Source organism: Diospyros lotus, chromosome 9, assembly GCF_014633365.1.
Source record: "Diospyros lotus cultivar Yz01 chromosome 9, ASM1463336v1, whole genome shotgun sequence".
Lineage (NCBI taxonomy): Eukaryota > Viridiplantae > Streptophyta > Magnoliopsida > Ericales > Ebenaceae > Diospyros > Diospyros lotus.
Genome location: NC_068346.1, coordinates 13,064,916 through 13,136,475, shown reverse-complemented (window position 1 = coordinate 13,136,475; position 71,560 = coordinate 13,064,916). Strand labels below are relative to the sequence as shown.

At 37.0% G+C, this 71,560-nt stretch overlaps 4 protein-coding genes and 1 non-coding gene across 10 annotated transcripts; 3 read left to right on the top strand and 2 right to left on the bottom strand.

Annotated features, from left to right (window-relative positions):
- Positions 1-35,033: 35,033 nt before the first annotated feature.
- On the bottom strand, positions 35,034-41,066 carry LOC127810278 (meiosis-specific protein ASY1). Its single transcript, XM_052349661.1, has 22 exons — positions 40,971-41,066; positions 40,771-40,827; positions 39,932-40,028; positions 39,769-39,837; positions 39,590-39,682; positions 39,044-39,170; positions 38,885-38,954; positions 38,720-38,761; positions 38,175-38,303; positions 37,969-38,082; positions 37,835-37,877; positions 37,677-37,718; positions 37,465-37,589; positions 37,334-37,346; positions 37,147-37,223; positions 36,938-37,036; positions 36,311-36,461; positions 36,142-36,218; positions 35,997-36,054; positions 35,753-35,913; positions 35,468-35,605; positions 35,034-35,377 (listed from the first exon to the last, which is right to left on the bottom strand). The coding sequence occupies exons 1-22, from the start codon at positions 40,971-40,973 to the stop codon at positions 35,324-35,326; spliced, it is 1,839 nt and encodes a 612-aa protein (XP_052205621.1). The 5' UTR covers positions 40,974-41,066; the 3' UTR covers positions 35,034-35,323.
- A 3,149-nt stretch (positions 41,067-44,215) lies between these two features.
- On the top strand, positions 44,216-54,652 carry LOC127809720 (uncharacterized). 2 transcript variants are annotated; one of them, XM_052348744.1, is made up of 9 exons: positions 44,217-44,446; positions 45,949-46,058; positions 51,477-51,545; positions 51,786-51,901; positions 52,015-52,069; positions 52,334-52,454; positions 52,743-52,790; positions 53,041-53,135; positions 53,353-54,652. In XM_052348744.1, the coding sequence occupies exons 1-9, from the start codon at positions 44,359-44,361 to the stop codon at positions 53,449-53,451; spliced, it is 801 nt and encodes a 266-aa protein (XP_052204704.1). In that variant the 5' UTR covers positions 44,217-44,358; the 3' UTR covers positions 53,452-54,652. The 2 variants fall into 2 exon arrangements, with proteins under 2 accessions (XP_052204705.1, XP_052204704.1); XM_052348745.1 differs by lacking the exon at positions 51,477-51,545 and having other exon boundaries at positions 44,216-44,446.
- On the top strand, positions 54,511-56,045 carry LOC127809719 (chlorophyll a-b binding protein, chloroplastic). Its single transcript, XM_052348743.1, has 4 exons — positions 54,511-54,654; positions 54,809-55,009; positions 55,090-55,642; positions 55,761-56,045. Exons 1-4 carry the CDS (start codon positions 54,593-54,595, stop codon positions 55,776-55,778), a joined length of 834 nt encoding a protein of 277 aa, XP_052204703.1. The 5' UTR covers positions 54,511-54,592; the 3' UTR covers positions 55,779-56,045.
- A 2,168-nt stretch (positions 56,046-58,213) lies between these two features.
- TRNAL-AAG (transfer RNA leucine (anticodon AAG)) lies at positions 58,214-58,294 on the top strand. The gene has a single exon. It is a non-coding gene; the product is annotated as a tRNA-Leu (tRNA).
- Positions 58,295-58,510: 216 nt separating this feature from the next.
- On the bottom strand, positions 58,511-71,007 carry LOC127810132 (alpha-ketoglutarate-dependent dioxygenase alkB). Of its 5 annotated transcripts, XR_008025367.1 has the most exons (10): positions 70,708-71,006; positions 70,452-70,603; positions 69,530-69,888; positions 68,659-68,797; positions 68,384-68,450; positions 68,166-68,287; positions 65,560-65,702; positions 65,196-65,477; positions 61,613-65,103; positions 58,646-58,788 (listed from the first exon to the last, which is right to left on the bottom strand). XR_008025367.1 is itself a non-coding variant. In XM_052349405.1 (7 exons), exons 1-7 carry the CDS (start codon positions 70,812-70,814, stop codon positions 58,649-58,651), a joined length of 1,086 nt encoding a protein of 361 aa, XP_052205365.1. In that variant the 5' UTR covers positions 70,815-71,006; the 3' UTR covers positions 58,511-58,648. The 5 variants fall into 5 exon arrangements, 1 of the variants encoding a protein (XP_052205365.1); XR_008025369.1 differs by lacking the exon at positions 65,560-65,702 and having other exon boundaries at positions 70,708-71,007; XR_008025368.1 differs by lacking the exon at positions 61,613-65,103 and having other exon boundaries at positions 58,651-58,788.
- Between the last annotated feature and the right edge of the window lie 553 nt (positions 71,008-71,560).

Sequence of the window (71,560 nt, the reverse complement as noted above, 5' to 3'; positions counted from 1 at the left end):
AAGAAATGCTATTTGATTCTAAGTAGAATATTAGCACACTATAAGGGAACATATAAGAAAATGTTTTCTTTTTGGAAAACTAACTCCTGGTATTTTCATAGCTAGTATTCATTATTGTGAAAATAATTTTTAGTGAATTTTTCAAGTAATGGAAAGTATGTATTTTAGAAGTGCTAAAATCATCAAAACCGGAATTTGTTTTAAAACCCAAAATCTACTTTCTTATCTATTTGGATTTTGATTTTTTAAATATTTTTATTGAATCCAAATGGGGAGTATTTTGTTATTTACATTTATGTATTAAAGTAAATGGAAGATAAAATATAAATAAAAGAAAATGTGGACATTTACTTAAACTAAATAAATGTAAATATCGTGTAATGAATTTATGTTATGTACTGTATTATCAAAGCAAATCTTATTTTTCTGAAATCTGGACTGAGAATCGACTCCAGATAAGGGACAGTCGACTGTAAGTCAAAATGACAGTTGATTGTGGATGTGCATTAGTCGACATAACCGAGCATTGTTTATGTAGAGTCGAGGTAGCCGAGAGTGGATTTTGGCCAGTCGACTGTCGAGTCGACTGTAAGCCAATGAGAGTCGACTGTCTGTGAGAAAGTCGACTGTGGGTTGAGCGAGAGTCGATTGTCGGCAGGAAGAGTTGACTATGGGTGTCGCGAAATCAACTGTCACTTAGAGCAGTCGACTGCTAGACTCCAATGATCAAATTTTTGGAGCTGTTGCAGGTCGTTTTGGGAGCCTCAATATAAATATCAAAAGGAGAAATCTTGAGAAGGCTAATGCTCTACCATTTCCTATCTTCCTAAAGCACACCCAAGCTCTCAAGCACTCAATCAAAGCAATCCAAGGCCCAAGGAGCTTCAAAGATCTATCCATTGGAGCCTCAAGGCAAAGAAGAAGTTTTCTTCTTATTGGTAACTTGTATCATTTCATCTTGCCTTGTATATTATTCTTGTATTGATATCCATTGTAGTCCAAGTGTGTTGGACATAGGATTAATTTATTTGTATTAGATTGTGGATTGTGAGTGGCATTCTAGAACCCAAGTAATCTAGGTGTATTATTGTGTTGTAATAGTTTCTGGGGTGAGCTAAGGGGAAACCTCGGGGTGTACAAGTTTGCTAGGTGTTTTTGTGTGGAAACCTAGTGGTGGTTTTAGTGGAACCTCAAGTGTCGGTTTGACTATGAGAGAGTGGAGTAGGTGTTGGATACACCGAACCACTATATATCTTGTGTTTATATTGTGGTTGTTTGTGTATTTATAATGCTATCATTTCCAAACAACATATATATTTATAACAAGTGTATTTTGTGTATAAGAAAATCTCAGGAATTTTAAAAAGGAAAGAATTGATTCAATAAGTTTTTAATCACTCAATTCACCCCCCCTCTTGAGTGGCCATTGTGTGTGTCAAGGGACCAACAATTTGATACTTAAAAATTGGCCAAAACCCTTTGTTATTTATAGGCCAAAACTGACCCCCGCATGGTCAATCTCCAGCCATAGCTTTTCCCACACACCTCCTAGACCAACCTTGGCCATGCCCTAACGAGATTGGCTGCCATTTTTTCCAGATTTTCTGGCCAAATCCGCGGCCAGTTCAGCTATGCATGTGCAGATTTTTCGAAAATTACAGTTTGGCCCCTCTTGAACTTACTTTTACATTTTGGCCCTTATCCTCAAGCCCCTGACTTACCAAATAATTCCATCAAGTCCCTTAAGTTCCAAAATCTTCATTTCCCCCCTAAAAATCTCGAAAACCATCGTTTCGGCCTCCCTCGGTCAAAATTAATAAATTACACTTATGCCCGAATATTCGTTTTGACCCTAAATCTCTTCATTTTTTTCTGAAACTACTAAAAGGTTGTTCTTTGTGAAAAACCAAGGCCCCCTCAAGCTTCTGTTGACTTCTCGAAAGTCATCTATAACAATTCGGTATTACAGCCTAATTGGTAGCTATATTTTAGCTGTACCAAAAACTGTATTCGGTATTCAAATTGATTCAAATAAGGTTACTGTTGCATTCGAATGAGTCGCTTTTTGCCAATTCAAAAGTTGAAAATTTTCAAAATTCATTCGAATGAATTTGAGAGTCATTCGAATGAGTCCCAGATCAGATCCGAATAGCCTTTGAATATCATCAGTCATTCGAATGAGCCTTCTGTCATTCGAATGAGTCTCTGTCATTCGAATGAGTTTTCTGCCATTCGAATGAGCTTGCTGAAATCCATTTTTTTCATTCGAATGAGCTGCTTTTCATTCAAATTTCCTCCTTAGACTTTCTCAATCATCCAAATAGTTTCAAATGGCATCCAAATAGCTTCCAATAAATTCTTGATTCAAGTCTTAAATTTAAAATAAATATTCAATTATTCAAATATTGAATTTTTATGCCAAGATAAGACTAAATCCAATATGCCATGCCTATACTTAGAAATTTCAGAATATTTGAATCTCAATATTTCTAGTAAAATCATATACCATGTTTATCAGTTCATTATGACATGGTCAGCATTATTTTGTGAGATTATGCGCATACACATTGTATGAGCATTGAGCATGACTTATGTGGAGCACTACATATCGTGTGCCAGCATTTATATGAGCATTGCATTATGCGCGCCAGGCGGCTTGTCCGCGGGGATCCCACTAGTATCAGTACAATTATATCTCAGTTATGAGTTGCTCGCCTGATGTCGACCAGGGAGCTAGGGGCATATTGCCCAAAGTATGTGCTTACAGTTTTTATGTTTGCAGGACTCAGATCAGTCAGGTATGTGTTACAGTTATGTGGGCCTATGGGCCAAAGTTGCATACCTGCATTTAGTTTACAGCTTATGTGCATTTCATCTTATAAATGCCATCCAGTGATTATTATATCTCTCAGTACAAGTTCAGTAAGTATTTTTATCAGTATCGATATTCTTCGATTCAGCTTCAGTTATTCTTTCCAGTTTATTACTTGCTGAGCTTTGTAGCTCACCTTGTACTCTTCACCATTCCAGGTCCTAGTGGGGGAGTACCAGACGTGGGGCCTAGCAGCAGTGTCCAGTAGTGTGTGTACGTGGAGCCGCTCAAGACCAAAGATGTCTGGGAGTTATTAGTTGTTAGTTAGTGCTTGATCAGTTTAGATTCATTTCAATTTCGAGTTTAGGGAATTTCCCTTAGATGCAATTATGATTTCAGTTTTTGTTGACTCAGCGTCTTATTATAGTTAATTGATATATACAGTATTGGTATCAGAATTCAGTTATCAGTTGGTTTATTTTATTATCCCCAGTAACACCTCTTCTCGGGCAGTTCTAGGAGAGGGGGTGTTACAGTATTGGTATCAGAGCAGTGTTTTGAGGAGTCTCCAGTACACACATAGGATGTTGGGTAGAGTTAGGACTTGTGTCCGTCAGTTAGATACGTTAACCCAATTTACAGTATTCTAACCCTAAGTGGTGATACAGGAAGATGAGTAATCAAAGAGGACGACCCCGTACTCGCACCCAGGCTACTTCTACGCCAGGCGAGGTTCCAGTTCCCACACCAGGCTCACCAGGGGATTCTGGCAGTGACTTACGACAGGGTATGGCCGAGATGCGAGGCATGTTGGCAGGTTTGATGAGGGTAGTCGATACCCTAGTGACGAATCAGGTGAGGCAACCGCAAGTGCACCAAGAAGCAGGAGGTAGTGGAGGCGAACCGCTAGTCGCCCCAACAACTCCAATTGTAGCGACAGACACTAGGAGTCAATTATTGAAGGACTTCATGGCATTCCGGCCACCAGCATTTCATGGAGGTACAGATGCAGCAACAGCGGAGAATTGGATGCTATCAATAGAGAAGCATCTCCGATCTATTGGTTGTGCGGATGACCGACGAGTTCGACTTAGCACGTTCATGTTCAGAGGCGATGCCGAGAGATGGTGGGAGACTGCCCGCCAGAGGTTTGGTGATCGAGAACCCACATGGGTTGAGTTTCAACAAGTGTTCAACGACGCTTATTGCCCAGCATGGGTCAAGGAGCAGAAAGTTTATGAGTTCGTGGAGTTGATACAAGGTACTAACACGGTGGCTCAGTACGAGGCGGAGTTTACAGCATTGTCAAGATACGCTCCAGAGTTGGTGTCCAGTGAAGCAAAGAAGGCCGCCAAATTTCAGAGAGGATTGCGTGCGGATATCCGACATGCTTTTGGAGGAGCTCTAAGCGTGGATTATGCCACGGTGGTCCAGCGAGCATATGCTATCGAGCGAGATCGCAATGAATGGAGAGCAACACAAGCAGCCAAGAAGGGCACAGGTACATCTCAGGGTTCGTCCAACAATAATAAGAAGAGGAAGTGGACAGCCGGACAAGGAAATAAAACAGAGAATAATCCACAATGTGGTCAGTGTGGAAGGAAGCACGGAGGACCGTGCCTAGCTGGAAAGAACGTTTGTTTCAAGTGTGGACAAGAGGGACATAGAAAGAAAGATTGCCCGAGGAATCAAGCAGCACTCCCTGCGCCAGAGGTCACTTGTTTCAGGTGCGGACAAAAAGGACACACAGCCAACCGATGTACTCAACCGCCCCAAAATAGAGGTCAGCAGGCGAATCAGAGGCCACCAGCAGCTAGAGGGCTAGGAGCGGCACCAATACCAGCGCTACCAGTAGCTCAGCATCCACCGCCCGCAGATAGACAGGTGCAGGGTAGAGTTTATGCCCTTACCACAGCTGAGGCAGAGCAGGGCGACGGGACTATCCAAGGTATTCTATCCCTATATGGTCATGATATGCGTGCATTATTTGATACTGGTTCTACACATTCTTTTATTGCACTGCGCACAGTATGTTATGTTCCCCATTCCCGGATTTCTTTGCCGTACCACTTGATTGTGTCTACGCCGGGAGATAAGATTATGATAGCTAGAGAAATGTTTGAGAATTGTGAGATCGAGGTCCATGATAAGAAGCTATTGGGAGATTTGGTAATTCTTGATGTTAAGGATTTTGATTTGATCCTTGGCATGGATTGGCTATCACGACATTATGCAAGAGTCGATTGTCGGCGAAAGATTATTGATTTTGAACTACCTCAACAGCCAATTCTCATTTATAGAGGAGTCAAGCCTATGTCTACGATTCCTATGATCTCGGTGATGAAAGTTGAAAAGCTAATGCGTGATGGATGCGAGGCCTATCTAGCCTTTGTAACCACTGATGAAGGAAGCAAGAAGAATTTAACTGAGGTACCAGTAGTACGAGATTTCCAAGAAGTTTTCCCAGATGAGCTACCAGGATTACCTCCTCGGAGAGGATCGGAGTTTACTATTGAATTATTGCCTGGTACGCAGCCTATCTCTAAGGCTCCATATCGGATGGCACCTAATGAGCTAAAGGAGTTGAAGGCCCAATTAGAAGAATTAATAGAAAAGGGTTTTATCCGACCCAGTTCATCCCCGTGGGGTGCACCAGTATTGTTCGTGAGGAAGAAAGATGGATCTTTGAGATTATGTATTGACTATCGTCAATTGAACCAGGTGACAGTGAAGAATAAATATCCCTTACCTCGAGTGGATGACTTGTTAGATCAATTGCGAGGAGCTAAGGTATTCTCGAAGATAGATTTGAGATCGGGATACCATCAGGTGCGAGTTAGAGATAATGATATTCAGAAGACTGCTTTCAGGACTCGCTATGGACACTACGAGTTTGTGGTGATGCCATTTGGGTTGACGAATGCCCCAGCTATTTTCATGGATTTAATGAATCGAGTTCTACGTGAGTACCTAGATCGATTCATTATTGTCTTCATCGACGATATCCTAGTCTACTCATCTAATGTGGAGGAGCATACAGAGCATCTTACTCTGGTATTACAAAGACTTAAAGAAGAGCAACTGTATGCCAAGTTCAGCAAGTGTGAGTTCTGGCTCACTCAAATTGGATTTCTAGGTCATGTGGTGTCTGGAGATGGTATTTCAGTGGATCCAGACAAGACTAAAGCAGTCATGGATTGGCCGAGACCTACGACAGTGACAGAGATACGTAGTTTTCTGGGTCTTGCAGGCTATTATAGACGATTCATTGAAGGGTTTGCTCGTTTATCTTCCCCCATGACTAAGCTGACAAGAAAAGGAGAAAACTTTGAATGGAATGACGCGTGTGCACGTGCCTTCCAAGAATTGAAGCGAAAGTTAACTACTGCACCAGTTTTAGCCATTCCAAGGAGTGGAGAGAAATATTCCATTTACAGCGATGCATCCCATTCAGGTTTGGGTTGCGTATTAATGCAAGAGGGTCGAGTTAATGCTTATGCATCCAGACAATTGAAGAAACACGAAGTGAACTACCCTACTCATGATTTGGAGTTGGCAGCGGTAGTATTTGCATTGAAGATATGGCGACACTATTTATATGGTGAGAAAGTTGAAATTTATACAGATCATAAGAGCCTACATTATCTTTTGTCCCAGAAGGAATTGAACATGAGGCAGAGACGATGGGTCGAGTTATTTAAGGACTTCGACTGTGAGATTCTATATCACCCAGGAAAGGCTAATGTAGTAGCCGATGCTTTGAGTCGGCGAGGAGCTTCTATGGCTACGATGATGGTTCAAGAATGGAGGTTATTAGAACAGTTGAGTGTCTTATCTATTTCAACCCCAGAAGATAAACCAGCTGTGAGTTGCGCTTATATGAGAGTACAACCCGAGCTATTTGAATTGCTCAAGACACAGCAATCGAAAGATGTGAAGTTAGCACAAATCTTAGCAGATATTGAGAAATTTTCTCCTTTGGGATATACTCTACGGAGTGATGGTATACTTTTATTTCAGGGACGTATTTGTATACCCGATGGTGGAAATCTTAAGCAAGAGATTTTGAATGAAGCACACAAGAGTCGTTACACTATTCATCCAGGTGTTACGAAGATGTACCACGACCTTAAGCGACAGTATTGGTGGAGTGGTATGAAGAAAGATGTAGCCAGTTATATTTCACAATGTTCAGTATGCCAACAAGTTAAAGCGGAACATCAGAAACTCGCAGGTTTATTACTTCCATTACCCATTCCGGAGTGGAAATGGGATAATATTGCTATGGATTTTGTGATGGGTTTACCCAGGACTACTAGAGGCTATGATGCTATATGGGTGATTGTTGATCGTCTAACTAAATCAGCCCATTTTCTACCTATTAAGAAGACTTATCCATTAAATAGATTTGCCAAAATTTACATTGAGGAGATCGTGAAGTTACACGGTGTTCCATCCAGCATTGTATCAGATCGAGATCCTCGTTTTACTTCTCATTTTTGGGGAGCTTTGCATGAGGCATTGGGATCTCAGTTGAAGTTTAGCACGGCATTTCATCCGCAGACAGATGGCCAGTCAGAAAGGACTATTAGGACTCTCGAGGACATGTTGAGAGCTTGCGTTCTAGATTTTCAAGGTAGTTGGGATGAGCATTTACCTTTGGTGGAATTTGCTTACAACAACAGTTTCCATTCAAGTATTGGAATGTCACCATATGAGGCTTTGTATGGGCGACCATGTCGATCGCCGATATGTTGGGAAGAGATTGGAGATAGGACTTTATTGGGTCCTGAAATTGTGGAGCAGACGACAGAAAAGATCCGGGTGATCAAAGCAAGAATGAAGACAGCACAAGACAGACAGAAGAGCTATGCAAACAAGCGACGGCGAGACCTCGAGTTTGAGGTAGGTGACCATGTTTGGTTGAGAGTCATGCCTATTAAAGGTGTGCGAAGATTTGGCGTAACAGGAAAGCTTAGTCCCCGTTACGTTGGTCCATTTGAGATTTTGAGACGGATAGGGACTTTGGCATATGAATTAGCTTTGCCACCGCAGTTGTCCCATGTCCACAATGTATTCCATGTTTTGATGTTGAGGAAGTATGTGCCAGATCCTCAGCATGTGATCGATTTTCAGACTCTTGAAGTTAAAGAAGACGTATCTTATGAAGAGATGCCTACCAGTATTTTAGAGAGAAAAGAGAAAACTTTGAGGAATCGATCAATTCCTCTTGTGAAAGTACAATGGCAGCGTCACTCGGCAGAAGAGGCGACGTGGGAGCTAGAAGAAGAGATGAGACGTCTTTACCCCTCATTGTTCGAGTAACCAGATACGAATTTGGAGGACCAAATTCTTTTAAGGAGGGGAGAAATTGTAACGACCCGTTAGAGGGCCTAGTATTTATTAGTTAATTAATTATTGAAGCGATTAATTAAGAGGATTTGCCATTTAATTATTTAATGTGGCAATTTAGAGATTTAATTGAGAAAATAGCATTTAATTATATTTAATTGTTGTGAAAATTAAATGCAAGGACGTGTTGGTCATATTACGGATTGGATGTTAATATTCAATTAGTAAATAGAATTATTTTGATTAAGGGATTAATTAACCCAGCCGGGAGAAGGATTCGGTTTGAAAGACTCCTAGTTATATTAGGAGAGAGAGATGGCATTAGGGTTTCTCTTAAGCATATGTATATATATAATAGTCATTAGCCATGTTGTCTTCGCCGTGTGAAGAACAACAGAGGGAAGAAGAAGCTTCAACAGCGAATTAAAGGCTTTGCGTTGGAGGCTTCTGTTAGATCATTGGATCGATCAGAGAGTTTGAAAGGCAAGTTCTTCTCCGTGTAAACCTTTCTTACAGGATCGTATTTAGCATTCGATCATCAGTTTCAGCAACTCTTTGTTTAAGTTTCAGATTTATGTTACAGTCAGTGTATATATATATATAGGCACGAGCAGTGAGTTCAAGTCTTGCATAGGAGGCTCTCGTGAGATCATTAAGTCGATCAAGAAGATCATAAGGCAAGTATCCTTCCCCTGTAATCCTTTCTTACAGGTCTTGATTGAGTTGGATATCAGATTTCCATAATTGAATCAGTTCCAGTGCATGTATATTCATATATGTGCGTTACAGTGAGTTATTTCAGTTCAGTGCATGTTTATATATGTATTTACATGCGTACAGTGAGTACCAACCAGTTTATGTATATATTCCTTGCAATGTTTACATTAGTTATGATCAGTAAATCATCCCTCAAGTTGTTTATATATCAATTGGGATTGTTCTCCCAAGATTTCTTTTGGAATGGTGTAGTAAAGCTAAGTTTTGATTCAAGTTTTGATCTCTGTTATCGTAAGCTGTATATCTGATAAGAATCCAGTCATTCGAATAAGCCTTGAGTCATTCGAATGAGTTTCAAAGTATCCGAATAAGTTTCAGTGTTATCGTAGGCTTTTCCCCTATAATATTCCAGTCATTCGAATGAGTTCTTGGGTCATTCGAATGAGTCATGTGATTATCATATCATTCGTATGTATTTTTGAGGTTTTTGACTGTCATTCGAATGAGCCTTGTTGTCATTCGGATGAGCCCTTGAAGATGTGAGTAAGTTGTTGCTTTGTATAGCTTAGCATTCGAATGAGCCTTCTTGTCATTCGAATGATCTTCAAATTGATTCGAATAAGGTTACTGTTGCATTCGAATGAGTCGCTTTTTGCCAGTTCAAAAGTTGAAAATTTTCAAAATTCATTCGAATGAATTTGAGAGTCATTCGAATGAGTCCCAGATCAGATCCGAATAGCCTTTGAATATCATCAGTCATTCGAATGAGCCTTCTGTCATTCGAATGAGTCTCTGTCATTCGAATGAGTTTTCTGCCATTCGAATGAGCTTGCTGAAATCCATTTTTTTCATTCGAATGAGCTGCTTTTCATTCAAATTTCCTCCTTAGACTTTCTCAATCATCCAAATAGTTTCAAATGGCATCCAAATAGCTTCCAATAAATTCTTGATTCAAGTCTTAAATTTAAAATAAATATTCAATTATTCAAATATTGAATTTTTATGCCAAGATAAGACTAAATCCAATATGCCATGCCTATACTTAGAAATTTCAGAATATTTGAATCTCAATATTTCTAGTAAAATCATATACCATGTTTATCAGTTCATTATGACATGGTCAGCATTATTTTGTGAGATTATGCGCATACACATTGTATGAGCATTGAGCATGACTTATGTGGAGCACTACATATCGTGTGCCAGCATTTATATGAGCATTGCATTATGCGCGCCAGGCGGCTTGTCCGCGGGGATCCCACTAGTATCAGTACAATTATATCTCAGTTATGAGTTGCTCGCCTGATGTCGACCAGGGAGCTAGGGGCATATTGCCCAAAGTATGTGCTTACAGTTTTTATGTTTGCAGGACTCAGATCAGTCAGGTATGTGTTACAGTTATGTGGGCCTATGGGCCAAAGTTGCATACCTGCATTTAGTTTACAGCTTATGTGCATTTCATCTTATAAATGCCATCCAGTGATTATTATATCTCTCAGTACAAGTTCAGTAAGTATTTTTATCAGTATCGATATTCTTCGATTCAGCTTCAGTTATTCTTTCCAGTTTATTACTTGCTGAGCTTTGTAGCTCACCTTGTACTCTTCACCATTCCAGGTCCTAGTGGGGGAGTACCAGACGTGGGGCCTAGCAGCAGTGTCCAGTAGTGTGTGTACGTGGAGCCGCTCAAGACCAAAGATGTCTGGGAGTTATTAGTTGTTAGTTAGTGCTTGATCAGTTTAGATTCATTTCAATTTCGAGTTTAGGGAATTTCCCTTAGATGCAATTATGATTTCAGTTTTTGTTGACTCAAAGTCTTATTATAGTTAATTGATATATACAGTATTGGTATCAGAATTCAGTTATCAGTTGGTTTATTTTATTATCCCCAGTAACACCTCTTCTCGGGCAGTTCTAGGAGAGGGGGTGTTACATTTACTATGTGGGCGAAGCATCTGCCTGATGCCTATATGTATGGGAACCAGTGTATCTAGTTGATGCTTACTACGCCTTGCATCTTATATGCACATTGCATGGTTACTATGAGTTTAGTAGTCTCAGACGGGAGTACCGTTCCGATGGAGCCTATGGCTCGGTTATTCAAAGGCTCGGGTGTCGAGAGCACCAACCCGAGGAAGTGCGCACAGGTATGTTGAAGACTTATGTTGCCTTTGTTAGAATAGCAACACAAAACGTATGCAAAATGTTGGCACAATCAACAATAATGGAAAACAATTTTACTAAATCCCCAAACCCACTAGCAGCAACGTTGTCTACACGAAGTTCCCAAACACAGAGTATAATGAACACAAATACTCACAACAGTATATTCCCGACAATAGTGGCAACAAGGAAGATATAATTGGAATCCAAACCCGGTTCTTAGTGAGGTGAACGACGGCAGATACACACACACTGCACAGGCAGAAAGCCACCAACAAACCGACCGAGGCACGCTTAAGAGCGCTGGCCTGAAGATAGATACGCCCTACTCCAGTCACTGGCAGGCTATAGCGACTGTTCACGCAGGTTACAATGGTCAACTCCGACGGACGGCGACCGCGACTGTTCGGATCTAGTAGAACTCGATGAAGCCGCACTCTATGACAAACGACACTTGAGAGGAAGAAGAAGCACTGGGTACTCGATGATCCAAGATCGAAGCGCGACCAGCCTTTTATAGGTTGCGTCGGGACACCGAAGAGATGGAAAACTTAAAGCTTGCATTGAACACCGGCTTCAATGTCCATCGCTTGGGGAAGATGAAGCAACAACTGAGTAAAGAGGAGTCGCTTCAGAAACCCAGACCGCTTCTAGAAGAAGCAACCTGACCCGACCCGTCCGTCCGTCCGACCGACCGACCGGACGGACGGCGGTGCGCGAGGCCCAAGGGGTTCGCTCGCTCACAAAATCTGGGTGCCCCTTAGGGCCCAACCCCAAGTGGGAAGGTGGAGTATAAATACCCACTCCCATCTCTTTACACAACCAATGTGGGACAACCACCCACACACACACTTACACTCACACACTAAAACCACAACAGCCTTTCAGGGCAGGGGTAGGTTGGTATAGGACTTTGGTGCCGGGTGTCTAGTGTAAGCCCCAAGAACCGGTATGTGCTTTCATTATGCTATACTATTGTGTTGTAGCGTCTCATGGCTTGTGTGTATGTTTAAGACTATGTTTGGGGAGTTCACTCATTCTATTTAACTTACAACATTTCTTTTCTTATAAACTTGCTGAGTCTTGCGACTCACCTTGCTTTCCATCGTTTCAGGTAAGGGCAAAGCTAAAGTCAAGGGCAAGGATCGCAGTACCTGGCAGCCGCGTTGGTGTGGTGTACAGTCAGTTTCTCCCTCGTTGTCTCTGATGTTTTGATAGGATTTTTGTCCCTTTATTTTTGACTGTGCCGGGTTGTTCCTTGCATTTTCTATTTGTTGACACAGGTGTTTGTATGTATTTATATACTTTGTGACCACTGTATTAGCGGGGTACTTGTGTGCGTGCATGTGTATAGCTTTGCTTTCGTTATTTTATTTCTTGTGTATGCATGTCAGGGTAGTTCCCGTCTTGTGATTCGTTCTTTTCCCTTCTGTAAGCACTCCCGTTCGAGTAGTCCGAGTGGTTGGGATATCCGAGCGGAGGTGTTTACACATCTGTTTCTTTGCATGAAGGTAAATATATAATTTAATTATTAATTAAATGCTTTATTCAATTCAAATTCATTTAATTTTCATTTATTCTAATGATTTTCTTTTTGGTAAATTGAAATTATGGAACAACAAGAGAAATTATGAAGCAACAAGTAGATGAAGATCAAGGATGCTTGGTGTCAAGTAACTTTATTTAGTTTTTATGTTTCAAGAGTGAAAGTAGCTAGTATTTTTTTGGAGCATTGTTTTTATTTTAGGATCAATGACTTTCCATATATGAAGTTTTTTTATTTGTATTGTTGATTTTATTTATTATATTTAGCATTGTTGACTTTATTATATTTCAAGTTTTTTTTTAATTTTTTATTTGATATAAGGATGAATAAGATCTGTCTTAAAAATAATTCTATCAATATGACTTTTATTGCTAAAAATAATTTAAATAAAGAAAAAAGTTGTCATTGCTTGTTACTATTATAGTTACAACAAATGGATTTTTTTTTGTCACAATTAGATTATTGAAAAATAATTTTATATTTTCAAATTTTGACAAAAAATCACATTTTTCAAAAAATTAGTAATTTTTACCATCTTTTTGACAAAAGAAAATCACTTTTTATAATTATTGATATAAATAATTTTGTCACCATTGAGAATATGACAAAAAAATATTTGTCACCTTTTAATAATGTTGATGAAAATATTTTTGTTGCTATTTATGATTTTGGGAAAAAATAATTTCATCAATGATAATATTTTCTTACAAAAACAATTTATCACTTTTACGAATTACTACATAAATATTTTTCTCACAATTAAGACATTGAGAATATGAAGAAAATGTTTGTCACCCTTTGATAATTTTGACAAAAATATTTTTGTCACATTTTTTGATTTTGTGAAAAAATAATTTTATAAGTATTAATATTTTCTTACTAAAGAAATTCGTCACTCATGTGAATTATTGACACAAATATTTTTTTCATTATTGGGACATTGAGAATATGACAAAAATATTTGTCACCCTTTTATAATTTGGACAAAATATTTTTCTCACATTTTTTGATTTTATGAAATACAATTTCATCAATATTAATATTTTGTTACTAAAAAAATTTGTCACTTGAACTAATTACTAACACAAATATTTTTGTCACTATTGGGACATTGAAAAAAATATTTTGTCACTATTGAATAATTTTGAGAAATTTATTTTGTCACTATTTCTATTTTATCAAAAAAAAATATTTGTCACAATATTAGATAATTAACAAAATTAATTTTATCACATTAAAAATTATTTCAAATAAATTTTGTCACTATTTAAATTGTGACAAAATATTTTTCAATTTTATGACATAATAATTTCATTAGTATTAATATTTTCTTATTAAAGAAATTCGTCATTTGTGTGAATTATTAACAAAAATATTTTTATCACTATTGGGACATTGAGAATATGACAAAAATATTTGTCACCCTTTCATAATTTTGACAAAAGAAAATTTGTCACATTTTTTAATTTTATGGAAAACAATTTCATCAATATTAATATTTTCTTACAAAAAAAATTTGTCACCTATACTAATTACTGACAGAAATATTTTTGTCACTATTGGGACATTAACAAAAATATTTTGTCACTATTAAATATTTTTGAGAAATTTATTTTCTCACTATTTCTATTTTATCAAAAAAATATTTGTCACAATATTAAATAATTGACAAAATTAATTTTATCACATTAAAAATTTTGTCACTATTTAAATTATGACAAAATACTTTTTGTCACAAGATACATTTTTTCACTATAAAACATATGATTTTTATCTAAAATTTGGATTTATTGTGACTAAATAGTACCTATTGTGACAAAAAAAATTATTTTATAACAAAATAATTTGTCATAATAAGTTGGTTTAAGTGACAAAATATTTTTTATCACAATAGAACTGTTGATATTGTGACAAAATTCAGTTTTGTCACAATATACATATTAAGACAAGCTTGTTGTGATTGACATAATGACAAACATTTTCGTTACAACAAATATGTTGTGACAATTTTCATAGTTATTGCGATAAAATATTTTATCACAAGAAGACTAATTTCTTATAGTGAATATGGACAGTTTGACAACAGTAACTCTATATAAAAAAATAGAAAGAAAAAAAAAGAATTTGAAGCTGTTGCGCCAACCTAATCGAGGTCCACATGGATAGTCAGACACAATCTCTCTACTCCTAAGTTTCGTGAATTTTAGTAGTCTTGATGTTGTTTGATTCTATTGGTGGCAATTTCACTTCAATATTGAGAAATGTAGGTTTCAAAAGCAATAGAAAAGTGTTGGTCTCGCGTCTGGCATTGGATTGAACTCACAATCGACATTCATGAGGGTTCATTCATGATCGACGAGGATGCTTCCCTACAAGCATATATAGTGCCAATTGGGGGGGGGGGGGGTTGGAGAATGTTACATAATAGTTAATTGCAAATTAGGGGTGATTCCTTGCTTCTGCATGATCAAGAAGGTCTTTTTTATTGGAGGATGTTACCATGTTTGCAAAGTAAGGAGAGTGTCTTCGAAATGATAGGGCATGCAAACTACATTACATTTCCATTCCATTCACACCTCAATCCTAAAGACTAACATAGATTACATGTCGCCCCCACGAGCATAGCCCAGCGGTTGAAACTGTACATGTGTTGGTCTCAAAGAGTCTTGAATTTTAACTGTTATATAGCCAGTCACAGGTCCTGTGTTCGAATCTCACTGCTAGGTTTCGTGATTTACCTCTCCTGTAGAAATCTTAGGGCTGAGCTGCGGATGGGCCCTTAAGGTGAGGGATTTCACCTTTTGGTCCCAAATATAGATTACATGTGATGTGATGTGCCTATTCTATTTGATCTATTTTCATTCAGTAGAACTAGAACCATCAATTGGGGAAGTAGCAGGTCCTTTCTCATCTTCCATCTACAGCAATATGCCTAGAGGAAAAAAATTTGAAGGTGGTATAACCCTTGTCATTAGTTAATTCCACATCTAGTTTGTTGTACTTCTCTATCCAGCTAGTAAGCAACAGAAGAAATAGCCATATTTGCAACCACATGGAAGGCGTCTAACTTGTTGGTCAGGAACCTAAACCTCAATACTATGCTCCACAACAACCACATGCATGTATGACATAGCAACAACATGGATTTGTTAACAAATATTTCGCATTACATATAAACTAGATAGTATATTTGATTACTTAGAACATTGAATAAATTTAGATCTATAGACAAACTTGATTTTGCATCCATCTTTACTTAAGCAGCCAAATCTACAAATGATCAATTTTGCACTAGGAATTTTCCTTTCTTTTCTCTATATGAGTTTTTTTCCAATGGGTGAGAAAATGATGGCTCATTTTTTATTAGACAAAAGATGAGACATAGCCTTACCTTTATATAAAGTTCCATTAGGTTTCCCCATTACTAACCTAATGGACTCTATGGGCCTATACTAATAATTTGGCTTACAACACAAAACTTAGAATATTAGCCCATTTTATTTAGATCAATTATTTATGGGTTATCAAATGTCTTATAATAGACTAATTTATCTTAAACTTATTTAATTTAAATAATAAAACTCAAAATTAATGGAAACCCATTATATGAAAATTTTCAACATTCTCCCACTTGGACGACATTAGTTGTGATTGGTTTTGTAAAAGATTTTAAAACATTTTCAAGTTAAGTTTAAAACTTTAAGGGCCCACATTTTGTAAAGAAAACAAAATTGGTCTTTAGACAACTCCAAGTTACCGTTTAGTTCAATAAGATCTTTGATACCAAACTATAGCGATCAATACATTATTGAGCGACATAAGACTTTACATGGTTATGTGTATCAGTCAACCTTATCAGCATGAACTAGATGTGTTAGTGTAGCAAAGAATGATAATACTTATTTATGATTTAATATGTGTTATTTTCTATCTGTTGGTCACTGATTTCTCTTTTTTAAGCAGCATAAGCATGCTTAAGAAATTCCTTATGACTTATGAAATAAGCTTGTATGTCTTAATTATAAGTGAATATCTTGAGATAACTTTATGTGTCACAAGCTATACAAACAAAGTTTTAATTAACAATGCCCCAAGCCTTTGGTTAAGATTGACTTTATGTAATGACATGCCATGTATCATATAAGATAACCAAAACTTTATGATTAAATATTATTGATGATCATAAAAAAAAAAAATTGTTTCAAATACATTAATAAGAATGTAGCCAAACAATATATATAGAGTAAATATGCTATCTCTCACTAACCAAACATATCAAAAGACTCAACTATACCAATGCTAAACATGTTTCCTAAAAGCATTAGGGCAAAGTCCCTTACTAAAAGGATCCACAATCATATTTTCAATCTCGATGTGCTCTACTGTAATGTCTCATTTCTTCACAAGTTCTTTCATTGTCAATTATTTAACTTCCACGTGTTTAGACCTTGTTATACCCTTGTTGTTCTTACAGAACAAATATTGCAAAAATGTTATCACAATACAATTGTATGAGTTTGGCAATGGAATCAACTACAACTATTTTAGCCATGAGATTTCTCAACCAGACAACTTGTGTAGCTACTCCAAAACATACTACAAACTTAGGTTACATTGTGAAAAAAGTTACCAATAATTGTTTTCACTTTTCCAAGATAATGCACCACCTGCTAGTGTGAAAACATAACTTGATATGGATTTTCGATCATCTATACAACTAGCAAAGTTAGAATGTTTATACCCTACTAACTTAAGATTATCAACCTCTTTATAGGTTAACATGTGATATTTAGTCCCTTTTAGGTATCTTAAAAATTTCTTAATAGCAATCCAATGGTCTTTTCTAGAGTTAGATAAATATCTCCCTAAAAGGCTAACTACAAATGCAATGTTAGGTCTAGTGCATACATGTGCATACATCGAGCTATCTATTGTACTAACATTAGGTACTGCTTTCCATCTACTGGAATGTAGGGTCGCAAATTGTAACACCCGATGTTACAGGTGTTAAAAGAATGAGAAAGAAAGTGAAAAAATTTCAAAAATGCCCTTGAGAATGTGTTGGATCCTTGAGATTGAGGGTGCCCTATGAGAGGGGTATTTTGGTAATTTGGATGGAGAAATCCAATAAAGGGTATTTTGATAAATTAAAAATAATTCCTATGTGGAATTAGGTGTGTAAGTGAATAAAAATCCCAATTTGGAATTTATGTGGAGATATATGGGATTAATAAATTCACAAAGAGTATTTGGGAATTTTAGAATTTAATTCCATAAAGGAAATTTAATTTTGGAAATAGGAAAATGGTGGATATTAAATTATTTGAGGAGAGTAATTATATTTTTCCTAAGTTGTGAATTAATGTGATAATGCCACTTGGAGAGATGAGATTAAACTTGGAAGCCAAGTTAGTGTTTTGTTGTGACACTTGGCATTTTGTGGTTCAAGTATAATTGGGTGAATTAATTAAATGCAAAAGAAATGTTAATTGATCTTTCAAGCATTTAATGAGAGGCATGATTATATGGATTAAAGAAAATCCAAAAGAAAATGGTAAATGGTCACCATTAATGCCTTGGAAAATATGAGAGTTAATTAAATCAAAAAGGAAAATAGGAAAATGGTCTCCCATTAATGCTTTGGAAATTATGAGATTTATTTAAATGAGAAAGAAAGCATTTATGTCTTTCAAAGTGGTCTCTCATGTGATGGTGGAAAATAATCCCATTAATTTAAATGGGAAAGAAATGATATTTCAAAGGATAAGATTAATTCTTGAAATGGGAAAGTGATCCAAGGGTTGCCATTAAATCTTGGAAGTTGGCATGGATTGCCAAATGGGTGGAGAGATTTTAAAGAGAAATGATTGGAAGGTGGAGATTTAATCTCCAAATTAAATCAAAGGCTAGGATTAAAACCTAGCAAAGCACATGGATTGTGCTTCCTTGGATGGCTAAGATGTTGTCTTGTAAAGTGAGAAAAGATCCAATGGTGGATTTTAAGCAAGACTTAATGCCATGGATTGTGTTAGTTTGGAGGGTGAGGATTTATTCTCACCAAATAAATCTAATGGCTAGGATGCATTCTTGAAATATGGGAAATCTAGTATAAAAAGGCAAGTGTGGAAGACTTGTCTCCCTTTTGGTCATTTGTAGAAATGAAGAAGGAAGAAAAGAAAGAAAGAGAAAGAAGTCTCCATGGAGGGAAAAGTGAAGAAAGGAAGAAGATGATGAAGAAAATCAAGGCAAGTATTCTTTCTTCTCTTTATTTTTGGAGTGCTTGTATGCAAAAATTAAGTGGCTTGTTGAAATGCCATTTTAGGTGGGAGAAAATGAAGATGGAAGCTCTCTTGAAATGGAGATTTAATATTCAAGAATGAGGTAAGGGATGGCCCCAAGTGGTGAAGGCCTTGCCTTGCATTGCATTGTAAGTAGGTTGCATAAATTTTTATGTATCTTTTTGCATGCTTTATTTGTTCATGAGACCTATGGCCATGGGGGTGGGAAAGAAATGGTAGGTTGATGCCTCAAACCATGTTGGGTTGTGAGGATGGAATGACCTAACCATACTTGCATGCATTTGCCATTACATAGACTTGTTATGCTTTTATTTACCTTGCATATGCACCCTTACTGAGCTTTTGAGCTCATGAGGTTTTATCCTCCCTTTGTAGGTTGTTCTTATGTTAAAGAAGAGAAGGGAAAGTGCAAGCTAGTGGTTGGAAGCTCTTGGAGTATGTTACATTTATTTTTGTTGTAAAGTTAAGGCTTAAAGAAGCCTAGGCATGTGATTATTTTATTTGTGACCTTATGGCTTAGGGAAGCCTATTTGTTGTATTTAATCATGTGTGGTGTTTATTTATGGATGTTGTTATGTGAGCAACAATAGGTTGTGTAAGGCTCATGTGTGAAATGGAAGGAGACTTTGATGTATGTTGTGTAATATTCAAGAGCTGGTTTAAACCTTAATTTTTGGAGAAAAAGCGGCTAAAATTTATGGAAAGTAAACTGTTTTATTTATGTTATTTTTCTGGAAAATATGGGTTTAAATGCCCAAGAGAAAAAAAAAAAAAAAAAAAAAAGAGAAATGAAGTGTGAAAATGCTGCAGATGCAGCAGCAGGGGGGTAGCAGCCCCGCGCGCGGGTGGCCGCAGTCGCGCACGCGGGGGCGGTCGGGCACGCGCGGCCGTGCGCGCATGCAGGCGCCCGCGCAGCCATGCGGGCATGCTGGCGGCCAGCACCCAACGGGGCCCCGCGCGGGCCCCGGGCGCGCCAGCGAGCCCCGCCGACCAAATTTTTTAAAAATTTGGAATTTTTGAGAAATTAAGGGGCATTTCTAAATTGATTTTGGGCCCCGGACAAATTTTCAAAATAAAGGAATTTTTGGGCATTTTTGGAAAAAATGCCGAAATTTTGAAAAATTGAAAATTTGAGTTTTTCCTCCAAAATTAGTAATCAATCAATGGATTGATTTAAATGGTGATTTAGGGAGCCTGGTAAAATTCCTGGTTGGAAAAGAATTAAATAAAATTGAGAAAATGGCGATTGGGCATCGGAATGAGATTTTCTTTATAGCCTATGCGGTGTGGTTAAAGCCCAATTCTACTAGTAAATCCTGGGATTCAGCGAATGGAAGGACGAGCCTAGTTCCCACCTAGGGCGTTTCGTCTTGAAACATGGTCCACTCTTCGCCAAAGGCCGGGCATGTGGACAATTCGGGCGATTGTTCACGAGTAACACCCGTAAGTGGGAGCGGGGCGTTACACAAATGAGCCAAGTCGTTCGAGAGCGGCTCGGTGTTCATCTTGTTAAAAGCTCATTCGAGTTCGTTTGTTAAGGTAAATGAGTAGAGCTTAAGCTAACTTTAAACCTTGATTTATAAATGAAATAAGCTTAAGCTCAGTAAAACTCAGCTCATTAGCTCACGAGCTAGCTCAAATAAAGGCTAGCTAGTTGGCTCAATTATAGGCTTGTGAGCAAGAAATACTTGAAAGGAAAAATAGATAGGGGTGTATGTGAAAAATAATAGAAACAATAAGGGTTGGAATGAAATTAGTTTATTTGTTACCATATATAATAATTATAATAATATAATTTATATGATATAAATAGTCAACTTGTAAAACCCTAATTTATTTCAACTTCATTTGAATTTCAATTGCAGCCTCTATTAGGAAGAAACAAAGAGGAGACTAGAAACCCACTCGCCCCGCCGCCTATTGCCAAAAGTTTCAACCGCTCTTGTTGTCACCTTGTTGTTCTCACTATCGCCTCGTCGTTCTCTCCGACCATCACTACATCCTCCATTTTTGTTGTCTCTCGCCGCCATTGCACACCCCTCCCTTTGTTGTCATCGCAACTACTGATTAGTGGTTAATTTTGTAAAAATTTTGTTATAATTATACCTTTCTTTTGATCTTAAAAATGGTTTAAATTAGATATTAATATATATTTTACGGTTATATGCAAGTTTAAATTGAAAAATGAATGAAATGAAATTTTAAAGTAAAATTTAATAATAATAATAATAATAATATATAAAATTATATATAATACATATACATCATTATATGCATGCATGTAATATATATATATATAATATAATCTAATATATATATGTGCCATGTGTAATACATATATATAATATATAATTTATTAATAACATTAAATTATTTTTTTTTTTTGGCATGAAGAATTCAAATCCATGAAGATTTAAAGTCCATGAAGAATTCAAGCCCATGAAGAATTAAGGCCCAATTTGAGCAACCCATGGAAGATATTATTTGGAGAAGGCCCAAGGATTATTTTTAATCCTAATGAAGATTAAAAATCAATTTATAGAAATCTATTTTTATTTTTTTTATGTGAGAGCTTTATTAGGTGTGTTTTTTTAGCTAAAATCCATTTAACTATTAAGTGGATATTATAGCTAAAATCCATTTAACTTTATGAATGTTTTATTAGGTATGTATTTTAGCTAAAATTCATTTAATATTAGGTGTGTATTATAGCTAAAATCTATTTAACTTTAAGTGTGTGAGTGCCTATTAGATATAATTATGTCTAGTTGAATAATTGAAATTGTGTGGTTTGTATTGCATCTTGTGGCCTATAAATAGATCACTTGATTGCATTTGTAAGTGTGATTATTATTCTTGAATAAAAGTTTAGTTGTTTCCTTATAATTCTCTCCTTGAGAATTGTTCTTGTTCTTTCTCCTTTTCTTTAGTACTTTCTCTTATAATCTTACTTCTTTTTTTTCTTTTTTTAAATTCTTATGTCATTTATTGTCTTTTAATTATTCACCGCCTAAATGGCCGATTAATTTATGCATTTAAATTCCTGCAATTTTAATTCTTGTCTTTTAATTATTCACCGCCTAAATGGCCGATTAATTTATGCCTTTAAATTCCTGCAATTTTAATTCTTGTCTTTTAATTATCCACCGCCTAAATGGCCGGTTAGTTTTTACTATTTTAATTCCTGTCATTTAAATTCTGTTATTTAAATTACGTCATTTAAATTCCTGTCAATTAACTTTCAAAAAAAGATGAGTAGCTAAATCTAATCTTGGGTTAAGGCAAGGACAGTGTCCAACGCCAATGATTCCCAAAGAAAGCTGCGCTTTAAATAAGTAACATTAATTTAAATTTCAGTATGAGTGTGTATTAATTATTGAAAAATCACTAGGTTTGGATTGGAGCGTAAGCCTAACTTAGAGCTTTCATGCCATGTATGAGAGTTACTAGAACTGGAAACGCTATCATACCCAAACTCGGATGATTAATTTAGTTGTTTTGTGTATTAATTGCAATTGAATTTATGGTGGTTGCTTAAATTAGAATCCTGCATATCATGTATGGGGATTGCTTAACCTAGAACTATCATCATCTCTAATTGCATTTAATAACAAACTCTCATATCTGAAATTAAATTAATATTGCTAATCTTTTATGCTAAAATTTGGGAATCAACGGGTTGGTACTGAAATTGTCTTAACTCAAGCACTATCCAAATTCATATTTTTACGTTTAATGGTTATTTCAATTTTTGCCTTACTTTATTATCTAGTATCTGTTGTCTAAATAAAAATCATAAAAAATCATGTTATCAAACCATCTAAATGCGTGTGCGTGTGTGTGACGTTCTTTTTCTTTTGCCATAAATAAATCTCTCAGTGGACGATCTGGACTCATCCAGAAAGTATAAATTTAAATTTGGACTACAACTGCACTCGTACACTGACGAGTATAAACCTCTCACCTAAATAAAGAAAAAAATATAAAATTTTTATTGTGTTTTGTTTTGTGTTTTAATTGCAGGGTGGGAGTGCAGTCAACTACATCCTTTATTTCCTCTGCCATGCAACTTTCCCTTTGTCGCCACAACCATTGCATCCCTTATCTCTACCGCCTCTCACTATCGTTGCACACCCCTTCCTCCACCATTGCTACATCCTCATTCTCCACTAGGCTTTGGTGAGCTCAAGCATGGAGCTCGAGCTAAGCTTTCAGGCTTGACTCGAGCTCGAGCTAGAGCATGAGCTTAGGTTTGTCAACTCGACTCGATTACAACCCTATTGAATGGCATCCGTTATGCATAGAGGTACTCTTCACACTTTTTGTTTATGCCATACTATCTCAGGTAACTATTGAATTGTCGACACTAGAGCATTTGGCCATATGACCCGTTCCTTCATTTTTTTTTTTCTACATACCAAAAATGTACTGATGACATAAGAATTTCAATTATTAATGGAAAGGTATCTAAGGTGGTTGGTTAATGAACCATTAGTCTTTCTGGTCTAAAATTACTTTTTGCCTTTCTTGTCCCAAAACTCCATTGCAACCTCATTTCTATTAGTAAGTTGACTAGAGACCTTATTTGTGTCGTAATTTTTTACTCTTCTTATTGTGTTTTCCAAGGCTTGACTTTGAGGAAGATGATTGACAATGCTAAGGAGCTAAACAACCTTTACTATTTTACAAACATGGGTTCTCCTTCAACTACTCAACCACTTCACCATCTCTCTTTGTCTACCACTTCTAATTGTGAGGTTATGTTTTGGCATCAACATCCTAGCCACCCTAGTTTTGAGTATCTTAAAGCCTTGTATCCAAATTAAAGCCTTGTATCCAAACTTATTCATCAATAAGAATCTTGCTTCTTTTTAATGCGAGCACTATATTTATGCTAAACAAAGTCAAGCCCATCATTCTTTTCACCAATACAAATCTTCATAGGTTTTTCAATTGGAGTTTCGTTTGACCTTAAGTCCAATTGTGGTTGATGTTTCTAATTAGGGTTTCAAGGGCACAAGGCCATTGATTATTCCAATGTTGTCATCTTGGATATTTTCTTGTCCATATCTTTGATTGTAGCTTCTTGATTGCAGAGATAGGTGTTAAGAAGTTTAGAAAATCTATCTGACCTTATGCATACATTCATTTGAGAAGTTTAGAGATATCATGCAAGGAGAAAGTGGCCAAAAATCCATCATTACAAAAAGGTGTTGGATTAAGATGACAACTAGATTGGATGTATGCAAAAAAGATGAGAGAAAAAAGAAAGAAAGAAAAAAAGTGGTGAAGAGGTAGCATGGACGACAATAATGCTTATGTGTTGATTAATGTGATTCAAAATGCATTAAATGTTTTATCATTTATAGTTTGATGTACAATCTGATTGCATTTATTTTATATGAAATTGGTTTACATTTAACTTTCATTTAAATTGAATTTTAAATGTGTATATAATATGTTGTTATATCATGTGAGTCAAGTTTCATTTGGGCCAAGATTTGTTATGGGCCAAGCCCATAATCATGCGATCCATATGTGTTGCGCTTGCTGGATTGGCCCATTCCAGTCCCGCTGCTATTGCTATATAAGGGCTCTGATGTTGCCCTAATCGACAGATTGCGTTTCTCGCTCATTTTTGAAACCCTAGTTCGGCGCTTGAAGCGAGACACTCTCTTGTGAAGCCTTCTCTCGATCGATCGATTTTATTTCTGTGGTAAGATCACTCAAAAAGGTAAAGGTATCGTTTAATCTCTGTTGTTGTTTAATCGCTTGAGGCGTGTGAGATTGGTAGAAACTGAAGAGAGCAGATTGGACTTGATCTTGAGATCAATCGAATAGATCTTACACGTGTTCTTGTTTTCTATTTTTCAGTTCTGTATTTGTAATACGTTTTATTCTTATTGTGATCTTGTAATCCGATTGTAATCTTGAGATATTTAGTAGATTGATTAGAGGCGGAGCCTGTACCGTGAGTAGGATATTTTCTTATTCAAACACGTATATCGTGTGTTCTTGATTTCTTTGAAGTTCTGTTTTATCTTTCCTTATTTTACGTTTGATCTTGTGTTTGGCCGAGACATAGCTTGGGTAAGAAAACCAACAAGTGGTATCAGAGCCATGGGGGATCCAAGATCTTGGTCAAGCCGTCTCCGATTCAAAAGCTAAAACGAATATCGAGTTAAATCTTCGACAAAGTATGGATTTTCCTTTCTCAAGTTCTATTTTGCCCTAATTTATGTTGAGTAAATATCTATCTACACTAATCTGTTTCATGTCTGCTGCATGCCCTAATCTTTCATAAGTTCTTGATCTTGATTTAGTTTTGTGTGGATTACTCTATTCTGTCAGCCCTATACTATCTTGAGTTCTTTTTTTTTTTTTTTTGAAAACCTAATTAAGGTTTAAGTAATTTCTCGATTATAATTTCATTTTTTTTCCTTGTATACAAAATCTAAAATAAGATTTATATCTTATTTGTATCTTCAAAGTTATTGTTCCTATTCTGCTTTGAATTTTTTTTTAATATTAGTCTCAGTTAACCTAATTATCACTTGTGAATATCATTCTGTTTTAAAGTTCATAATAAAATGGCTCCATCTAAATATGAACTAGAAAAGTTTAATGGTAGTGGTGACTTCTCTCTATAGCAAAAGAAAATAAGAGCTATCTTTGTTCAAAACTAGTGCTCTGAGGCACTGGATGAATCACCTAAAACTGAGAAAGATAAGGTAGAATCCTCTCTGGCCCAAAAAATGAGTAAAATTAACCAATTAGCTTATAGCCTTATTATTTTAAATATTTCTGATAAAATTCTTAGACAAGTAAATAAGGAGGATACTGCTTTAAAAGTTTGGACCAAACTAGAATCTCTCTATATGACTAGATCTTTGACAAGTAAGATTTATTTAAAAAGAAAACTATTTGGTTTTAAAATGAATACCTCTAAATCTCTAGAAGAGAATTTAGATGACTTTAATGTTTTCGTAATTGGCTGAGAAAATATTGATGAGAGTATTTCAAAAGAAAACTAGGCAGTAATTCTTTTAAATGCTTTGCTCGAATCCTATAGAGATCTAAGGACAACTATGCAATATGGTAAAACTTCCCCATCTTTAGAGGATGTTGTATTCACTCAAGATCAAGAGATCTTGAAGATGATAAGAAAGAGAAGAAAATAAATAATGTAGAAGGCTTAAGTGTAAAGGGAAATTGAGAACATAAACCAAAGCCTAAAGGCAAAGGTAATTCTAGGGAAAAAAGTAAAACGAGGTCAAATTCAAAATCTAGAGGAACAAGTAGGTGATCCTCAAAAACAAGAGCATGCTAGTATTGTAAGAAAGAGGGGCACTTAAGAAAGAACTGTTTTAAAAGAAAGAAAGACTTAGAAACTAAAAATAATAATCAAGAGGCAGCAAACCTATCTGACTGGTATGATAGTGCAGAGGGTTTAATACTCTCTGAACATGCTTCAAGAGATAAGTGGATTTTAGATTCAGGTTTCATTTTTCACATGACACCTAAGAAAGATTGGTTACTTAATTTCCAGCATATTGAAGGTGGAAAAGTCCTTATGGGCAATAACCAATCCTGTAACATAACTGGAATAGAGTCAGATTTAAGATGTGGGATGGAATGTATAGGAATTTAGATAATGTGAGTTATGTGCCTAACCTTAGAAGAAATCTTATTTCCCTAGGCATGTTAGATTCAAATGGAGGGTCTTATAAGTCTGAAAATGGTATCCTTAGGGTTATGAAAGGATCCATGGTAGTTCTTAAAGGAATCCTTAAGCAAGGGTTATATGTTTTGCCAACAGAGACTATCTCTGGGAGCACTACAGTTCTATCTTCAAAAAATGATGACACTGTGTTATGGCATAGGAGGCTATGTCACGTAGGAAAGAAAGGTTTACAAGAATTAGGTAAACAAGGCATCCTAGATGTAATACCCCACGTTCATATGAGGCCGCCACGTAATTTCCATAAGTTTGGAATACCGAAAGATCAGTTTAACGATAAATTAAGTTGCCGAACCAACTGCAGGGAATGCCTCGAAGTGAAATTGTCTAAAGAAAATTACATGGTCTCGATGAGCGTTTCAGGATAGAATTTATGGGATCGAAAGAAATCAGATCGGGAACAATTTTCGGTACAGCTAAAATATAGCTACCACTTAGGCTGAAAAATCGAATCGTTGTAGGAGACTCCTGAAAAATCAACGGAACCCTAGGGGGGGCTCCGGTTTTGCGTAATGAGCAACCCTTCAGTGGTTTTGGAATGAAATGACAGCCCGGTGAGGTCATTGGGGCGAAATCATCATTATCGAGTAACTTTAAAGTTATTAATTGGGAATTTTCGGTATTGTAATGCAAATTAATTTGAGATTTAAGGGCCTAGTTGCAATTAAGGAATTGCATAGATGTAATAGGGATAAAATTTGGTTTAATAAGTAAATTTCTTTAAATTAAAGTATAATATATAATTATATATATGTATTTTATATGTATGCGTGGCTGTGTGCGCGTGGTGGCTGAGCCAACTTGGTGGCCAAGTTACGGAGAAATGGCAGCAAAGATAAGAAAGAGATCGTGCTTTAATGACCGAAATTTGGGCTGCAAAATGGAAGATTGTGGCAGCGTGAATTGAGGAAAGAATTTGTCAGAGGTATGGAGTGAGTAATGAAGCAATTAATATGATGTATAAATGGAGTAGCGACCAAGGTAATGGAGGCTATAAATTGGCAGCCATCTTGGACGATTGAGAAGCAACAAGGGAGGGAGATCAAATTGGGAGTTGTGGCCGAGAGCATCAAAGCAAGAGAGAGAGAGAGTTGGAAGGAAGATGGGCCCCGGCCATGGCAGTCGCGGCAGTAAGCTGGGCGACGTGAGCTCCAAGCTGCTGTGCAGCACAGGGGTGATCGGGCAGCTTGCGGAGGAGCTTCCAGCAAGGAGCAGCGGCGACCTTCGAGCTCGGAGGCGGTTGAAGCTGGCACGGCCATGGCAGCCATGGCCGCAACCAACTGAAACAGGGCCGCTACCAGCCGCGACCAACGGCAGACGCGGGCAGCTCCAGCGGTGTGCGGATGTGGGGTCAAGGCAACCTTGTGCGATGGCGCGCGGTGGTGGCGGAGCAGCTAGAGGGGTCGATCATAGCCGGCTGGAGGCGGCCAAGGCAGCAACCGAGTTGCTGTTGCAGAGGTAGAGGAGCGAGGGCCGCGAGCAGCGGGTCGCGGCGGATCGGGGCAATCGGAGGTGGTCGTTGGGGTGACCGGTGGTGAGCAACCACGGCAGTAGGCGACGACAAGGCTGGCTGCTCGCAGGCGGAGGCAGCTGGTACGCGCTGTGCGCGCATGGCAGCAAGCCGCGCACAGGAAAGAGAAGGAGAAGAAGAAGAAGAGAAGGAAGAAGAAAAAGAAGAAAGAAGGAAAAGAAGGAAGAAGAAGAAGAAGTTGCAAGCACAGGAGGCGGGAAGAGGAGGAAGAAGAAGAAGGGAGGAGAAAAGAAAAGAAAAGAAAAAAAAAAGAAAAGAAATAGAAAAGAAAAAGAAAGAAAAGAAAAGAAAATAGGAAATGATGAGGGAAAATCCTAGAAAATTCCCGAAAATAGGAAATTTTGTTTTGGTAATATCCTGGAGATTTTGGCAAGAAAAACGGCTTGGGCACGCATTTCGGGAATATGGCACGCATATCGAGGAAACCGGAGATGCTGAGTTAAGGTAAGTAAAATCTCCTAGAAAATTTCAGAAATTCAAGAATATTATTTTATGAATTGTCGTAGTGAAATATTTGAGAAAATATTTTTAGAAATATTTGAAATTATGAAGGAAAAATAGGAAGAAATAGAGATAAAATTATAGAAAATGCTAGAAATTATGAAAAAATAGGTTTTAATGTTTGTTTAAATAATTATGGTGATTATACTTTGAGGCTAAAGTTGAAGAGATTGGTGCAAATTTTGAGATTGGCACGTAAATCGAGGTGATGCACGAGACAAGGCACGGAGATCGAGGTAGCCCGATAAGCTTGAGAAGGTAAGTGGTACTTCCTCGAAAATGTTTTCATCATATTGACATGCCCTGATATGTATCCATCACGTAGACTGCATACATGACTATGAAATGCATAAATACACGTTGATATCATTGATCACTCGCATTTGAGGCCGTAGGGCGTACGAACTGGCACCGCTACTTTACCAAGGGTGCACCCATACACCTCGGCTTCGAAAGAGGGAGCCGCTAAAATGGTAGGTAGCATGAGGGGTGCAGTTGACACCTACGAGGTAAGACATTGCATACACACATGACATAGCATTATGTACCCTTTCTTAGATGATTCATCATCTAACTTGGGTTTTGCCCCTGGAATATTCAAACGTTCCAGGTGGAGATTGTAGCAGATTCAAGGATAAATAAGGCATGAAACGGCACTTAGCAGAGTGCATGAAGAATAAAATGTATGTTGCTCATGTATTCTGAATGTTTTGAGAAATGTTGAAGATATAAGATTTGATTTATAATCAACGTTAAGATATCAGGTTTCGATCTTTGCTTCCGCATTTGATGTATATAGTGATTCTCTTACGAGAAAAATGATTGGGAATTCTGGGACGGATTCGAGGTATGATGTGGTTTAGCTTTAGCATTTGAAAGAAAAAAAAAAATTATTGTCCCGGAATTGTCCCAATTTATAACGCGCTCGAGAAAACGGGGCGTTACACTAGATCCTAAAAGGATTAATGATTTAAATTTTTGTGAGACATGTGTCTTGGGCAAGTCACACAGGTTGCAATTTGCACCTACAACACATAAGTCAATGGGTGTCCTAGAGTATATTCATTCTGACCTTTGGAGATCTCCCCAAGTTCCTAGTTCCCTATCAGGTGCCCAGTATTTTTTTCTCTCTAATAGATGACTATTCTAGGAAGGTATGTGTTTATTTCCTTAGGCACAAAAATGAAGCTTTTGCAAAATTTAAGGAATGGAAGACCTATGTAGAAATCCAAATAGGCAAGAAAATTAAGACCCTAAGAACAAATAATGGGCTGGAATTTTGTAATCATGAATTCACAAACTTTTGCAAACAAGTAGGCATTGCAAGGCATAAAACTTGCAGTGAGACACCTCAGCAAAATGGTATTGCTGAGCAAATGAATAAGACAATTCTAAATAAGGTAAGATGTCTATTAAGGGACTCTAACCTACCTAAGAAATTATGGGTTGAAGCAATCGCAACTACTTGTTATCAAATAAATAAATCTCCTTCCTCTGCCATAAATTTTAGGACTCCAAAATGGTTATGGAGTGGGAAATTACAATCATTAGACCACCTTAGACCGTTTGGATGTATTGCATATGTCCATAAGAAAGAAAGGAAGCTAAACCCTAAAGCCAAAAAGGTTGTATTATTAGGATACCCTCAAGGGGTAAAAGGATATAAGTTATGGTTGATTGATGAAAAGAAGACAATCATCAGTCAGGATGTAGTATTCAAGGAATCAGAATATTATATGCCAAATAAGGTGGAAAACTCTAAGGCAGACCAAACTGAAACTTTTTAGTTTGAGGTGGAAAGGGACAACCCTAGTGATAAGATAGTGGAGACTAACCAAGAAAGTCCTCAATCTTCTAATTCTCCTGAAAATGCTGGATCTGAAATAGAAATTAAGGAAAATGAGGGTTCAGCTGAATCTCTTCCTGATTTGGATGATTATATCCTATCTAGCGATAGGGTAAGAAGAGAGATAAAACACTTGCAAGGTATGCCCATGCAGATGTAATTGCCTATGCTCTTAACATTGGAGATTCAATTGAGCATAATGAACCTATTAGTTATCAAGAAGCTTGCTCTAGCAAGTATAAAACTAACTGGTTAAAGGCAATGAAGGAAGAGATGAAATTTCTTGAAAAAAATAATACCTAGATACTTGTAAATAAACTTAAAGACCAAAAGGTTATAGGCTACAAGTGGATATATAAAAAGAAGCCAGGTGTACCAAGTGTAGAACCAGTCAGATTTAAGGCAAGGGTAGTGGCTAAGGGGTTTTCCCAAAGAGAAGACATAGACTACCATGAAGTGTTCTCCCCTGTAGTAAAACATACCTTAATAAGATTAGCCTTGGCCTTAGTAGCTTTACATGACTTAGAGTTTGAACAATTAGATGTCAAGACTGTCTTTCCACATGGAAACCTAGAAGAGAGTATATATGGATCAACCGGTAGGTTTTGTAGAAAAGGGAAAGGAGAATAAAGTTTGTTTGTTGCAAATGTCTCTCTATGGTCTTAAACAGTCTCCTAGATAATGGTATAAGAGGTTTGATGAGTTTATGCTCAAAGAAAATTACACAAGATGTAATTTTGACCATTGTATTTATTTTAAATAGCTTAAAGTGAAAATGTTTATTTATCTCCTTATATATGTAGATGATATGCTTATAGCATGCAAGGAAAAAAGGAGAAATAAATAAATTGACTCAAGCCCTTAAATCAGAGATTGAAATGAAAACTCTAGGTGTAGCTAAGTGTATTTTGGGAATAAACATTAACAGAGATAGAAAAAGAAGTATCTTAACCCTGTCTCAATCTAGTTATCTAAAAAAGATAGTAAATCTCTTTGATATGCAAGACTGCAAAGCAGTCTCTACTCCTATTCCCCCATATTTTAAGTTTCATGTTGTAAAATATGGTTTACCTAAGGAAGAAGCGGAATACATGAAGAAGGTTCCCTACTCTAATGCAGTGCGAAGCCTAATGTATGTTATGATATGAACCGGACCTAACATAGCCTATGGAGTCAGCCTAGTAAGTAGATTCATGAGCAATCCATCAAAAGAACATTGGTCAGTCATTAAATGGATCCTTAGGTATCTAAAGGGGTCGTTAGATAAGGGTTTAGTGTTCAGTTCTAACATTGAAAATTCCAGCTGCATTCAGGGCTATTGTGATTCTGATTTTCCAACTGATTTAGATAAGAAAATGTCTTTATCTGGATATGTTTTCATCATAGGTGGAAATGTGGTGAGCTGGAAATCAAATCTCCAGCACATAGTGGCTTTATCAACCATTGAGGCAAAATATGTTACCTTAACAGAAGCTATGAAATAGGCAATTTGGTTGCAGGGAATAGTTAGAGAGTTAGGTCTAGGTGACCAAATCCCTAGGGTATTTGTGATTCTCAAAGTGTCATTCATCTCTCTAAGAACAGTGTGTTTCATGAGAGAACAAAGCAGAAAGATGTACGTCTTCACTTCGTTAGGGATATTATATCTAAAGGTCAGAATAAGATAGAAAAGATTTCTACAAAAATAAATCCAATTGATATATTAACTAAATCTATTCCTGTAACTAAATTTGAGCAAGCTTTAGATTTGCTTAATGTTCTTCCAATGTAACTGGGGAAGACTTACAGGGGTCTCTAGTCAAAAATTCATTATTTAATCTATTCTTGAATCAATGTGGAATTTGTTGATTAATGTGATTCAAAATACATTAAAAGTTTTATCATTTATAGTTTGATGTACAATCTGATTGCATTTATTTTATTTAAAATTGGGTTACATTTAACTTTCATTTAAATTGAATTTTAAATGTGTATATAATCTGTTGTTATATCATGTGGGTTAAGTTTCATTTGGGCCAAGATTTGTTATGGGCCAAGCCCATAATCATGCGATCCATGCGTGTTATGCTTACTGGCTCAGCCCATTCCAGTCCTGCTGCTGCTGCTATATAAGGGCTCTGATGTTGTTCTAATTGACAGATTGCATTTCTCGCTCATTTCTAAAACCCTAGTTCAGCACTTGAAGCAAGACATTCTCTCGTGAATCCTTCTCTCGATCGATCGATTTTATTTTTGTGGTAAGATCACTCAAAAAGGTAAAGGTATTGTGTAATCTTTGTTGTTGTTTAACTGCCTGAGGTGTGTGAGATTAGTAGAAATTGAAGAAAGCAAATACGACTTGATCTTGAGATCGATCGAACAGATCTTGTGCTTGTTCTTGTTTTATGTTTTTCAGTTCTGTATTTACAATACGTTTTATTCTTATTGTGATCTTGTAATCCGATTGTAATCTTGAGATATTTGGTGGATTGATTAGAGGCGAAGTTTCTGTCGTGAGTAGGATTTTTTCTGATCTAAACACGTATATCGTGTGTTCTTGATTTTTTTGAAGTTCTATTTTATCTTTCCTATTTTACGTTTGATCTTGTGTTTGGCCAAAACATAGGTTGGGTAAGAAAACCAACATTATGATTACCCAAAATTGATGAGAGAAAAAAGGAATGACCTAACAAACACATACATTTTGTATCTTAACTCAACTTATTATCTTAACAGTTGATAATGAAAAATATCGACAACTAATGACGATATACAACTCAAAAAAAGGAAAAAAGTTGAGCAACCGTATTAAAAAAATTAAAATTTAATAAAAATTTAAAACAAAAATAAAAGTAAAATATCTCTTTATAATTTAACCAATAATTATTTTTAATAGTAACAATTTAAAATTATATATCAATATTTACGATCCTCTACTTATAGATAGCATGGGGTCACTTAAAACTAGAGGTGTCAAAAGGGCCGAGCCACCCGCGGGCCGCCCGGCCCAGCCCGTGACGGGCCGGGCTTTGGCCCGGCCCGTTACTGTTCATATGGGCCGGGCCCGGCCCGGCCCCCCAAGCCAAAGAAATTGGGCCCACGGCCCGGCCCGGCCCGTGGCCCGTTGGGCCCTTATGGGCCGGGCCCATGAGGCCCTTATGGGCCAGTAAGGCCCTTACTCATTTTTTTTTTAAATTTTATTATTATTTAGTAATTATTGATATTGGATATTAAAAAATTTAATTTCACAATATATATAAATAATAACCATCAATTAATTTATTTAAAATTTTTAAGTTAAATTTTTTATATATTTAAATTATAAATAAACATTTTTCTTTTTATATGTACATTATTTTTCATATCAATTCACAAGAAAAATTATAAGGCATATAAATTAATGAAATAATATTTAAAACTTAAGAATTAAGATAGAAAATATTTTAAAAAGAAACAAATTAATTTTTATATATGTATATATTATATGTATTATTTTTAAAAAAATTATTTAAAAAAAAAGAAAAAAAAAAAAGGCCGGGCCCGGCCCGTTAGGCCCTGTGGGCTAAGGGCCCGGCCCGGCCCTCTAGCCCACGGGCTGGCCCGGCCCGGCCCAGCCCGACCCCTATGTAGGGGGGCTGTGGGCCAGGCCGGGCCCTATCAATGATAAAAGGGCCCGGGCCCGGCCCGGCCCGTTTAAAAAGCCCGTGGGCCGACTCGGGCTAGACCGGGCCGGCCTTTTTGACACCTATACTTAAAACACTTACACGATGATTCTAAGGAAGCCTCTATCTGTCAAGATATTAGTGGACGAGAATTCTACAATACTAGTCATATATAATTCTAATAAATTACACCTCGCGTAATAGAACAGAATCTCGAAGACTGTCCCTTTTGAGTAAAAGACTAATGAACGGAAATCCCGACCTTCATCGTTCGAAGGAGATGTCCATGTGCTTATAGTAAGTTCTGCAAGTTGGACCTTCCATAGAAAATGTTCCAATTATTGGGAAACATCGTCAGACTTTTGGCAAAATCAATAATAATCTTTTATATATAGACAGACAAAATTGGTTATATTCATGACATTTATTTATTTGAGTAGTTAAGAGTAGGCTGTCTAACTCTCCTGAGTCTCCTCGCAGTCGACTTCCTGAGCCACCTTAGGCTGGCTTGCAGATCCACTCACAATTGACAACATCCTGTACGAGTCATCGTCTTTAATAAGGGAACTTTAGTGCCGGAGCCCATTCCTGGTGAAACCCCACACAACAAGGAGCAGGGTTCTAATTTTCACATTTTAATGAAGAATACTGTTCACATTTTATTGAAATAATTTTCAAAAATTTGTCCTGCATGACCTATAAATGTAAATTATTCAACAAAGGACTAAAAAGTGGAGTTTTCAAACGTGAAACGAGGCATTTGCTCCGCGGTTACCAGTCAGAAGCTATACAATTCAGCAGCATAGGGCGCTGGTTCTCAACCAGATCAGAGTGCAGAATCAATCATATTCTCAAGTGTTAAAACATTGTGACACAGGAAAAAAATGGCAGGAAACGGCCCCGCTAATGCAATTATAGATGAGTGTTGAAAATAATATCCTCTCTTCTACTAGTTTACCTGCGTGGGGAACATATTTTCCCACGTTCGTCTCGATATATGAAATGTAATGAATTATCAAGATTGAAGAGGGAAAACAGAAGACGTGAACAGGAAAATTAAAAACATATAAAGACAGTGCTCTCTGTACTGAATTAGTCATGTAGTGGAAGCAGAATTAGTGAAGTGATTAGGAAAGGTCACCGCTACTAATAGATCAAATCAATGGAGATATATTTAGACAGCTTGAGATTTCTGGCGCTTCGTGTACTGAAGAATGGGCTCCTTAACCTGCAAAAGAAGGGTTAGGAACAAAACAAGTTCAGATATAGCATTGACTTTTAAGTCTGTCTACATGTTGATGAAACTATCAAAGCATACCGTGCTTGCTTTCCTAGATTGCTTCTCTTGCGTGGATCTACTACATATAACCGTGTCAAACTCATCAAAATGATTGGCATGTCCGTTTGCTCTGCCATTCTCATTACCTGGGACAAAACTCTCTCTTGATGCTACTGGCTGCAGAAGAACCAGGATACATCTCCCATTAAAAATCCGTGGAACTTGTGAGAGACAATCTATGGCAAGTAACTTGGTAGGTTCAATTACCTATATATAATTCTACATAAAACTTGGAAGCCAATAATGATGACTAAACAGACTGACCTCAGCTCTGCTTGTCGGGGTGTTTCTGTGATCCGCTGCATTTGAAACAGTCTGATCAGTCCTCATGGAGCCATTTTGATGTGTTTTACCTCTAGTACGAGTGAGATCTGATCCAATCGAGTGGAGAAAGCCACATGTCGACATGTCCTTTTGGTTGCTCTCTGTTTGCAAAAGAACGTTGTTATTTTCTAATGTTGCGGGTAGGAACCGTTAGGTAATTAAGCATCGAGCATTATCCACCTACCCAGTTTCTGATGTTCAACATTTCTGGACTTGTTATGCGATTCATCAGCATCCACATCCTGTTCAATTTAATAAAGTTTCTGTAGATCAATAGAAAATCTTTGAAGATGTATGCAATTTTTCATCCCCATAAACTTTCACATCACCATGGTATCAATGTCCAAGGCTTTCTTGACTTCCACCAGCTTTTTCTGAGTCAGGTGGGAATGAATCACACGTTTGCCTGTGACATTTAACAAGGAAATTTTAAGATCAGCAATTTTACTATAAATTTCTCCATATATTGAACGAGATTTGCAGTTTGACAACACACACCTAGCCTCCTATTGCTTTTGGCTTCAAGAAACCCATCATGTATCATTTTATTAATTAGCTTGCGTGCTGTAGTTTGGCTGACTTCTCCTTCAAGCTTGCTCTGAAGCTTTGCTACACTAATATAGTTCATTGGAAGAGCATGATACAAGGCCTGTAATTATAATGCTCCAAATAATTACACCATGCAGGAAGTTGGCACATACCACATTATAATGCTCCAACTGATGGGATATAGAAAAGAGATATTAATAATCAGTCAGGAAAAAAAAAAAAAAAAAGGTCAAGACGATCTGCCAAATCTACCACAATGACTTAACATTTCATACTTTTATCCAGAATGTTATTCACATGTCATACTGATGACTAAGTTAATTCAGAAATTGATACAAAAAAACTGAAAGATTTGTAGGTTCACATAAAAATTTGACTCTACTGCTCTGCAGACTTCTTCAAACTCTTGGTATTAGTTTCAGCACATAGTAAAAAGGAATTTGAAGGGCCCAGGGTTTAAGATCCACATGAAAATGAGCACTTCCAGAGTGAACTGAAAACTGAAAAATTGGGAGCTAAAAGGTAAAGGTGAATGCAAGCATATGCAGTAAATTATGGAAAAGTAATAGCACTAACCTTCATATACATGGGATCTTCATCCATAACCTGCTGAGTTTTCTTGCCATCTTGGGCATCCATTTCTTCTTTTACAGCGTCAAATCCATAGTCAAACTTCTAGGTGGTTTTGTTATAAAAAAGAATGAAGGTTATGAGCCAACATTAACAAGCATAAACAGAATTAGAACTGACCACAGAAATAAGCATATAAACAAGCAACAAACAACCTTTTTCTTGTTAATGGTGTAACTGTCAGTTCCACTTTTAGATAGAATACCTTCATTGACTAGATTGTCAATAATTTCTGAAAATGAATCAAAAGATTAAAAATTAAAATTAATGTAGGGCTTAGAAGTGCAGGATTGGATGCCCTTCATTATATGGGCTTCAACATGGATCAAATCATCCATTTACCTTCTATTAAAACCTGCAAACATTAAGGCTCCCAACAATAAGAAACAGCAGGATACAATATGAACTAGAAACAGTTCTGAACCAAAAATAATTTTTTAACACCATTTTGCAAGGTGGGTGAAGGTCTTTACCACTGAAATGTCAGGAAAATTTGAGAGAATATCAGTAAGCTCAATGATGTCAAGGTGGTGACAGTTGATCCAGTCCTTTACGCGGCCTAATTGTTGTTCATCTTCCATTGGATCTTGAGTACCATCTGCATTGATTTTATTAAGCATAGCAGTGATCCCGGAGCATGTTCTAATACTGAAGTAACATATGCAATTCTTTTAACTGAAATCACCTTCGTCAATCAGGGCGCAGTCATCATGGGCATGCTTCTTATCTGTAGAAGAAGCTATTATCATCCACTGTTCAAATTTGAGATTGTATTGACAATTGACAACACCTAATATGTAAACAAAAAAACACCACCAAACTCAAACAATGGGATATAATGACCTATTGGTGCGACTATGTAATTGTCTTCGGGTGAATGGCTGACCTGAATTGAGGTTCAAAATGTCAGTGGTTAACGAAACATTTGTGTTATATGAAAATTGAAGCTTTGGAAGTTAGTGAAGTGATGCTAATACCTCACTGTCAGAATCAGAATGCTGATCCCTTCGCGCAGAATCAGCTCCCAAGCTCAAATCATCATCTTGAATGTCATCATTTTCATCCTCACAAGGATCAAGCACACTCTTAACCTACGAAAATTCACATTTTTAAAGACTGACTGAAATCTAAATAATCCCAAGTGCCTCAAATCCTGGCTGCTCGTGCTAAATTCTACCTTTACCTTGAGAGCTAATACAAAATGCTTGCTGTTGACATTTCCAACCTCCATTCTCAGTGGATTTTTTGTCCATGGATTGTGAACTTCTTGTTCTGTGAAGCTTCTGAAGAATGGTGGCTCATAATCCGCAGGCTACAAGATCAACCCATGTTTGAACATAAATTTTGTGGACAAATAAGAAGGCAGAGAAAGTAAGGGTTTTGCTTTTGCCGCGCATTATTGGACAATGGGCAAAGGGCAAAACCCCATAGAATATAAAATTCAACCCATGCTTTATCTTTCTGGCATTTCCCACTAAATATTTGCAGGTGGAAAAGCACACAAATATAAGCAGATTACATGAGATGTCAGAACATATTTATTTCATGAACCCCTACAGCGTATGCACGGTTTGGTTAAGTATGGCTTTTCTACAGCTTAAAAAAATTCCTACCAAAAAAAAAAAAGGAACAGAAAGAAAAGAAAATGAAAGGATACATAATAAACAAAGCTGGGATACTAATTAGCAGGATGAAGTACAAAACAACCAAATTTTAATGTAGGCATACCGTAACATCATCGTAATAGAGGAGTTTCATCAAAATAGTGCGCTGAAACAAGGATAGAATAACTGACAGTCAAAAAAATTGCTTTGAGATATTTGGAATACATTTATCAAAGTGCATACAAGATGCAGCCTCTTAGTGCCATCTCTTAACCCCCATAAACATTACCTCTTCTGGCATTCTATCCAGCGTTCTCATCAATTGAATCAGCGTGCGGACCATTTTGCAAGCAGAACTCCTGGATTGTTAATTTGAATCACAAATAGCAGTTATACTTGTAAATGTGACATCCAACCAAACATAGACCGAGACTTTTGGATTAAGTACCGCATTTGATTTGGAGTAACTTCAGTTGTGGATGCGCACTTGAATGTTCCCCCTTGCTTCTTGTTTCCAGTGCGATTGATATTCATTGAAACCTCTTGGCTGTCAGAATTACTGTAACTGAAAGAAACTGCAGGAAGAAATACAAGTATGTCATACTAATAATCCCAACAGGGATTTCGAGGTAATGTGCACAGGCATTCCCATGTAACACAGTCATATTAACAGATACTTCTCAAAAGTTTTTCTGACAATCAAGGATTGTCGTATTATCTTATAACTCACATTGGGCTATTGCTTAAATTGTAAATTAAAATAGATAAAGAAAAACAGAATGAATTAATGCCATTCTATAAAAGAAGAGAGAGAGGGGGGGGGGGGGGGGGGGGGGGGTGTCCATCAGCCTAGTGGATGCTCCATTACTGATGTTATATAGAACAATTATGCCCTATCCTCACTAATCATAAAACATCATGCCAGTTCCATGATCAGGTATTAAACATCAAGTCACTGATGCTCCTAAGGGATAGTAGATTGTGAGAGTCTCACATGCATATTCCTCAATCATTGGACCATCAACTGTTTCACAAACACAGAACAACAACGTCCTCAGGTACTTTTTCTGCAGTGCATCATAAACACCTAGAAAGATGAGGGGGAAAAATGGTTATGAAGCGTGTCTCAACATTAAGATTGATAAACATATTAAAGCAACAATATCTACATGCCTTTCTCCATCCAATCTATCAGTCTGCGTGACTCTGCATCCATTGGCATGAGCTTCTTGATTTTCATCTCTGTCCATCATTTTATCATTGTACAAATACATTTTGCCAATGAAAATGTGAATCATGCAAAATTCGAAGGTATATCTGCTTCTAAAAAGCTTACCTAATGCAGGAACAGACTTATCATTGAAATATTTCTCGGGAAAAAGACCTCTGATGTAACTAATGTTGAAAATGGCAATGCGAAGCAGGTTCCTTGTCTGTGTTAGAAAAAACCAGTGGAGAACATGAACCCAACACTGAATAATAAATTAACAACATGAAGAAATCATAAATTTGAGAAGCAATCTGCAATTGATGGTTAAAGAATTGGCGTCTTCTTCATAAGAAATCATGTCAGTAATGTTTTGAACATACATTTTCTTGATAATAAAGTATGTTTAGGTTTAGTCTCCTGCAAAATTTACTGTAAGCTCAACATTGTAGCAAGAGTTGACTCACAGAATATCACTCATTTCTAAAGAACACAGAATTAATATTGCAGTACACCACAATTTGCATCCAAATGTTGAAGATTCTACAGAATTTACATCCAAACTTACTGGGAAAAAAGCAGGTGTTTCGAAGGCAGAAAAAGCACACAGATTAATTACCAGAAAACAACATCAATTAATCTAGGAATCCTTTTCCAATAAAACATATAAAAACGAGAGAATTTCAAAATCAAAATTAGAATCAGAATTCAGCGAGAAAAGAACGCTAAGTTCTGATCTATCTTGCATTATTCAAAGCACTGATTTGAAGATCAGAAAACGATAAAACAGAAAGTTCAATTAAACTTCAAAAGCCACAGGAAGCAACATCTCGATTTTGTTAACCAAACTAGAAATTCAAAATAGAACTTGAGAATCGGATCAAATAACAATGCGAAAAAATTAACTGAAAAAATGTGTCCATAGAAATATGATTATTAGGAGATGAATATCAAATTCTGAACTATACCAGCAGAAGCGAATCCTGCTCAGTGATCTCAGATTCCTTCACCCTTTGTTCGACAACCTGAGCATTCGAGAAAATCACATTACAGCAGTGAGCTTCGATCGTAATAAAAAAAAAAAAAAAATGATCACGGAGACGAAGAAGGCGAGAAGAATATGAACTAGAAATTAAAGAACTGCCATCATCATCCTTTGAATTCTAACCATCTTTAAGGAACTCTCAGCGAAACTGGGACTAGAGAACCAGAGAAATTGAGAGCTCTTGCTTTTGAAAAATAGAAATTGAAACGAACAGACGATGGAAACTGGCGGGACTGGGAAACGCGCAAAGCTCCGGATATTTAAGGGGCTGAGCTTAACCATGGTTAGGGAAATCTAACTGTGGTTAGGATGAGAAACGCAAATCGCGTGGGCTTCGATTACTTAAATAATTATGTCTAAGCATACTCTATATTTTAGAATTCAAATCTCCCCTTGGAAGTTTATTTATAAACCAAGTTTATATATAACCAATCTCCTCGTCAAGCCGTTCGATAAGTAATATATCAATATTAATTTAATAGATAATAAGTTCGATTCTCATTATACGCAAAAGTTAAAGACCCAATTTATAATTTATTTTCCTTAACATAATTGAAAACATGAATATCGAGAGCCGCATAAAAACGATCATCTCAAACTACTTCCTAAATTGTAATTGGGAGGATTAACGAAATCCAATTACAAAAGGTAGAAGTCAAATTTGACTCTATGATGTTTTATCATTATGTTTTTAATTTTTTTTTCATTTTTAAATTGCATATTTATGTGTTTTGCAAAAATTAAAAATAAAATATGATTATTAAGAAAATATATTTTTACTAGCCATTAACAAGTATGGGCGGAGAAAATATATAAAATATAAATATAGCTTTTGTTAACCAAAGTATAAATCAAAAAATATGAGATATAAAAAATATCACGCACAAAAGTATTTTTTATTGTATTTTTTAAAAGAAATTACATGATTTTTTATCTTGAACTTTTAAAATAAATTTATCTATTTCTTATTCGGATAACTTATCTTAAACTTTACAAATAAATTATTTTAATGGAGTCTTTATTTTACTCATTTAACAAACACTACCAAAATAAAAATAAAAAAAGTAAATTAACTATAGGAATCACTTAATTACCTAATAGTTTGAGTTATATAACAAAAAATATCTTATAATTATTTAATAAAACTTCATTTATAACTTTAAAGCAATTTTACAATAAAATAAAATGATGGTCATCGTGCTTGATTTTATGAGTAACATATTTTATAAATTACCTTTTTCATTAAAAATGCATCAAAATTTCATCCATGCTTCTATTTGTAAGGGTGCCAATTTTGGTTCATTTGTTTAATTACTCTTCGCTTAGTAAATACTAAATAGATTTCTAGTAGCATTTGTCTTAATTATGATTGTTCATTTTTATTCAAATGGATGATCAGACAAGGGCTTGCAACGATAAGGAATGAGCTCCAACAATTGGTTCGTCAAAGGGTGATTGATACCCACAAACACTCCAACGCTCAAGTAAATAATGGAGTAAAGTGATAGAATATTGGTAGACTATAAAAAAACATACATTAGCTATTTGATAGAACTGGTTTATATAAGAGGATGAGAGATCATCATATATGCATGCATCAAGCGTTGTAAGGGATAAGATTGAATATCTAATCATAAAAAGGCTCTTTGACGGTGGTATGGTGATGGCGGGACCTTTATTAAATGTGGAGAGAATTTGTCATTAATGAGGATGAGATATGGAATAGGCACAGAGATACCCAACATATATAATAATGATGGTTGCTGTGGATTGGTGTAGAGTTAAGATCAAGTCGCGAGCCAATATTGGGCCGTGGGCCAAGGATGTCGAGCTCAACAGCAGTCGAATCATCTCAACACTAGCTCGGTAGGGTATCTACAAGCTCGGATATCCTCTCTACAAGTATTTGACTTGGGGGGTCGAGAGTCGCATCGACCTACCAACTTAGCCCTAGTTAATGAACAATGATGAAAATTTTGATGGAGAATAGTGATACCAATTAGTAAATTAAAAATTTGTATCAAAATTACGTGTATCTAACCATATCCAATGAATCTATTCCTACCATTTGGACGGACTGATTTAAATTTCCGAAATTTTTAGATGAGAGGTTGGGTGAGTGGCCTGCCATGTGGAGACGCCTGTTGTGGACTTCTTGTCTCCATGCGCGGATACATCACCTCAGCCTCTCGCGTGCTAACTCCAAATACACTAGCCTGACATGCTGCTTTCTGGTTTTCTACATTGCCCTTCACTTTTCCTCTAATGTCAATTGTGTCCCCGTTCAATTACATCGATAGCCATGCTTCTCACTGGATCCTTATACTCACGTACACGTTTAGAAGGGATGTAATTATCCAACTTTAATGCGTTTCAATTAATAAATAATTAAAGTTAATCAGACGCATTTTGCATTATTACACACATTGTGCACCCATTTTTTATTGGCAAAGAGTCCCAATGTTTTAAGTATATTGTTTAAAGTCCCAATGTTTTAAATATATATTGTTTAAACAATAGATTAGTTAAAATCCAATAGAATCAATCCAATAAGGTGATAACTTTAATTTTTCTATTGTGGGATTAGAATCAATCCAATAGATTAGTCAAAATTCTTACTAATTTCCCAAATATCATATTTCAAGTGTAAGGAAATAGATATAATAAGTGTTGAGATGATATTTGTTAATTAAGATATAGAGTAGAAAATATGAAATATTAAAATTATTATAGATAAAATTGTTTTTTATTGTATTTATTACATTTATTTGACGATTCTTGAAAAAAAAGTCACGTTACTTCTTATCTGAGTTTTTTCAGATAAATTTATCTCTTTGTCCTTTAGATAAATTTATTTTAATACTTACAGATAAGAAAAAATAACGCATGTATTTTTCAGTGTATTCAAATTTTTTTAAATAAATAATAAATAATTTGATAAAAATTTTAGAATAATTTTTAATCTTATCTCGACAATTCTATATCTTAATTCATAAATATTTTAACTTTATTTTACTTATTTTAATAAATACCGTCTAAATATATAATGTCTCAACCATCTCACTTAAAATTAATTTTATTTTTCTCTTAATTTATCTCGTCATTTATCGAGACAATACAACTATGAATCATTAGCCATGTATAATAGAATTCTCAATAAATGCAAGATTGAGCATTAATTAGGTAAAGCCTAAATAAAATTGACGTAAAGACATTCTAGAAACTTATTATTAGAGGGTAGCTTGAGTTTGGGTACTGTTGGTCAACGGAATGGAACACCACGTTATTATGGAGTAATTAAAATAAAGAGCAGGGGTGTTTCCGTCTTTCCATAACTTGAAAAACGCTTACCCTCACTCACGAAGAAAGACACGAACAAAAGCCGCGAAGAAGACGACGAGAGCTCTTGTCTGTCTTTGTATTTTGTATGGAACGGTGCATATTTCAAAGGGAAAGGGAAGGGTCGATCGAATTCAAAGCAACTGCTTCGTAGAGCAAATTCACGGCAGCGATGAGCGTCGAGAGAACTCACGGCAGCTGCGTCGCAATCGGCACACTTCCTCCGTCGTCCAGATGCTCTCACTCTTCTGCTTCTCCCCGTACTCTCTATCGATTTCCTATTTTTTTCTTTTGCTTGCTTGTTTTAATCTTTGCATACATGTATATACTTGTTTGGCTATATACATATATTTGTATAGTATCTTGTTTCGTGTGTAACTTTGTGTGCGTAAGTGTAGATAAATCCCAAGATCTCCGAGGATGTATATTAGAGTCTGAAACCTGGACGAATTCGATTTTATCTGTTATGCGACACTAAGCGATCGATTTTCAGTCTCCATCATTGGATGACGATATTTTTCCAACTGGTAGATATTTCTTGAGCTTAATTGGGAGCACCATAATGATTCATCCAAGTATGTGACTTTGGCGTTTCTGAAATTAAAAGAATCCGACAAACTATTTTTCATCCGCTGTAAAAAATTTGAATGCCACCAGAACTTTCATACAGAGAACTCGTGGCCATAGGATACGATAAAAAGCATCACGGGTATTTTAGTACTTATGTGATTTCATTTTTGTGGCATTTTGGATGCTACAGGTCGTTTTATCGTGGTGTCTGTTTTCAATTGAAAGGCTTCAGGGATTGGACCTTTTTTTTCTCTCTCTTGAAGCCATCATATTGCCTTAAAGTATCTGCCATTTTAAGGCGTCACCTCTTCAATCCTGTTCTCTATCTATTTCTTTTCCTTGTCTGTTAATGAATTTCAAACAATTTCATCGCTTTTTGTACTTTTACCTGGTTTTACTTTTCTTGAGAAATTTTGGAGTGCCCTAGTATTTATCTAGTTTAGGTGTTTTGTCACTCGTGTTTTTAGCAAGAACAGTTGATAACCTTCTGTATTTGATCAAATGCAGTTGTTTTCTCTAAGTTAAACTTGAAATAGTTATGAAAGCAGGATGACGACTAGTTTGATTTTCCAGTCGAGGTCATCCTCCATTAAATTTTGCAGCAATTTGGTGGTTACCTTTAAAGATTTGTTAAATTTTCTATTTGTATGGCAAAAATTATTTTTCCAATTAGCTCAATATGATTGTATCTGGTCATGGGTTTGAGGTGTGGAAATAGCCTCTTTGCAAAGCAAAGTTAAGGCTGCATACAAAGGTGACCATTGGAAAACAGGGAACTTTGTGCACTAGAGATGCCTTTTAGTTCAACATGGTTGTGCTCAAGTCCCACCTTATCTTGCCTAATATTAGAGAAAAGAGAGGGGGAACCAAAGAGAAACTTTTTACAGGCTGACCCCTAGTAATTGATTCATCAGCATTTCTTCCTTGTGGTCCTCACCACTCTTGAACTGCCAGTTCATAAGATGGATTATTGCTCTCTCCACTAAAATCAGCCTTGTGCTTTCAATAATGATGTTCATAGTGCGCTATAGCCATTTTATCCCTAGTGTTGCAATAAAGTTCATAAATTGATCACAACAACAATCACAAGCCTTAGGTCATAAAATTGATGAAGTGATGATCATTATTTTGTTAGTAAATCAACTGACTTAGAGTCCTAGGCTAAAGCCAGAAGTCAACTGGTTGATTGCAGATGATGCAACTTGTGGGACACCGACTCGGATGGGAAGAAGCCTCACTTGTGTTTGCTTCAAGCTCAAGGGAAGTTATGAACGGATTTGCATCAATTTGACACCTATGCAGGTGAGTATCAACAATCTCAAACATTATTTAAAGGGAGAAAAAGGAAAGATACAAAGCAATATTGTTCTTTTGATTTTCTGCAATAACCTGGCTCTTTATCAGAGAACCAAGGTCTTTGTCTGTGCTGCATAAACATGTGAAATAGAAATCTGTCTGTCTGTCTGTCTCTCTGTCTCTCTCTCAAAGCCACGGGAACTGCTGCATGCCCTCTTGTGGAAAGATCAAGTACATTTGCTACTTGTTTGTGAGGATGCAAATGAGTGTTGCCACGTTGAGAGGTGTCTTGACTCCAGTTCAATGGAATTTGTTCAGTTTTACCTTTTGTTGATTAATTTTGAATCTAGATTGTTCACAAGCTTATGTAAGCTGTCTATTTGGATGATTCTATCACATACACTATTAGTTTTTCTTCTTACCTCAATGACTCAATGTACATCATTGCAACTTGATTGTGGAAGAATTTTTGTGGCTTAGTTTTTCAAGGGATTCTACAGATCTATCAAATGCCTACCTCACCTATTTGACCACCCAGTCAGACTAATTCTCTCTTTCTCTCTCTCAAACACACACACGCATGAACACAAGCGTCGGAAGCTAAATTTGGGAGAGAGTGATTAAGCAAAGGTTAAGAAGAGATACAAAAGTCTTGAAAACTACTACGGCTTCATGCCTATTAGATCAACAATAGAAGCTATCTACTTACTAAGGCATTTGATAGAAAGGTATAGAGATAAGCACAAAGTTTTTGTTATGGTCCACTGCAGGGTATGAGACTTGTCCCACATTGGAAGTTCAGACTCCTCTTGGTGTGGGATTTATAATTTCTTGGACACCATCCTCTTAACAGATAGCTTTTGAGAATAGTTCTACCTGAGAGTCGGTCCCATGGCTCCCAGTACAAGCGACTTACGACGGAGGTGACTCCGGCATTGCAATGTTCGCCCGGGACTAGCAGTGACTAGTGCACAGCCTGCTGTCGTGGGTGCCGGGTTGCAGAGCGTGATGGTATTTTATGGTCCACTGTAGAGTATGAGACTTGCCTCACATTGGAAGTTCAGACTCCTAGTGTGGGGTTTAGAACATTTTGGGCACCCTCCCCTTAACAGCTAGATTTTGAGGGTGAGTTCTACCCGAGGGTTGTAACAGGTGTGTTGATGCAACACGAGAGAGTGATTGCATATGGATCTCGACAACTACAACCCCATGAGAAGAATTACCTGGTGCATGACTTGGAATTAGCAGTTGTGGTGCATGCTTTGAAATTGTGGCGACATTATCTGTATGGGAAAAAAATTCACTATATATACAGATCATCAAAGCTTGAGGTATGTTTTCTCCCAGCAAGACTTGAACTTTTGCCGACGTTGATGGATGGAACTTTGTCGCAAATGCACTGAGTCAAAAGAGTTTCATGTCAGGAGTTCGATTGGTCGCTCATTTGTGAACCCTGATTGAGAAATTTGCAAAGTTAGCCCTCAAGGTAGAGCCATGTGGGAACACCGCAATTATGGCTTAGATGCACTTGCAAGTTGACTTGTGGGAAGACTTAAGCAAGCCACGACTTGAGATAGCTATTTGAAGCAATGGGTGGATGAAAATGGACAACCCAAGCAACCTGAATTTGAATATCGTAATGGCATACTTTGGATGGATGGTAGGATATATGTGCCAAACAATGGTGAGCTATAATAGAAAATTTTGAGTTAGGCACATCGTACCACGTATACAGTGTACCCTGGAACCACCAAAATGTATCAGGATCTTAGGGAAGTATATTGGTGGTCAGGAATGAAGAGAAGTGTAGTTGAATTTGTGAGCAAATGTGATATGTGCCAACAGATAAAAGTTGAACACCAAAAACCATCAAGGAGATTACAACCTTTGGAGATTCTCGAATGGAAATGGGAACATGCGACGACAGATTTTATCATGGGATTACCTCGAACTCCAAGAAAAGTCGATGCCATCTTGGTGATTGTGGATCGATTGACAAAGTTAGCGCATTCCTTAAATGTTAAAAATACCATAGGAGCTAAACAACTTGCTCCGCTTTATATTCAAGAGATTGTTCGGTTGCATGGAATTCCAATAAGTATTGTGTCTAATAGGGATAATTGATTTATGTCCAACTTTTGGAGGACTAGGTAGGAAGAATTGGAAACCCGACTGAACTTTAGTACAGCTTATCACCCCCAGATAGATGGTCAAACAGAGTGTGTCAATCAAATCCTAAAAGACATGCTTAGAGCGTGCATTCAAGACTTTGGGGGTAGTTAGGATGAATACTTGTGTTAGCAGAGTTTGCCTATAACAATAGTTATTAGGCAAGCATGGGGATGACACCCTAGGAAGCATTATATGGACAGCAGTGTCAGTTGCTGATATGTTAGCTTGAAGTAGGAGAAAAACACCTTGCTTAGACTGATCTTGTGGATAAAGCTACCCAGCAGATTGAGGTGGTTCGCAAAAACATGGAAGCAACCCAAGATTGACAAAAGCAGTATGCAGACCGGCGAACCCTACCCTTGGAATTTGTTATGGGAGATTTGATGTATCTTCGAGCTTTACGACTAGCTTTTAGACACCAATGAAGGGGAAAGTTGGGACCTTGATATTTGGGGCTATACCAAATTAAAGAATGAATTGGTCCTCTTGCCTATCGGCTGGAATTACCAGAGACATTGACTGAATTGCATGATGTGTTTCATGTCTCTTAACTACGGAAGCACATCTATAACCCTAATGTTGAATTGTTAGTTGAGGGAATTAACCTCCAGCCTAACTTGACATTTGAAGTACAATCAGTGCAGATATTGGATTAACAAGACCATCAATTACGACATAAGGTCGTTCCCATGGTGAAAGTGCAATAGAGTTAGCACTCAGAGCGGGAAGCGACATGGGAGATTGAGGTAAGAATGCGGGAAGGATTTCCTTACTTATTTGAGAATTGTGGTTAATTCTGAAAGTTTATTTGTGATATAAATGATTATTTACAATTTCGAGGACGAAATTTATGAGGGGAGACTGTAACATCCTGGTATTAAAAAAATAAAAAATAAAATTTTGAGTTTAAGATGATTTATTAGTGATTTTTGGGTGTGAGAAATTTAATGGGAGAAATTAAAATTTATGTGTTTTGAATGGGGAGGTGATTGGAAGTTTTTTTTTTTTTGGGGGGGGGGGGGGGGGGGGGGAATTTCTGAGGTCTAAGTGTAATTCGGAAACTAGGGGTTGGATTGGTATAAAATTAATTGGTGCATATATATAAGTGAGAAGGCTTGCAGCTTGATGGTTACGCATGCGTGTAAGGGTCCTAGCAGCAGGTCGCCCCGGGAGGGGGGGGGGGATGGCTGATTTTTTTTCCTGGAAGCTGCCTTTGGGCGAAACAACATCGTTTGGGACTCATCAGCTGCTGAGATGCCACATATGGTTGCTTACTGTTGTTGATTTGCTTGCAATCAGAAAGTACGAAACATTAATGAGATGGGATTAGAATTAGATCTGATTAGATTACTCCTTGCAGTGATCTTGTGGTGAATTAGAGCAGCACGTGGAAGAGGATTTGATTACAGCCCTTGATTTACCTGCAATCAGAAAGTACGAAACATTAATGAGATGAGATTAGGATTAGATTGCTCCTTGTAGGGTGAATTAGAGCAGCACGTGGAAGAGGATTTGATTGAAATCTACTGTGATTTTTGACTTAAGAAACCCAAGTCTTGGGCAGCAGGAAAAAAAAACTCTATATAAAGCACCTTTGTAAAAGGGAAGTGCGTAAGAAACAAGAATTTGATAGAGGTTGGGCAAGCCAGAAGGTTGACCGTATAATTAAAGAGCCAAGGTACGAGCAAAAACAAAAAGGTCCAAGATTGGATTTAAAAGTGGTTTAAGCAATACCTAGTTAAAATAGTTATTTTTAACCTATTATGTTTAATTTTTGTTAAAAGAATTTTGAGACGTGACGTCGATGTTATCAACACTTTGGAGGAATTTTTTCAAAAGGACTATCAAGGCATTAGAAGCAAATGGTAAGGGTCAATATATTTTTTTTGTGCTAATTAAATGATCATAACTTGCATGTGATGATAGGGAAATGCCTAGGCATAAGGTTATGAATTTGAGACTGAACAGAGCTTGTGTTGGGGTCTAGGGAAAAATCGTATGGGGCCACCAAGAGTCCGAAAGGAATGAGGTGGACGGGTCTGCATCCATGACTCATTTCATGTTTTTCTTTCCATGTTTATTATGAATTGTGGTTTGCTATTTTATGTATATTGCCTTTACTAAGTCTTAGGACTCACCCCTAACCAACCATATAGATAGCTCGGGCCCTAGCAAAGGGAAGGCGATGTTGGAGGAAGGATCGTTGATGGATGTGATCGATGAGCCGTGAGGGGATTTTTGATTGTTGGTGGTTATTTTAATTACAGGGTTCTCTATTTGTATTAAGTGTGTGAGATGAACGGGATTTTGAGTATTTTATTGAGAACTAAGTTTATATTAGGAAAAAAGGTACTGAGCATGTGATTGGAATCTCTTTTAGCTATTTTTTTGAAAATATAGGGTTTCATGTAAGTTTGTTTTTATAACCTCATCATGTCTCTGTAATAGCTATGAGATTTTAGCGTGTGGCTCGACTGAGATTCGAGTGCCCTCTGCTGCCTATTTTCTTTTGGGACTCAGGTTCTCGGCGAGGGAAGGCAGTGAAACTTGAATCACACCCAGGGTGCCCAAACTTGTAAGGGCATAGCCGACCTTCAATTCGGTAGGAGGTCATAGTTATAACCGTGTGTTACGGTGGCACCTCGGAGGTGGGACCGGACTCGCCACATTTAATCATACCAAGCACATGGTATGGGTTTTAAAATGTAAGCTTGTAGCTCTAAGCAGATATCTGAAAGAAGAATTCTTCTTGATCCATTGATTTTGAACTTCACAGAATTCTTTTTCTCTCCTAATTCTTCAAACTTTCTATGTTTCCTTGAGAAAAAATCATTTCTTGCCATCCTGCTTGCTTTTCTTCATAAATTCCACTATTGAAAAGAAAAAAAAAACAAAAAACCAGCAGCAGCAAGTGATTTCCCATCACATATGGCCATGATTCAATTCTTGCCTCCTGCGCCATAAATTTAGGACTTTAGATTCCTTTTTCACCTTGTGGAGCTTGGATTAAGGTATAACTGAAACTCATCAAGGTCTCCATCCTCATTGCAACTTCCCTGTGGGTATAGGCTATTATAATCACATTCATTTACTATCCTTTCTACTTTGTAAAAGAAAAAGGAAAGAAAGAAAAATGGAGGGAAAAAAAAAACCTTCTACTAGAGTTGTGATGATGTCATGGAGATATAATGCCTTCTGCATTACTTTTTCCTGATTCTGTTAATATTTTCTAGATCTGATAAAAATCTGCAGGAAGAGAAACTAAGAAGGCTGAAGCATCGGACAAAGGTTACCTTTGATGCTTCTAGAGTAGATCATCAGGTGTGTTTGCCACTGCAAAATTATTTTAAAGAGCAAATTTTGCAACTACTATTACTAAATTTCCTGTGGAACCTCAATAGGAGTACTAAACACAGGGTCTTCTTATCTAGATACACCAAGATGCACAAACTTGCAATGTAATACAGAAATACCAGGATTCAAAATAGTAAACATTATACTTTCAATGTTCGCTTAGTTGCATGATTTGTTTGAGTTAGATCAGTGATTATATAACTGCAGGCTGCTCTGAAAGCTCTATGGTCTGCCACATACCCTGGTAGGGAACTCCATAGTTTAGTTTCTGATCAATGGAAAGAAATGGGTTGGCAGGGCAGGGATCCATCAACTGATTTCAGGTTGCTTTCTTGTTTCTTGTGTTTTAATATAATCTGATGATGTTGAATTCCAATGTCTCTTACATATCTTTTTTTCCTCTTTTTAACATGGATAATGTATTCCTGTTAAACAGAGGAGCTGGATTCATTTCTTTGGAGAACTTACTGTTTTTTGCCAAAACATTTCCGGTAAGATCCTAGAATGGCAATACATTTTTCTTTGTGACAACACCACCTTTGATGTTCATTAAAATAGATAAAGGAACTCAATTTTATTCTATGTTATTTATTTTGACTCAGCTATTGGGACATCATGCTCAAAATCCACCACCTAAGTGGGTATAGCTGAAGTGTAGGGCTTTAGCCCTTTGCTCAAGTGGTTGATCTTTTGCAACCACTAACATTCTTAAATACTGATTATGTTTGTTAACCTTTCATATGACTTTGCTGCAGACATCTTTCCAGCATCTATTGAAAAAGCAAGGAGGGCAGCGTTCTGCATGGGAATATCCATTTGCTGTGGCTGGTGTAAATATCACATTCATGATCATGCAAATGCTTGATCTAGATGCCAGTAAGGGAAAATATTAACTCTCTTGTTCAGTTTAAAATATTTGATCCAGTCAAAAATATATGCAGAAAATGCAAAAGCCCCACTCCTTCACTCCAAGTTTCCTCCCTGAATGCGAGCTTTCTGGGGGTTGAGCTGACCTAGATGAGCTCAAATCCAGTATTTCGTCTCAACGTGATAGTTCTTTAATTTTTAATTTTATTATTATTATTATTTGCTGTCTCTCTCAGCCTGCTAGTTAGCTATAATTTCTTTATGGGGCTGCTAATGCACGTGAATGTGTACCTGCAGCAAAACCCAGAACGTTTGTTAGAGCAGTTTTCTTGCAGATGTTATCAGGTAGAACCTGCAATTGCTCCTAATATTTCAAATCATAAAATATTGTTTCATGATATTTATCCACTTTGATCAAACATAGGAAGATGAGATTGTTTGAGAGTAGTTTTGGTGTCCTGATTATGATTATGGTACTAGAAGTTGCATGATATTTGTAGTTTTAGTTCTGACATAAACCTGACAGTTCACGCTCACGCTAAGCTTTTTAAGGCTGTAGTTTTGAGATTAATCAGGATGTTATATCTGTCTTCAGAAAATGAGTGGGCATTTGACTTGCTCTATTGTGTGGCTTTCGTGGTCATGGACAAGCAATGGCTGGAGAGAAATGCCACATACATGGAGTTCAATGTGAGTAACGTACCTTGTGGTTTATTGTGGGCTAAGTGAAATGAACTTAAAGCAGCCTGATATGAGACATGTATGAGTAGAGGTTCATAATGCTAGTAACTTAAAGAACTTGTATTTCCCAGGTTTTTCTTTAATGCTTATTTTTTACTCCCTTCTGCTGCTGGTGCTGCTGCATCCTAATTGGATTTGGGTAATAACCGTATCTTGTCTTCCGTAGGATGTTTTGAAATCCACTCGGGGTCAGCTTGAGAAGGAACTTCTAATGGATGATGTCTTGAGGATTGAAGATATGCCCTCTTATAGCCTGCTCTGCTGAATTGTAGCCACGATATTTGAAACAGTTTAGGCGGGGAGTCTCAGATTTGGATCGATTTTTTTTTTTTTAACTTATTTAGAGAGCCAAGCTGAAACATCTCTTGCCACCAGTGGAAGCACCCAATTTATTTATTCTTTCCATTACTAAACCTCTGGATGCCGATCTCCACAACGGTTTTGAATCTGTTAACAAGCACGCATTGGGTGCATGATAGGTAAATACGAGGTGATTTGAAAGTTAAATCTTGTGTCTTCCTCTCTGTATATGAGAAACTTAGGAGGACGAAGAGTCTTCTTTGCTTTTTTATGGGTTTTTTTTTTTTTTTGGACTCAAGTTTGAAAGTAGTTTGTAATTTTGATCTCAAGGAATAAAGCCGAGGTCTCATTTGGATCCGCGAATTCAGATCTGTTTACTGGACTGATGAGTTGTTCCACTGAAAATGGACAAATATTTGTGGATAAGTGACTGTAGGGCAATTACTTACTGTTCATGGAATTTCTTTGGTCTCTCTGATTGGACAGGATTGCAGAGAGGACGAGATCGTGGTAACAAAATTAGGAAGTCAATGGGTTTTGTTAATTTTTTTTTTTTTAGTAAATTTTAATCTTTAATATGTGACATTTATTTAGATCAACTAAAGTTAAAAGTTGTTCCATCACTTACCATTTCACTGAGTTTGACTAGGCGTAAAATATAATACACAATTGAAAGAGTAAGTAAGAATCAACATTAGGCCTTTGGGACTCATTCAAGAATAACTATCTTTAAGGCAAGGCAGGAAATTCTAAAAAAAAAAAAAGAAAGAAAGGAAGAAAAAGAAAGAAAGAAAAAAATGTGCCCGGGAATCTTTGGTTGTAGGGTAGTTGTTGATAGAAAGAGGGAGCAGGACAGGGCGGGGTGGCAATGTGAACCACCAGCTTCTGATTATTCCAGGTAGGCAAGCGAAACTAGAGGTGTAAGGCTAGACAATCAGATTCTGCATGCCACGTGGTAACTAAGCGGCCAATAGACATCAACGCACCTCTATCCTTCAAGATAAGCCTCCTCTCCTCTCTCTCGTATCCTTACTTATCTCTCACAACACACGCCAATCAAACCCACTTCCACTCATCAACCCAAATCCCCCCAAAAAATCTCTAAAATGGCGTCCTCTGTCTGCGCCTCTTCAGCCGTTGCTGCTGTTGGTCTCTCTTCCCCAAGCAGGTTTGTACGTAATTACTTCTTTTCAATCATATATATATTTCTTCCATCGTATTAATATTATTATTATTATTATTATTCATCATTCAAATTAATAATCCTAGCTACCTGGAGAAGCATTATTGATTTAATCATGCATGAAAGTAATTACTTGCAGTTCCCAGAAGAGTGGGTCAATTATTAATGTTGGAGCAACAAAGGCTTCTTTCCTTGGAGGAGCGAGAAAGCTCAGGCTTCGTAAGTACACCGCTCCGGCTTCGGCCGGAACGCGATCGGCCACCGTTTGCGTAGCCGCTGCCGACCCTAATAGGCCTCTCTGGTTCCCAGGGAGCACCCCTCCTCCATGGCTTGATGGCAGGTAATTAAGAATTAAATTGGATGAATTGTTTCATTAACTAATAAATGAGTAGCTGATTGATAACGAACTCTTTCATTTAGCCTCCCTGGAGACTTTGGATTTGATCCCCTTGGGCTCGGATCCGATCCGGAGACATTGAGATGGATGGTACAATCAGAGCTGGTTCACTGCCGGTGGGCAATGCTGGGAGCAGCCGGCATCTTCATCCCCGAGTTCCTAACCAAGATCGGCATCCTCAATACTCCTTCCTGGTACACCGCCGGCGAGCTGCAGTACTTCACCGACACCACCACCCTCTTCATCGTGGAGCTCATCTTCATCGGCTGGGCGGAGGGCCGCCGCTGGGCTGACATCCTCAAGCCCGGCTGCGTCAACACCGACCCCATCTTCCCCAACAACAAGCTCACCGGCACCGACGTCGGCTACCCCGGTGGCCTCTGGTTCGACCCTCTTGGCTGGGGCAGCGGCTCCCCTGAGAAAGTCAAAGAACTCAGGACCAAGGAGATTAAGAACGGCCGGCTCGCTATGTTGGCCGTCATGGGTGCTTGGTTCCAAGCCATCTACACCGGCACCGGCCCCATTGACAACCTCTTTGCCCACCTTGCCGACCCTGGCCATGCCACCATTTTTGCTGTAAGTACACCATCCACATGCCTTCATAATTAAATATATATACACCCGCACGCGCGCACACATATAGCCTTAATTATTATCATAATTAATTAATTAATTTCAAACGTACGTACTGCAGGCTTTCACCCCCAAGTGAAGTGATGAAAGCAAGCAAAAGAGTGGCAACAGCTGGTGGATGGAGGTCGATGCATTAATTCTGCAAACATCTCATCTTAATTAAGACTGTTTGTCTAAGTAAGTGATGGAAGCATGTTTCGTCTGTCTGATGATTAGTAGTAGAATTTGCAGTGGCTTGCCTGTTTAATTCCGTCTCGTCTAATCTGTAGAAAGACCCCATATTCTTGCAGTGTAAAAATACCTCTTTAATTGTTTTAATATATTATTATTATTATTATTATTAAAATTAGTACCTATATATATATGTGGGGATAATGTTAATTATATTATTTTTAGAATAATGGTTAATTTTTAATAAATCTATTTTATTAATGAATAAAAATTATTTTAAATTTTCAAAAAATAAAATACATTTATTAGAGATAATTAATGGGGTTGTATCTTAACCTTTTCCATAATTACATTTCATGGCTTCTTCACCTCTACTACTGTCACAACAGGAATTGAATCGGTCTGCTCTGCCACCTGCCAAAGTTTCATAATTTCATTGGCATTTCCTAATAATATGATTAAGATAATAAGACTTTTGTATCCCTTGCAATTTTTAAGCCACAACTGAAGTAACTCCTTATTGCTCTAAAAATTCACTTGTGTTATTATATGGATTATTATAAATCATTATGACTTCTGCTACACAGCGTTAAAATAATTAAATTTTTTAATAAACGTATTAATGTTTTGCAATTTCATTGTTGGAAAAGAGTTTTTGGAACATATTGAGGTGCTCCATTAATAAATACAAGGCTTTGTTCTATTGTTCATGTCGAGTTTGCTTGATGCGGGCATACAAAAGGGGGGCTCATGCCTCCTCTCTAATTTTATCTGTGTTGGATAAAAATTATGTTGTCTGACACGAATAACATAATAATTTTGAATAAATATATTTAAAAAATATAATAATAACCATTTTTGTCGTTAAATAAATAGATAATAGATAAAATAACTAATTTATCTTTCATTCTCTCTTTTCTCCCCCTCTAATTGAAAAATAGAAAAAATTTACCTAACACCAAATGAACCTATTGAGTTCATCAAGAGCGTTGACAATGAACCTAGTGAGTTTTGTTTGGTGTGCAATAAACCCATTTGGGTTCTTTCCAATAGATTGCAATGGGCTCATCACCCAACATGTGACCAACATAGAGAAAAGAAAAAGAAGAAAAATAAAAAGAAAAGTTTAATAGAATCTAAATCTAGATTCCATCAAACTTAGAATTGAAAGAGAGAGAGAGAGAGAAGAAATAAATCCATATGTGAGTTTCGTTAAATCTAGAACATAAAGAAAGAGAATCCAATGAGAAGAATGAAGTTTTTGACAAAATCCAAGAAAAAGAAGAGGAAAAGGAAGAACTTAAGAAGAAGAAGAAGAAAAGAAAGGTTCTAATGAAGAAGAAGAAGAAGAATGAGGAGGAGAAAAAGAATGAGAGAGAGTCTTACCACTATTGTCTCCCTTGTTGTTGCCACCATTGTCGACCATTTGAAAAGAGAGAAAAATTTATTATTATTGTTTCCGTTGCTATTATTGCTACCATGATCGGCAATTTGAGAGAGAGAGAGAGACGAAAGATATGATAAAAGAAAAATGTAAATAAAAAGTAAGAAAAAAGTGTTTAAATATAGGCACATATTAGTTATTTTTTAATATTGAACAAGTTAATTAATGATGAGAAAAAAATTGTAAAATCACATTAAATCTTAAACATTAAGAGCATTTTTAATAATTATCTTAGATCTCAAAGGTATTACATAGAATTTTTCCTAATTCTAAATATCTTTAAAGTTCGTAATTATATGTTTTAGTAATATTATTATATTATGGTATACCAAATACTATATTATACACTAATTTCACATTTTTGAAGACAAATAACAAGTAAATTGAGTCATCATTTTTCCCGATTGTACTTTTTATAATATCCATTGTTTTCACTTGACCTATTAATATTCATATTTTTATTTAATCGCCTTTCAATCTCATTAATATACATATCTAGAATATATATATCCCATAATTGAGATTTTTTGTGCAATACACAAAAATAATCTTAATATGAATAATTACTTCTATATATAAATATGAAGATGGTACTTTTATCTATCTAAAAAGATGAAACATTAAAAAGTTTAGCAAAATTATAGTTAGAACTTAGTGATTTTAACGATGAGTTAATAAGAATAAGTAATGATCAATTAAATTAACGAGACAAAATGTAATGTGATGGATCATTAAGGTTGGGGTTTGGACATGGCTCCTACATTACTTTACATCTTTGACATTAACACTTTGTCCGTCTTGAAAAATCAAAATTTGGAAAGTACCCTTGACTTAGGTTAGTGTGCAAATGAAGAATTAAATAGATTTAAAATTATTACATACAGAACCATCCAGCAACAGTGGAGATGGCCGAGTTGGTCTAAGGCGCCAGATTAAGGTTCTGGTCCGAAAGGGCGTGGGTTCAAATCCCACTCTCCACAGGAAACGAGAACTTTTTTGGCTGAATTCTTCCTTCCCACCGAGCTTATTTCCATGGCTGACGAAGCCAAGAGGAGCATCATGCTTTATTATTATTTTTAATTTTATTTTTTGTGGGCGCAAGCGATATTTCGTGTTGTGCTGAAGCTAAACATCTTATGCTCATGTTGTGTTACTTCCAATGCGATGGCGTCTTGCTGAGGAACCATGGGGACACTAGGGCTCAGTGATAAAAGAAACACGACCAGATGATTGAAGTAAAATTGCTATTACAAGAATGAACGATCTCTAAGTTACCGTCTTGAATTCATCAAAAAAGAAAAAGACAAAAAATTAAGGAATAAGAAGAAATACAGCTAAAAGACTTGTCTGATATTGATATTGATTCTTGATGTTCTAATGTATTCCAGCAAGGCAAGATCATTTTGGTCTGACAAGTGTCGCTCCAGAGGGCTAATTTCAGCATTTTCCTCGTCTGTGAAGATTCTGGGCACACCTGCAAAACAAGGAACCAATCAGCAGTTGCAGTTGGCTTGTAGAAATTCTGCTCCCCATATAAATCATCATATTGACTAACAAGCATGCTTGGAAATCACAAATTATGCACTATATAGATCCAACTACAGCTTTCAATGGATTGATACAGTATTACTTGTAAACCCCCCGCCGCACATCCCCACACCCAAAAAACAAAAAAACAGAGAAAAGGGAGTAGCAAATCCTCGATAAGCTTCCATCAAAGTGCGAAAGGATATATCTTGACTCTATTTCTGAACAGAAGCCAATCCTGCAGTTTGTGGACGTTTGAAGAGCAATCTAGTTAAATGCTCAAATGGGTATTCTAAATGCTAGAGTTCTCAGGAAACTAAAGTATTATGCATGAGCGCAACTCACATTGCAAATACATCCAAAACAAGGCCATAAATTTCTTAGAACATAAGATGTTCTCTGCTGAAAGTATTAACTCCGAAATCATCAATAAGAACAAGAGTTTACAAATGTTTTCCATACTCTCATGGGTATCCCACACTCACAAAAGAACTAAATCTGAATATTACATTATTCATAGGGAAAGAAAAGAGTGGAAATCCAGCCAGGTCAACAGAGTAGAGTACCATAGGCTATTATAATATCTTCTCCACCTGGCTAAGCAATGCACACCCAACTCAATGGCTCAAGCATCATCACAACCTCCTCTCCATCCATATTTTCTTCAACCTGATAGGAGTGAGAAGTGAAAACTGAACTACAAGAGCCCAATAAATATCCCATGCTCACACATATGAACAATTCAATGCAACATGTCTCTAGCATCTCAAATCAGTCCCTCTCTGGCAAGGGAAATAGCCTCATTCTCATCAATGACTAACCACAATCAACCCAACATTGGATTGATTTTTCATGTGGCATATTCTATCAAGCATCTGACTAATGCACACATAGAAGATTCACCACAATTATTCCTCTTGCAATCTCTCTCCCTCCTTGCCTTTTTACCTTCCTTCTTCACCTCTATCTACTCTCCAATTTCTCCCATGAATTGGTTAGAGATGGTTATTATTACTAGCAGAGAATTTGCCTAACCATCATCTAGAAGCTTCTGATTTTTGACACTTTCTTAATTTCTCACTATTTATTTGGGATAATTTTAGGCGATTATCTCATATACATATGTATATGTGACACTGTTACTGCACCTAAAAGGTGATGATATGACATTGCTACACCCAAAAATGATCTTTATAGACACCTTAATCTCTCTTCTTGCCCTTTGCTCAATCACCCTTTCTCCAGTTTTATATTGTAGCTCGTTAGCTTGATCTCTTTGTGATTTTCACAATTTTGAACCTCCTTTGTTCTTGTAAATGGGCACTAAAATGGCTCATAAGAGTTATGCAAGTTGTCAAGATCTTCACTTAATGGGGCGAAGTTCATACAGCGAGCAAATTGGCAAGGACACTAGGTTTAGGCCACCTCTTGCATGCATACATGGCCTGCAACAAAAGATCATCCACCCACTCACCTTATGATTGAGTGATTGTGAGTTGAAAATCAACAAAACTCAATGTAAAGTTTTCTTCTACAAAGAGATTAATAAAGTCAAGAACCCACCAAATAAACATTAATTTTGTCTTATTACGATGATTTCTAGATTTTCTAGTGAGATCAAAGCTTTGAGGTGATTATGATCTGAATAATTGTTGATTTTAAATTATTAGTAATTTAGTATTGTTAAGTTTAGCTTGAATTATTTTGTTTTTAGTGGAAATCGCATAAACTAACCACTTTACAAATAGTAAATTCGTTTTTATTCCCTTTTTTGTGAAAAAACATTTTAGTCCTATCCAAATAAATTATTTACATCCTATAGCCACTTTCTCAATACTGACCCCACCAACTAATATTTAAATCCAAAACTTTATATAAATATTCAAAATGAAAATAAAAACACTAAAATACCAAAATAACCCTAACCATTTGAACCCCGCCCCCCCCCCCCCCAAAAACTCGATCGTCTCTCCAAACCCAAACCTACGACAGCACTACCGACGGGAACAACGGCCGCCACCGCCAACAACCACCGCCACCATTTCCAATCGCCTACAACCCCAAAGCAGCATCGTCATGAGGTAAGTCTCAACATTTCAGATTTTTTGTAATTGGGTTGGGTGGCGGCGATGGGGCTTTGTTCGAAGCCCTATCCACGCCGGCCGATGGCGATTCAAAGGAAGCCCCATCATTCGATGGGGCTTCGTGCGAAGCCCCCATCGCTCGGCGACTTTGTTGGAGAAGACGGAGCCCGGGTTCAGGCTTCGTTGGATACGAAGCTCGGATTTGGGTTACGACCACCACGTAACCCGAATTTGAAAAATAAAAAAAGAAAAATTACAAATTTTATTATTTTTATTCTTATAATTGATAAGATCTTACTCATATGTCCTATTCTACTTCAATATTGAAAAATGTAAACAAAAAATATATTGTTTGTTTATTTTATTTTTATATCAATTTGCCTATTACACTGCTTCAAGAACAACAAGATCTTGAGTTGAATCTCTGCTCATATGTCCTTTTACACTGCTTCAATAAGATTTTGTTAATTAATAATTTTATTGTTATTTCAAATATAATATATTGAGTTTGAATATCTAGTAGTCTTGTATCTTATTTTAATTTGTCACTTCAACAAATAAATGAATACACCTACTTGCACACTTTGTCAATCTTTTCTTGACCAAGACAATTGTTATTTTTGTATTGTTTTTTTCTTATAGATGGTTGGCCAACAAATTAGGCAAATTACTTATGTTCATACTCACCGAGTAATACCGTCTGGAACACGGGTTACTACTCATTGCAGGATCAAACACCTTGAGACAATGAGGATTGCTCTAAACCGATATGAGCTATTGGATAGATTCCTAGAGGGCCCATTAGGACATTTCTTAAAAACCCCTTCAGCACTCCATTTGACTGCACCGCAATTGATATATAATGTTCTGGTTAGGGAGGTGACATTCCTGGGTGCCCGCCACGATGAAATGTGGTTCGAGATCGGTGGCATGACATATAGGTACGGGAAGCAGGAGTTCATACTTATTATCGGACTTCGATTTGGGGCAATTGATAAAGAAATCCTTGAAATGAGTCCTAGTGCGCTGAATAATTTACATGCGCGACTATTTCCACAACACCAGAAAGGAGTGTCTAGAGACGACATCAAAACCCTACTTAATAACAAAGAGGACCCAGTTTCAGATGATGTCCTGAGATTGGTTTACGTTGTTATGGTTAACTTGTTATTGTTGGGCCTAGATGAGCGTGCACGCGTGGATGATTTTTTGTGGACTATGACTGAGGATTTAGATGCATTTGAGACCTTCCCTTGGGGGACATACGTGTACAGTAAGAGTCAACATTACATTCGAATGGCCACGAGCGAGGACAAGTTGAGTGGTGGAGTTGGGAAAAAAGTAAACATTTATGGTTTTGTGTGGACATTTCAAGTACAAATTACTCTCTTCGTATTGTTTTATATTATAATATTGTATATGATTTGTCTATACTAACTAAATATTTGTTTTGTTTTCTATTATAAATTTTTTTTACTCTCTTCTCTATAGTGGTGGTTGATCGAAAAATTCACATGGATTCAAAATAAATGGGTCATCCCACTATCGAGTGCATTCATTCCCAAGTGCAAAAAGTGATTATAAAAAAAAAGGCCACAAATAAAAAATTACAACGATTGTCTCACGAATGAAGTAAGTGTGCGACTTAACCTAAATTTTATTTATTTTTGTTTTAGGTAATATCTATCTAAATAATACTATGTTGTAGGTATGAGGATTGAGTCCAACACTTGAGCCCACCAATGCTGAGCGGGAAACGGATTTTTGGAGGTCCTTTAACCCTCAGCACTCAGTCAGAGAGTACGTATTCAAATTTGGGGGTGACGAGGATGAGGAGGGTGGTGACGAGGAGCCTATACATGGCCATGGAGATGAGCAGAGAAGGAAGGAGGAGGTTGTACATAAAGAGACAGATAAAGAAGATAGGCAGGAGACAAGACTCCTTGACCAAGCACGGGATATGATTACTATTATTATAATAATGATTTTTATTTTTTTTTGCAATTATTTTTAATGTTTAAAAATTTGTGTGTTCGCCTTTTGCAAATTACCAAGATGCTAAACGTTGGAGATGTTGAAGACGATAGACGAGGAAATAAGTCAAATGAGGACAGAAATGGTTGAAATGAGGACACATTTTGACCGAAAAATAGGTCAAATAAGGATATAGAAATAGGTCAAATGAGTGCCCAATTGCTGCAACTAGAGAGGGCGCAACGTAGTCCGCATATTGACCATTCCCCAGTTCACATCGATGATGGCGATAAGCAGCACCAAGGTGGTGATCAGATATATCCTAATCATCACGATGAGGAGGATCTACATCTGTAGTAAGTTCAAAATTTATACGTTTACATATCAGAATCTGAAGTACAATATTGTAATAGTTAGTTTATGTACAGTTGCAGGAAAAGGATGTGGTTAGGTTGGCAAGTGACCTGTGCGAGCCAAAAAAAAATCGCAATTTTATAAGACACCTTTTACTGATCCTATCCGACCAAAAAAGAGAAAGATGAATGTCGCGGTAGAGGGGTCGGACCCAGTGCCACAAGTGGGGTACAATAATCTTAACCCCCTTGAGGGTGACACTGAGTTCATCGCCTCCAAAGAAAACATTTTGTAAATAACTAGCACCATATAGAATTAAATTAACAATACGTTCTTACATTTACAAATTATAATTCTTGGTTATTGTAGTCGTGACACCGAGTACCTTGAATATCTATCCCCGATTGACTTCCGGTACACAGAGGACATGAGTGAATGGTTGGATGAGGCAACACATATAACTATCAATGTGACGCCCGTCCAACCATTCGCTCATGTCCTCTATGCACCGGAAGTCAGCCGAGGATAGATATTCAATGTACCCGGTATCACGACTACAATAACCAAAAATTAGAATTTGTAAATGTGAGAATGTATTGTTAATGTAATTCTATATGGTACTAATTACTTACAAAATGTTTTCTTTGGAGGCTATGAACTCAGTGTAACCCTTAGGGGGTTAAGATTATCCTACCCCACTTGTGGCACTAGGTTCGACCCCTCCACCGCGACATCCATCTTTCTCTTCTTTGGTCCGATAGGATAAGTGAAAGGTGTCTTACAAAATTGCGATTTTTTTTTTTGTCTCACACAGGTCGCTTGCCGACCTAACCATGTCCTTTTCCTGCAACTGTATATAAACTAACTATTACAATATTGTACTTCAGATTCTAATATGTAAACTTATAAATTTAGAACCTACTACAGATGTAGATGCCTCGTCTTCGTCATCGAGATGACTAGCATATATCTGATCACCACATTGGTGCTGCTCATCCCCATCATCGATGTGAACTGGGGAATGGTCAATATTAGAGATGGCAAACAGGCCGGGCCAGGCCAAATCGGCCCGCTTAAAAACGAGCCAACAGATTGCTAGCCCTAGCCCGGCCCTACACGGGCCCGCCCAAATTTTTTTTTTTTTTTATACCATTTTTGGCCCAGAGGCAGGCAGCGTGAGCGAGAGAGGGCGAGGGGCAAGACTGAGAGCGAGGGGCGCGGGCGACAGAGGGTGAGCGAGGGCGACTGAGGGGCGAGGGCGAGAGCGAGGGGCGCGGGCGCGGGCGAGACAGAGGGCGAGGGCGAGGGCGAGGGCGAGACAGAGGGCGAGCGAGGGGCGCGAGTGAGGACGAGGGCGAGGGCGAGGGCGAGGGCGAGAGTGAGGGGCGCGAGCGACGGCGAGGGCGAGGGGCGAGGGCGAGGGCGAGAGCGAGGGGCCCGGGCGAGACGAGGGCGAGTGAGGGGCGCAGGCAAGGGCGAGGGCGAGGGCGAGAGGCGAGGCTGAGGGAGGGGGTTTGTGGCCGATTAGCGGGCCAGCCTGGCCCGCCACCATTTGGCCCGCCGGGCCAAATCGGCCCGGCCTTAAATGGGCCAGCAAAATGCTGGCCCTAGCCCGATCTCGGGCCGGGCCCATTTTGACATCTCTAGTCAATATGCAGATTGCATTGCGCCCTCTCTAGTTGCAATAATTGGGCACTCATTTGACCTATTTCTATGTCAAAATGTGTCCTTATTTGACCCATTTCTCGGTCAAAATGTGTCCTCATTTCAACCATTTCTGTCCTCATTAGACTTATTTCCTTGTCTACCCTCCTCAACATCTCCAACGTTTGAACTAGCATCTTGGTGATCTGCAAAAGGCAAACACACAAATTTTTAAACATTAAAAATAATTGCAAAAAATAAAAAATAAAAATCATTATTATAATAATAGTAATCATACCCCGTGCTCATTTGGTCCATGTTGTGGACTGTCAAGGAGTCATGTCTCCTGTCTACCTTCTTTATCTGTCTCTTTATGTATAACCTCCTCCTCCCTTCTCTGCTCATCTCCATGGCCATGTATAGGCTCCTCCTCGTCACAAGCCTCCTCATCCTCGTCACCCCCTTCATCCCCAAATTTGAATACGTACTCTCCGACCGAGTGTTAAGGGTTAAAGGACCTCCAAAAATCCGTTTCCGGCTCAACATTGGTGGGCTCAAGTGTCGAACTCAATCCTCATACCTACAACATAGTATTATTTAGATAGATATTACCTAAAACAAAAACAAAAATAAATAAAATTTAGGTTAAGTCACACACTTACTTCATTCACAAGACAATCGTTGTAATTTTTTATTTGTGGTCTTTTTTTTTTTATAATCACTTTCTGCACTTGAGAATGAATGTGCCAGATAGTGGGATGACCCATTTATTTTGAATCCATGTGAATTTTTCGATCAACCACCACTGTAGAGAAGAGAGTAAAAAAAAATTATAATAGAAAACAAAAAACAAAACAAATATTTAGTTGGTATAGACAAATCATATACAATATTATAATATAAAACAATACGAAGAGAGTAACTTGTACTTGAAATGCCCACACAAAACCATAAATGTTTACTTTTTTTCCCAACTCCACCACTCAACTTGTCCTCGCTCGTGGTCATTCGAATGTAATGTTGACTCTTACTGTACACGTATGTCCCCCAAGGGAAGGCCTCAAATGCATCTAAATCCTCATCCATAGTTCACAAAAAATCATCCACACGTGCACGCTCATCTAGGCTCAACAATAACAAGTTAACCACAACAACGTAAACCAATCTCAGGACATCATCTAAAACCAGGTCCTCTCAGTTATGAAACCAAGTCCTCTCAGTTATTAAATAGGGTTTTGATGTAGTCTCCAGACAATCATTTCTAGTGCTATGAAAATAGTTGCGCACGTAAATTGTCCAGCGCATTAAGCCTCGTTTCGAGGATTTCTTTATCAACTACCCCAAATCGGAGTTCGATAATAAGTATAAACTCCTGCTTCCTGTACATGTATGTCATGCCACCGATCTCGAACCACATTTCATCGTGGCGAGCACCCGAGAATGTCACCTCCCTAACCAGAACATTATATATCAATTGTGGTGCAGTCAAATGGAGTGCTGAAAGGATTTTCAAGAAATGTCCTAATGGGCCCTCTAGGAATCTATCCAATAGCTCATATTGGTTTAGAGCAATCCTCATTGTCTCGAGGTGTTTGATCCCACAATGAGTAGTAACCTGTATTCCAGACGGTATTGCTCGGTGAGTATGAACATAAGTAAATTGCCTAATTTGTTGGCCAGCCATCTATAAAAAAAAGAAAAAAACAATACAAAAATAACAATTATCTTTGTCAAGAAAAGATTGACAAAGTGTGCAAGTAGGTGTATTCATTTACTTATTGAAGTGACAAATTAAAATAAGATACAAGACCACCAGATATTCAAACTCAATATATTCTGTTTGAAATAACAATAAAATTAATAATTAACAAGATTTTATTGAAGCAGTGTAAAAGGACATATGAGCAAAGATTCAAACTCAAGATCTTCTTGTTTTTGAAGTAGTGTAATAGGCAAATTGAAATAAAAATAAAATAAACAAACAATATAGTTTCTATTTACATTTTTCAATATTGAGGTAGAATAGGACATATGAGTAAATTGAGATAGAATAGGACATATGAGTAAATTGAGATAGAATTAATATTAATTAACAAGATCTTATCAATTATAGCAAAAGAAAAATAAAAAATAAAAAAAATAAAATTTGTAGTTTTCTTTTTTTATTTTTCAGATCCGGGTTACGTGGTGGTCGTAACTTAGATCTGGGCTTCGTTGGATACGAAGCCCGAACCAACGAAGCCCGACGACTGGCTTCGTCTTCTTCAACGAAGCTGCCAAGGCTTCATTGGAGAAGACGAAGCCCGTCGTCCTCACCGAAGACAGTGGTGATGGGGCTTCGTTCGAAGCCCCATCGACTCCGGCCCAGTCGAAGCCCCATCGCCCCCATCAAACGATGGGGCTTCCTCCAAATTGCCATCGGCTGGCGTTGATGGGGCTTCAAACAAAGCCCCATCGCCGCCACCCAACCCACCGTACTCACCCAACCCAACTACAAAAAATCTGAAACATTGAGACTTATCTCGTGACAGTGCTGCTTTGGGGTTGCAGGCGATTAGAAATGGCGGTGGTGGCTGTTGGCGGTGCCGGTGGCGGCCGTTGTTGGCATCGAGTTTGGGTTTGGAGAGACGATCAAGTTTTTTTTTTTTTTTTTTTTTTTTGGGGGGGGGGGGGTTCCATTAGGGTGGGTTTCAAATGGTCAGGGTTATTTTGGTCTTTTAGTGTTTTTATTTTCATTTTGAAGATTTATATAAAGTGTTGGATTTAAATATTAGGTGGTGGGGTCAGAATTGGGAAATTGGCTATAGGATGCAAATAATTTGTTTGGATAGGACAAAAACATTTTTTCACAGAAAAGGGAATAAAAACGAATTTACTATTTGTAAAGTGGTTAGTTTGTGCAATTTCCATTAAACAAACCAATTGTTCCAAAACTGAAACCCTATAACCAAGCTATTAATTCAATCCTCAAGGAAAATAAAAATTTCAACACGTTACAACTTCGGAAATGTTGAAGGAAACTTACTCCGGACACATAAACCAAACAAGAATTAAGGAGATATAATACCAGCAACATAATTGACTACAACAACAAAGAATGTGAAGCTGTAATTCACAAATATACACAGCTATGGACTTATATTACCTATAATGTTGGTAAAATTTGAGATTGCATGGTATAAAAAAACTAAATATATGGATTTCATAGTAGGCCATATCTAAAAACTACCACGTTATTGATATGAACAGACTATAAACATAAACTGACCGTGAAAACATTCCCTTGCTTCTCCAGCCATTAATACAACATCACCACTCCGAAGGAACATTGCCAGGGGAAGAACCTGTCTAGACTTCCCTCCAAGAAGGAAAATAGCTTTGCAGCCCAAACTGAAAGAAAGGCAAATATAGCTCAGCCTCAACATGATTATCCATCCAGCTGTTATCTATTAAGATTTATCTATAGTATAGATAATTGTATGATACCTCATGCTCACAATAGGTTTACTCCAATCGGCTTCCATGTCATCAAGGTGACCCCCGAGTGTATCACCTAGAATAAGCAAGGCATGAGCATTTTTCCTAACCAACAATACAAGTTTTCAACTTATTTCAATTAATTAATAAATTTTAAAAAACAAACAAGAAGCATATACATGGTAACAAACTCCAAGTGCTGATGATAAATAGACAACCGGAAAGAAAAAGTAGAGGAAAAGAAAATAAAGCATAAATCAAATATACCCATGGCTGAAGATTACCTAAGCCAAAGTAATTCACTATAGCAGCTTCTGGCAGGAAGTTTTCCCCAACCGGCATTGCAGGAATTGCCATTCTTTGGGCCAGTTGACAAAGTGCTTGAGGGATCTTGCTGTGAGGAAGATAAATATCATAATTCCGCTGCACAAACATGCAAAAAAGCCGTTCAGCTGTATGTGCAGAATTAAAATGAGCATGGCATGCAGACAAATGCATAAGGTACCTAAGGCTGAAAATTCTTAATTTCTGGGGCTAAGACATTGTTTAAGGTAATAGAACTCAAAATGGGCCAATTTATCTCAAAGAACCATTTCATACCACGCATCTGGTTGAGGAAAAATTAGTTTGTACTATGAATACAGTATGTCACAGTTAAATAAATTGTACAAACCAAACTCAAACCTACTTAAAGCAACATTATTTCAACAACACAATAAACCCAGAAAATATCACATTAACTAAAACAGCATCTCTTCAATATGGCATATCACAAAATTTTGACTCAAGGTGATTGATGAAAGAACTGCTAATGGACAACAGTCGCAACAGATAATGCAAACATCTTAAAAAGGTAAACAGTCATCAAAAAAAGGAAGAGCAGTAGCACCATAGCGGTGACCTCACAGGCTTAAGTTCAGTAAAACATGGTCCAAATTGGTTGAAATAACCAATGTGGTTGAATCTAGCTACAATGACCATTAAACCAACCAGGCAATATTTCCAAATTTCTCAGACTAGTTATGCTGTCATACATGAAATGGCATATCTCTCCAAGTACTCAGGTTAATAATAGATAACAGACAACAAAAGAAGGCTATGATACTTAATTTGAGACTCAAACTGAAAAAGAATTACAAAGAAATTAGCAATGACCTTAGACCAGTCAAATTGTAGGCCCAGGGTACTCCACCGTAACTTCCGCAGCAAAAGAGATGCTGGTATTGATTTCGATGTGTTTGCTCTTGCTGATGCAACAGATTCCTCATAAAATTTCCATCTAGGACCTTCTACACTGTTATCCAAAGAATTAGACTCAGAAACCCTATCTGCGCTGGGACAACCCTCTTCAACTAAAATTTTTCCTTCTCCAGCAGCAGGAAATAAATCACATACAGGCCCATAAATTGCATTATGGTTTGTTCTATTAGGAGGCTGTGGGAAACTTGTTAAGCTCTCCCTAATCCAGTGGGATTGTTCCTCAACACTGATTGCCCCTGGAAGAAAATAAAACCCTGTGCCCAACAAGAAAAACACATTCAAGTTTTGAAGACAATTTCCGCTCTAAGAAGCTAGTTATAAATAGCAATGGAGAATTTTGAGATGGAAGTTTGCTCTATAAATTGAACTGTAATGAATATATCTCTCGAAAGATTTAACTTTTTGGAGTAAATTCTGAAAGACTATTCATGGCACCTTTACAGTATCTAGTGAAGAGCAAAAATATTGTTGAATATCTCAACTGAAACACTAGAACAACAATAATCACAAAGCCTTTATTCCACTACGTGGGGTCGGCTCCTCAACTAAAAGTCTAAAGATCATATCTAAGAAAATAACATGCAAGTAACAGACAAAGTACAAGCAAGCCGAGAAAATAATCTGAGTGTCAGTAAAATGCACAATCATTGAAATCGCATTTTTATTTCCTTTCACTTGATTGCAATTCCATTTAAACCCATACCAAAAGCCAAAAATTATTTAACTTCGTCGTTCAGACAATTCATAGTGCGAAAAAAGTAAAATTGCAAACCAATATAACTAAGGTTTTTCACTTTTTTTTTTAAATGCTAGCTACCTGGGCGACTCTCCAAGGAAAAGATGGGTTGATCAAAATCACACGAAAGCATGGAAACTCCGGGAGGGAGTTCACCATTGCGGTTGAATGAGTCGAGAATGGACTTGAAATCAATAACCTCTGACAAATCAACTGCTCTGGGTTCCTTCTTCCTGGATTTAGACACAACTATGAGATGCTAGAAAACAAAAAGAAAAAAGAAAAATTACGCAACCAACAAAAAAAAAAAAAAGGAGTTGAAGAATATAAAAAGTACTTTTTGGAAGATTTAGGGTTTTGATCATAATAGAGCTTGTACTTCTTCTCTGCTTTTCTGAAAGCGGTTCGATCTGAATCGTCGGTAACTGCTTCAGCTCCATACATTTTACAGGCTGAGATGTCGAGATTGATCTGAAGCGCCTTAGCTGACGAACTAATGAGGGGTGGGTTTTGTTTGCTAGGGTTTCGGTGAACGTTAGCGGTTCGGCGAGAATAGTTCGACGTTGCTCCTCCGACCACTACAATTCCTTGGTCCGCCCAATGGAATGATGGCCCAAAGAATTGTTTTTTATCTTCGTTTATGATGTTAGTCTGTGTTTGGTTGGGGTTTTAAAATTCAGAAAAGCAAAATATAGTTTTAATTGCCTACCAAAACTATTAGCAAAAATAAAATAAAATAAAATAAAATCTTTATATATATAAAAGTACGATACTTTAAGAAAAAAAAATCTCTCAAAATTTGTATTAATAATTTATATTCAATACTTATTATATTAATAATTTGTATTTAATAATTTATATTAATAATTTAAAATTTTTAATTATTTTGAAATAGTAAGTACTAATTACTGTAAAATTAATAATAAATTTTAAATACACGAGTTTTTCAATGATAATTATGAGTTTTTCAATACATTATTATATGAATATTAAATATTTAATAATCCGTCAATCAATCAAAAATAAATACTATTTATAAATAATATGAATAGACACTTAAATATTAATTAAATCACAAAAAATTGTCTATTAAAGTAAAATAGTTTGCAAATTTTTTTCTTCCAAAAATCTGTCAAGCTATTTTTTGACTCTAAAATTTATATTAAATTTATATGAGTTTTGTAAGAAAT

Bases quoted from the DNA above. Each gene is read 5' to 3' on its own strand.
- LOC127810278 (XM_052349661.1), bottom strand. The intron at 36,219-36,310 runs GTGTGTGTTGTC...TAAATGTCACAG, and splicing joins CAAAAGCAATAGGAGGCTAG to GCAAACGTGTGATTCATTCC. The intron at 35,378-35,467 runs GTATGCTTTGAT...CTTCTTTTGCAG, and splicing joins AATCTAGGAAAGCAAGCACG to GTTAAGGAGCCCATTCTTCA.
- LOC127809720 (XM_052348744.1), top strand. From the start codon at position 44,359: ATGAGCGTCGAGAGAACTCACGGCAGCTGCGTCGCAATCGGCACACTT. The intron at 44,447-45,948 runs GTACTCTCTATC...GGTTGATTGCAG, and splicing joins TCACTCTTCTGCTTCTCCCC to ATGATGCAACTTGTGGGACA. The intron at 52,455-52,742 runs GTAAGGGAAAAT...GTGTACCTGCAG, and splicing joins AATGCTTGATCTAGATGCCA to CAAAACCCAGAACGTTTGTT.
- LOC127809719 (XM_052348743.1), top strand. From the start codon at position 54,593: ATGGCGTCCTCTGTCTGCGCCTCTTCAGCCGTTGCTGCTGTTGGTCTC. The intron at 54,655-54,808 runs GTTTGTACGTAA...AATTACTTGCAG, and splicing joins GGTCTCTCTTCCCCAAGCAG to TTCCCAGAAGAGTGGGTCAA. The intron at 55,010-55,089 runs GTAATTAAGAAT...TCTTTCATTTAG, and splicing joins CCTCCATGGCTTGATGGCAG to CCTCCCTGGAGACTTTGGAT.
- LOC127810132 (XM_052349405.1), bottom strand. From the start codon at position 70,814: ATGTATGGAGCTGAAGCAGTTACCGACGATTCAGATCGAACCGCTTTC. The intron at 70,604-70,707 runs GTACTTTTTATA...GTCTAAATCCAG, and splicing joins AACCCTAAATCTTCCAAAAA to GAAGAAGGAACCCAGAGCAG. The intron at 68,798-69,529 runs GTCATTGCTAAT...ATGTTTGTGCAG, and splicing joins TACAATTTGACTGGTCTAAG to CGGAATTATGATATTTATCT.